The 72,089-nt window shown below is 37.0% G+C and overlaps 1 protein-coding gene across 3 annotated transcripts; it reads left to right on the top strand.

The window, feature by feature from the left end:
* Nucleotides 1–17,841: 17,841 nt before the first annotated feature.
* On the top strand, nt 17,842–70,015 carry SLC30A5 (solute carrier family 30 member 5). 3 transcript variants are annotated; one of them, XM_020998470.2, is made up of 16 exons: nt 17,842–18,122; nt 32,035–32,157; nt 33,008–33,074; nt 34,912–34,997; nt 36,261–36,348; nt 43,366–43,453; nt 45,111–45,187; nt 45,813–45,983; nt 46,518–46,806; nt 47,244–47,452; nt 49,364–49,521; nt 51,789–51,918; nt 56,002–56,233; nt 58,319–58,545; nt 59,910–60,038; nt 66,099–70,015. In XM_020998470.2, the coding sequence occupies exons 1-16, from the start codon at nt 18,049–18,051 to the stop codon at nt 66,267–66,269; spliced, it is 2,319 nt and encodes a 772-aa protein (XP_020854129.1). In that variant the 5' UTR covers nt 17,842–18,048; the 3' UTR covers nt 66,270–70,015. The 3 variants fall into 3 exon arrangements, with proteins under 3 accessions (XP_020854129.1, XP_020854131.1, XP_020854130.1); XM_020998471.2 differs by lacking the exon at nt 17,842–18,122 and adding an exon at nt 23,606–23,683; XM_020998472.2 differs by lacking the exons at nt 43,366–43,453; nt 45,111–45,187; nt 45,813–45,983.
* The last annotated feature ends 2,074 nt before the right edge of the window (nt 70,016–72,089 follow it).

The following is a 72,089-nucleotide window of genomic DNA, read 5'->3' as shown; positions in this document are numbered from 1 at the left end:
CACCCTCAGATGCACCCTCTTTTCCAAAGGCTTTATATATATTGGAGGTTGCACAGGTTAAGCCTCTTTGATTATCAAGAGGACAAATGAGGCATTTTTTGCTGACTATTTGCTAAAATTGATTATAATTTACCCAAAAACTCTGTCTCAGAAATATTTACTCACCGCAGTTTTCAGCAATATTGTCAGATGCCTTCAATGAGGATGAAAACAGCATCAAGGTCAGCTACTGCACTGACAGTAAATTATTTAGCTTGAATAGGCTATAAGCCATAACCAAAGTGGAGGGAGAGTTGGTGCATGACTTTTCATTCACAGATGATTGTGCAGCCTCTGGGAGGCTGAGACGCAACAAAGAATGGATTGATTCTCTACTGCTTGTGCTATTTTGGCCTAACAATTAACACCAAGAAAACACAGGTTCTCCATCCATACGTGGACCCATCAGCAAATGGAGAAATTTTGAGTGCTGTGGATAAGTTCACTTGCCTTGGCAGTATACTTTCCAGGGATGTACACATCCCTGGAGTTGATTCCAGAGCTAACTCAGTGTTTGGGAGGCTCTGAAGGATAGTGTGGGAGAGAAGAGGGCTTAGACTACTTAACAAACTAAAGATCTACAGAACCATTGTGCTGACCTCATCGTACGCCTGTGAAACCTGGACAGTATACCAGCACCATGTCAGGAAACTGGATAGCTTCCATTTGAACTGTCTTTAAAAGATCCTTGAAGATCACCTGACAAGCTAAGGTACTGGACACTGAGGTCCTTTCTTGAGCTGAACTGCCAATCATTCAAACTCTACTGCAGAGAACACAATTCCAAGGGGTTGTTCAAATCGTTCAAATGCCAAACATATGTTTGCCTAAAAGATCATTTTATGGAGAACTCATATAAAGCAAGCTCTCACATGGAGATCAGAAGAAGTGATAAAAGGACACTATCAAGAATCTTGGAATCAATTGTGACACATGGGAGATATTGTCACAGGACCATCCAGCATGGCATGCCTGCTTCAAAAAAAAAGTGCTTCTCTCTACAAGCAAAGCAGAATTGCAGTAGCTCAAAGGAAATGTGAGATGTGCAAATTTAGAGATATCTCCAGTTCAAATGTTTATGTGGGCTAATTGTGTTCAACCTGTGGTAGATCCTCCCAAGCTCATATTGGTCTGATCAGTCAGTCCAATACCATTTATCTTGAGCCCAATATAGTGATGTCATTTTGGAGTTCTTCAAAAATGAAATACAACAAAAAACCTTCTTTGCAAAGGTAGGGTATTATAAGCATGAAACAAATGCTGTCAGACTTGACTGATATGTTGGTTAGTTTTTATGGATTGCTTTCTTTTCTCCTTTCTTTTTTTATTATAATGGGTGGCTCTCTGCAGAAGGGGTGAGGGATGTACTTGGAAACAAAGGCAATTTTTTAAAAAATCAATAAAATTTTAATTTTAAAAAATAAAATGTAACTATACCCTGAGATGTGAGGCTAAGGTTCAATAATAGTCTTAACAAGAGGCTTCAGAAGAGATAAGCATAGTTGTGATTTGGTGAATCAACAACTGCTAATTTCTATATGAACCTACTCTTCCCCCACCTTAAAAAATAAAAAATAAATCTTAGGCAAAAAAATGGATTCCTTTGCTCACACTTACCATCTGTTTAAAAACAGCTGTTCCTAATATTCATATTTTTGTCTTGTTCAGAAAACAGGCATATTTGCCATCAATTTGGAAAAATAGCCATGTTTTAAATTTAAATAGTGCCTTTTTTTGATGCTTCATTGATTGCTAATACCCTGAAATTAGCCAGTATGTACGCCATTTTTGAAGGAGGAAGAGGAGGAAGAGAATCAGCCCTGAAACCAACAATATGTCAATGTTATGTGGCTCCGTTATCACTTTAATGTGGGTACATTAAGAAATTGTCATTTTATTGCAGTTTATCAAACACATATCTCCCGGGTTTGGTTTGAATTAGTTCTCTAGAGTCTGACAATCCCTGGTAGATGGACAAAACAAAGTTTTTAGACCTGCAAAGCTAGAGATTAAAGCCCAGCTTTGAACAATCACTGGGGTTCTGCTTCAGTTAGCATCACTGCAAGAAGCAGGGCCTCTGGAAAAAGTGACTGCCTCCCTCTTCTGCAAAATTCTGAGCCATCTTCCTCCCAGAGACTTTCCTGATCACCCCAACTGCTTAGGCCCTTCCCCGCCCCCCTGAAAAGGACTTACCTGGAATTTCTTTGGTATATGCTTTATGTGATGAGGCCCTTCCCATACTCACTGAGCAAACACAGATATTCTCTATCTGCTGTCAGTGAACTGTGTGAGAAACCCCGACTGGTTGCTGAGCTGGTACAACTCATGGCACAGAGTATCATGCCTGGTAAAGAAGAAGCTCCTTCCGGCTGGTGGCCCTCTTGGATACAGCTCTCTAGGTAACCAGATGAGATTTCAGCAAGGGTTAAGAGAAGGAAGGGGAAACTAAATGGTGCAGTGGATAGAGCACCAGAACTGCAACCAACAAGATTTGAGTTCAAATTCAGCCTCAGACACTTCCTAGCTATGTGACCCTGGGCAAGTCATTTAACCCTGTTTGCCTCAGCTCCTCATCTATAAAATGAGCTGGAGAACGAAATGGCAAACCACTGCAGTATCTTTGCCAAGAAAACCCCAGACAGGGTCATGGAGAGTCAGACACAACTGAAAAGACTGAATGTCATCATTATCATAAGAGAAGAATGGTCCCACTCTTCCCCAAGAAACTGACAGTAAGGGCTGCTGCTCCCCATGTGGAGTCTTGACTCAACTAGCTGGTCTTGCACCAAGCCCCTAACTGCCTTTGCTTCTCTTACATATTTCCTTCCTTTAACATCAACCTCATGAATGAATGAGTGAAAAGGCATTTAAGCACTTATTAAGTGCCAAATACAAGCAAAGAGACAGATCCTGTCTTCAAAGAGTTCACATTCTCATAGAAGTTGTTGTTCAGTCATTTTCAGTCATATCAGACTCTTCATGACCCCATTTGGGGTTTTCTTGGCAAAGATGCTGGAGCAGTTTGCCATTTCCTGCTCCAGATCATTTTTTTCACAGATGAGGAACTAAGGCAAACAGGGTGAAGTGACTTGCCCAGGATCACACAGCTACTGTCTACAGTTGAATTTGAACTCAGGTCTTCCTGACTCCAGGCCAGGCACTCTCTCCACTGTGCCACCTAGCTGCCCCTCTAAAGAAAGAAGGGAACACTTAAAGAAAAGCTAGAGGAGAAAGAGGAATGTTTACTATGACATAGTTTAAAAATAGCTGGGAAGTGACATGGAGGGCTGGTTCTAAGCAAAATAAAGTAAAAACTCAGCTATAAGAGATCCAAAGGACCCAAGGGCAGACAGAGTTCAAGTAAGTAATAAAGGTCTGGAGAGATTGCAGTGTCAACAGCTGGCACCATTTCCTTCCCTGGTACTCAAAGCAAAAAAGCAGAAAAGAATGGCAGGAAGAACATATGTCAGTAGTAGCAGGAAAGGGGTAGTACCAAGGGAAGAGCCATCGTTAAAAAGAGTCCATGGGGAAAAAAATCAAGCTTAACCATTGCAGATGTGGAATGGCTAATTAGCAGCCTTACCAAGACTATTTTATGTCCCAACAAGGTTTGAATACACATCTCCCGGCTAAAGCATCCTATTTAATCTTCCCAGGTACTGAATCCTACTTAAATTGTTCTGCTAATACATATTTTGATTTTCTCGTGCTAAGCACCACTTTTTGAATGAAAAGAAATGACATATGGTGCACTAAGTACCACTTTTACAATTCCCTCTTTTAGGAACACTCCAGACTCTAGTCAAAGGTAGATTGTCCCTAAAGAAGCCAGGGCTGGGGTGTGAAGAACCAATAAATATGAGAATGGGTAGTATTAGCTTTACCATGAATTCCATGAAGCAATTGTTGAACCAGGAAGAAGTTTAATTAATGGCCTGGGAAGGCCCAGTGTCCATATAGATCTGTAGATATATGTATGTACATGTATATATTCCAACAAACAAGCCCTCATCTATTAATAATACAATCCACTGTTATAAGGAAACTATAGGACTTGGTGTTGAAATAGAAAAAAAAATCTTTTGATTCTGTGGATTGAGGATCAAACTTGGAGCTGCAACTCACAGCTGGCTACCAGTTTGGCTTTGAGATTATTTGACATTGTGATACAACACTTTGGTGAGGAATAAAAGGATGAAAAAAAATAAGCACTGATTCAATGCATTTTAAAGGTAGGCATAGCTTGCATGCCATTAACAAGGTGCAAGGTGAAGCCACCAGTGCTGATGAAATGGTAGCCCAAAGGCAGCAGAACCATCAATAAGTAGATAGCAAGCAATTATTAAGTGCTTACTAAGTGCTGGGCACTGTGCTAAGAACTAGGGATATACAAAGAAAGCCAAAAACAGTCCCTGCCCTCAAGGACTTAGGGGCAGCTAGATGGCATAGCGGCTACAGCAATAGTCAATCAGGAAATCCTGAGTTCAAATCTAACTAGACACTTAAAAGCTGTGTGACCCTGGGCAAGTCACTCAACCCCTATTTGCCTCAGTTTTCTCATCTGTAAAATGGGATTGATAATAGCACCTACTTCCTAGAGTTGTTATAAGGATCAAATGAGATAATAATTGTAAAGCACTTAGGACAGTGCCTGGTACATAGTAAGCACTATTTAAAAAATAATAACAAAAGATCACATTCCAACAATTCAATCTCCAATGTTTATTATTACTAAGGCTAATAAAACTACTGTCTCTGGATTCATTTCTCAGAAAGCCACCACATGAACTCGCCTGTCCCCATCCTCAAAAAATGCCTGTGAAAAATCAACCCAATGAAGTACTTCTGAATTCCAAGACCTTGGTAAACATGTTCCTTCACTTTATGATTTGTTGCTGCCAAAAAAAAAGTCTGAGATTACAACATGCTTTGTAAAATGGCTATAATGTTAAATATAGTTGTATGTAATTGGTTACTGTGTTGCTGTTTAATAACTATACACACACTAGAAAGCTTTCTATCAGTATGTCAGATATATATCACTTGTTAATCATATGTTCTGTTCATGGTAATTTTTATAATAAATTGGGAATCGGGTCCTTGGGCAGGAACATTACACCATTGTTTTCCAAAGAAAATCTGATTGGATTTGAATAATTATAAATATGTCTTATAACTACTAGTTTGGGACTGCCTGTAAGTTCAGCACTGCCTCAAGTCCTGTAAGCCTTGGAATCTGACTTACACTTGGTACAATAAAAACAAGGGAAGAGCTATGAGGGCACAGTATCTTCCTGGCTTGCTCCCTCTACCAGAAACATACTCTCAGGTTTGACTCAGTAGATTCACCTGAAGTCAATTCTCATCAGCAATTGCATAACTTCATCACATGAAGACCTGCTTCCAAATCTCCTCAGTCCCACAGAGATACACAGAAAAAGTGTACACCAAAAGAAAATTATTTTTCCTGTTGTAGTAGGGGGCAGGGGATCATGGAACATGTGTGGGGATGGGCTTGTTCCCTAGCTCTTGCTGGTGGGCCACCTGTGTTCTGACTCCTTGCTGAAGGATGTGCACCTTGAGATGAATGTAGCAATATCTTATTGCTCCCCGGAGATTTGAGTCTTGAGATGACAGAGCAATCCCTTGAAGGCTTCTGAAACTGAGGACTATGTCAAGGAGGACTGGCCACTAAGCCAGGTAGAACTACCTACCTACTCATTAGACTTTAAAAGAAAAGAACGAAAGTCTGCCTTTTTCTCTCCTCCTCTTTGAAAGCTGCTCTCCCATAAACTTCTAATGAGAAAAAGAGGGGGAGGAGGAGATGAGCTTTCTCCTCCTTTTTTTCCCCAGTGGCAGCCATAGCCAGTATAGACGAATGGTAACTAGAACATGTGCTCACTTAGGTGATCCTAACACTGGATCTCAAGTCCTTGAGTACGTCTTTTCCTGAGCACAGGTGACTAAATGGCTATCCTGATATGAATGTTTTTAGACTTGGCAGCAATTTTGTGAGTTTGATGGTGATTTATTGGGCAGTGTTTCCTGAAAATATATCTAAGGAGTGAAGACCATGTATGAGCCATGTATGCCTGACTGGCCAGAAGATATGGACCTTGGATTACTGCTTGTACACTACAGACTTGAGGTGAATATGAAATATTTATTCAGCAATCCCACAAGTCACTTGGTAGTCTTTCCAGTCTTCCAGAAGAGTACAGTGATGAATTGCCATTTTTAAGTATATGTTTATGCACACTTAGGAGTCTTTGTGTTCTAAGAATTTCTTTTGTGGTGAAGGAAATAAATAGCTATCCTATAGCTGATATCTACTCATTCATTGTTGTTTGTCCTTCATTCTCTAAGAGGACCATGACACCAGGCAGGTGATGTCATGACTTGCAAGTGATTTAAGTGAGGGAGGGCTGTGCAAAGTCGCCAATCTCACATTGTCCTCCGGAGCCATATGGGTCCAGTGGCAAGATATAGATTAGGACGAGTGGAGATGGGCCCATATATGTTGTATGGGGGATGCATTTTTATAAAGGACTTTGTTAATAATCCATTTTAGAGACCCTAGACATGAACCATAACTACGTTTGGTTAAAAGAGCTCCCCTTCCCCCCCACCCACCCAAGAGTTCCACTAATATTCCATATAATGTGGAATTCCACATAATGTGGCAGAGTAAAAGAGAAATCTGACCTCTCTCCTTTGCAGTCAGGATTCTCCAGCATTTAATCCATGTGAGTTCAAAATCCCTTCATGGGAGAGAGCAGCCACTATCTGATCATCAGTTTTACACCAAAAACCTCAAAATATTCTTTTGGACAACACCTAGAATGCTGTCCTAGAAGGATAAACACAAACTCCCAAAGGAAGGGAAATGGAGGCCTAGCCACTGAACACTGCAGAGTAAAGTTCAATGGCAAAATGATTCCTAACAAGTTCTCCATCACTTTCTCACTCAGAGGTAGGGTTCTACAAATAAGACCTTAAGTTTAATAACTATCACACAAAGTATTCTATCCACTGAGTCACCTAACTGCTATAGATTCAAACCTAAGAAGTTTTTTGAGACCCTAGCTAGTAGTAGAAGGAGCAACATAGGAAGAAATTGTACCTTCAGAATTCCTACTTTGCATTTTTCTAACTTTGTTATTGTTGTACAAACTATAAGTCAGATTTCATTACAGGCAGTCCTGAACAAGTAGTTATAAGTCAAAATGATTTAAATTCAATCAAATTTTCTTATGAAAATAATGGGGTTACATTCCTGCCCAACAGAGAAAATGGAAGCAAATGAGTAAAAAAGGCTTTTCCTAAGGGATTGATCCTTCTGTGGGAATTCTAGGGGCCTCAACCCTATGAAAGTGAGCACAAGTTGAGCGAGTGGCCCCAGAGGGAGTGCTATACTTGTATATAGAAATGATCACCCTTGTTGATGTTTGCCAAGTTCAGGGTAAAAAAAAATTAAATGAAAATATGAGCGAAGGAATTATTGAAGGGAAAAACTTCTGAATCAGAGCAGAGAGGAAAGGAGAGGATAAACGGCACAAGAGAACGGAATGATTTCAGGTAGAGAACAGGGGAGAATCACAGGTTCACAAAGAATTTCAAAAGTGGAAAGAAACTCAATAGCCACCTGGTCAATCCATACTAAGAAGGTATCTCCCACTGTAACACAGATTATCCAACAAGTGATGATCCAGCCTCCGATAGGAGACCTCCAGAGAGGTGGAGACCATTACCTCCTGAGGCAGCCCCTTTTTTAGCCTACTCATTGCTAAGAAGTTTTTCCTGACATCAAACTCTAATTTGCCTCTTTGGAACTTCTACCTATTCTTCCTGGTTCTGCCCTATAAGGCTAACCAGAACAAGTTAAATCCCTCTTCCACAGGACAACTCTTCAAATCCTTGAGAACAACTATTATTCAGCCCCCAAGTCTATTCTTCTCCAGGTTAAAAATCTCCAGTTCCTTCAACTGATCCTTGTATAACATGAACTTAAGGCTCTTCACCATCTTGTTTAACCTCCTGTGGTTACTCAAGCTTATCAATGTCCTTCTTAAACTGTGGCACCAAGAACTTAAACAATATTTGAGATGTGGTCTGACCAGGGCAGAGAATAGAAGAGTTATCTATCATCATCTCTTTATTCTGGAAGCTGTGCCTCTTAATGCAGTCCAAGATCTCATTAGTTTTTTTGGCCACTACATTCCATGTCAGAGCTCCTGATGGTTGACCCTTGTTTTTTCAATAAAGAATGGGATAATGCTCTTAGTAGAATATTGGATAGGAGACAACAGTAGAAGATGTTTGAATCAGCCATTAAGGAAAACATGATAGAGAATCATTTAGGGATAAAACAAAATAAAAGAATTGTTGTACAGCAATAAAAGCAATAAAAAAATGAGGGCAGATAATGTACATTTGTGGTGGGACTGAATGTGCAAAATATCCTTCTGCTCTGTTTAACATATCAAGAGTAGCTGAAGACAAGGTAAATGTTGGAGATAATTGAACTCAGTATTCAATTCAATAAACATTTATTAAGGATCTGCTGTGTGCCAGGCATTCTGCTAAACCCTGGAGATACAAGGACAAAACTGAAAAAAACAGCCTCTGTCCTCAAGAAGCTTACATTCTACTGGGGCATGTAAATAGATAAATAAGTGCAAAACATATACAAACTAAATACAGAGTAATTGGTGAGGTACTAATGATTGGGGAAATCAGGAAAGACCTCTTGAAGGAGGTGGTTCTTGGGCTTAGCCTTAAAGAGAACTATGGATTACAAGAGCATTCCAGGCATAGGGGAAGCACCTATGCAGAGGTAAGGAGGTGGGAGATGATATATGTACAAGGAACAACAAGTAAACCAGTTTGACTAGAACACAGAGAGCACGAGTAGGAGTAATGTGAAATCAGTCTGTAAAGATAGGTTGGAGCCAGATTTCAAAGGCAGCTAAATGGCAAACAGAAGAGTTTGTAATTTATCCTAGAGGCAATGGAAAGCCAATGAAACTTCTTGAGTAGGGGAATGGCTCAAAGGAAACTAATTAGGAAGTTATTGTTGAAGAAAGAGATGATGAGGGCCTGAACTGAGGTGATGACTGTATGAACATGAGAGATGTCATGAAGGTAGAATCACCAAGACTTGGCAACTGGTTGGCTATGGAGGAGGAATGAAGCTAAGAGTTGAGGATGACTCCCAAATTTTGAGCCTGGGTGACTGGAGAAATAGTGGTACCCTCAGTAGAATTAGGGAAGTTCAGAGGTAAGGTGAGTTTAGGGGGGAAAGAAATGATTCTATTTTGGACATGATTTGGGGTTTGGCGAGGCATAAGCCAAAATAGGACAAGGGGCAAGGGATTTGAGAGTTGAGGACAGGTTATGTGCCTTGCAAACACACATATGTATATATGGTTGTTAGTGGTGGTGTCCTTCGTTCTCAAAGAGGACCGAAATGATACCACTATGTTAGAGTCAAGTTACAGTGTGCACAACTGTGGTTGATCAGACCAATAGGAGCTTGGAATGCTCTATCACAGGCTGGGCACAAATAGTCCATGTGAACATTTGGGGTGGATTCTCTAAATTTTCACATCTCAAATTTCTTTTGAGCTACTTCAATTGTTTTGCTCATAGAGCACAGCACCTTCTTTTTTCAGGGCACGCCATGCTGAGCAGTCCTGTGCCAGCGCCCCCCCCCCCGCCCCCATGTCACACAATCAATTCCAAAGTTCTTAAGAGGGACCTTGAAAGTGTTCTTTTTTTTTTTTTTTGGCTAGGCAATAGGGTTAAGTGACTTGCCCAGGGTCACACAGCTAGTAAGTGTTATGTGTCTGAGGCCGGATTTGAACTCAGGTCCTCCTGAATCCAGGGCCAGTGCTCTATCCACTGCGCCACATAGCTGCCCTGAGAGTGTTCTTATATCGCTTTTTCTAACTACCATGTGAACACTTGCCCTGTGTGAGTTCTCCATAAAATAGTCATTTTGGCAAGCATATATTTGGCATTCCAACAACAAGACTAGCCCATCCGAGTTCCTCTCTCTGCAGTAGAGTTTGAATGTTCGGCGGTTTAGTTTGAGAAAGGACCTTGGAGTCTGGTATCTTATCCTGCCAAGTGATCTTCAGAATCTTCCTAAGACAAATCAAACAGAAGCTATTCAGTTTCCTGATATGGCACTGGTATACTGTCCATGTTTCACAACAATGAGATCAGCACAAGAGCTCTGTAGACTTTCTGTTTGGTAGTCAGTCTAATACCTCTTCTCTCCCAAACTTTCCTTTGGAGCTTCCCAAACACTGAGCTAGCTCTGGCAATGGGTATGTCAACCTCATTATCAACACATACATCCCTAGAAAATATACTGCCAAGGTAAGTGAACTTATCCACAGCCTTCAGAACTTCTCCATTTGCTGTAACCAATGGTTCCACCTATGGATGGTATGTTGCTGGTCGATGAAGCACCTGTGTTTTCTTGGTGTTAATTGTCAGGCCAAAATTACCACAAGCAGCAGATAACTGATCCATACTTTGTTGCATCTCAGCTTCAGAGGCTGCACTGAGTGCATAATCATCTGCAAACAAACCCCAAAAAAATCATGCACCAACACTCCCTTTACTTTAGTCTTGGCTTGTAGCCTTTTCAAGTTGAAGAATTTACCATCAATGCAGTAGCTGACCTTGATGCCATTTTGTCTTCATTGAAGGTGTTTGACAACATGGCTGAAAACATCATGCTAAAAAAGCATGGGAGCAAGCACACAGCCTTGTTTCACTCCATTGGTAACTTAAAAAAGAACAATAGCATTGTCCATTATCCAGATGCCAGGCAAGCACGCCAACATGAAATTGACAAAAAATGCTGATGAACTTCTCCAGGCAACCAAATTTTGACATAATTTTCCATAATCCCTCATGACTGACAGTATCAAAGGCCAGATCTACAAACCTGACCTGATCTGCTCTTGGCATGTCTCCTGGAGTTGTCAGGCAGCAAATAGGATATCAACTGTTTCTGGGCCATTTCTGAAGCTATACTGGCTCTCAGGTAAATGACCATCTTCCAGGTGAAGGATCAGCCTATTAAGGAGAATCTAGCCAGCAATGACTAAGAGAGAGACCCTTCCTGTGATTGTCACAGGACAATCTATTTCCTTTACCTTTATAGAGATGAACAATGGAAGCATCCTTGAAATCCTGGTGGATAACCTCTTGCCATATAACCCAGAAAATTCCAGTCAACTTTTGTATGAGGAAGCCCCCCGCCCTTTACCACTGCCTCGTAAATTTCACCTGGAATAGAATCAATACCAGGTATTTTGCCACACAAAAGGAACCTAGTAGGATTCCAAACTCTTCTTCAGTTGAAACTTCAGCTAAGGAGGGATTGACTTCAATCTGAAGTATACAGTCAATGGCTTCAGCATTGATTAATGATAATCTGTTAAGAACACTATGGAAGTACGCAGCTCATCTCTCCATGATCATGTCCTTGTCAATAATCAATGTGGCCCCATCAGCACCAAGTAGCTAAAATGTACCAAAGGCCTTTTGGCCCATTCAGAGCATCATATAAGTTCTTTGGATTGTTACTATCAGCTTAAAACTGAATTTCATCTGCCTTCTTCCTGAGACAAGAATCCTGTATCTCTCTAAGCTTTGCTTGCACTTTTGATGGCATTAAATGCTGCCTTCTTAGAGATGGATGAACTATCTTGCTGGTAAACCCTGTGACGTTCTCATTTTTTCATTTAGCAGCTTCTAAATTTCCCCATCATTTTTGTCAAAGCAGTCTCGATGTTTGCAAGTGCTCTGGCCCAGATAAGCTGCAGTGCTGTACACCAAATCTCTGAAAGCTGCCCATTCCTTTTCTGCTCCACTGTTAACAACTCTGTGTGGGCTCAATTTTCCCTCTAGGTAATCAATAAATTGCTCCCACTCAGAGAAGTGCTCTAACCTATTGACATTAATTCTTCTGATAGTCATTTTGCTTTAAGGCCCACTACTTTTGTTGAATTCAAATTACTTAACTTGGAAAGGATAAGTCCATGATCAGTCCAGCACTCTGCCCCACACCCTGCCTTCATTACTCTCACATTCTGTCTCTTCTCTTTACAATAACATAGTTTATTAACTGCTGGGTCATCTCCAGTTGTCTTGATCTATATCTTGCCACTGGTCCCATATGGAGAAGAAAGTGAGGCTGGTGACTTTGCAATTCACTTGCAAGTCATGGCATCATCTTCCTGATGTCATGGTCCTCTTCTAGAATCAAGGACAAACCACAACCTGTGAGTAGTCTGAGCTGCCCCAAAGGGAACCCAACTAGCCAGTTCCAGTTGGGCAACTCAGCTCTTCCTCTCTCCTCTCCTTTCCCCATATGGGATATCATGCCCTTACCTCAGGGTGCTCTCCCCAAAAGAAGGTAAATTTTAAAGGCTGAAACCTCCCTAAATATCTTGGGTATTACTGGCTAGATTTATTTTATTGTTATTATTATTATTATTTTGAGTTTTCAACAATCACTTTCATACACTTTTGACTTTAAATTTTTTCTCCCCCTCCTTCCCGCCCCCTCCCATATACATTTCTATTAAACATAGTTTCACATTAGTCATGTTGTAAGGAAAAATTAGAACTAATAGGAGGAGCCAAAAGAAAGAGGAAACAAAACAAAAAAGAAGAAAAAAAAAGAGCAAATAATATGCTTCAATCTGCATTCAAACTCCATAGTTCTTTCTCTGGATGTGGATAGCATTTTCCATCATTAGACTTTTGGAGATGTCTTAGATCCTTGCATTGCTGAGAAGGGCTAAGTCTATCAAAGTTAGTCATCGCACAACATGGCTATTACTGTGTACAACATTCTCCTGGTTCTGTTCACTTCATTCAGCATCAGTCCATACAAGTCCTTACAGGTTTTTCTGAAGTCCACCTGCTCATCATTTCTTATAGCACAATAGTATTCCATTACATTCATATACCACAAATTGTTCAGCCATTCCGCAATTGATGGACATCCCCTCAATTTCCAATTCTTTGCCACCACAGAAAGAGCTGCTATAAATATTTTTGTACACGTGGGTCCTTTTCCCATTTTTATGATCTCTTTGGGATACAGCCCTAGAAGTGCTATTGCTGGGTCAAAGGGTATGCACATTTTTATAGCCCTTTGGGCATAGCCCTAAATTGCTCTCCAAAATGGTTGGATCAGTTCACAACTCCACCAACAATGCATTAGTGTTCCAATTTTCCCACATGTTCTCCAACATTTATCATTTTTCTGTTTTGTCATATTAGCCAATTTGATAGGTGTGATGTGGTACCTCAGGGTTGGTTTGATTTGCATTTCTCTAATCAATAGTGATTTAGAGCATTTTTTTCACATGACTATAGATGACTTTAATTTCTTCCTCTGAAAACCACCTACTCGTATCCTTTGACCATTTGTCAATTGGGGAATGAATTATATTCTTATAAATTTGACTCAGTTCTCTACCTATTTTAGAAATGAGGACTTTATCAGAGACACTGGTTGTAAAAATTGTTTCCCTGCTTTCTGCTTCCCTTCTAATCTTGGTTGCATTGGCTTTGTGCAAAAACTTTTCAATTTAATGTAATCAAAATTATCCATTTTGTATTTCATAATGTTCTCTATCTCTTGTTTAGTCATAAAATCTTCCCTTCTCCATAATCTGACAGGTAAACCATTCCTTGCTCTCCTAGTTTGTTTATAGTAACTGCCTTTATATCTAAATTGTGTACCCATTTTGACTTTATCTTGGTATATGGTGTGAGATTTGGGTCTATCCCTCGTTTCTTCCATATTCTTTTCCAGTTTTCCCAGCAGTTTTTGTTAAATAGTGAATTCTTATCCCAGGAGCTGGAGTCTTTGGGTTTATCAAACAGTAGATTACTATATTAGCTTGCTCTATACAAGCAACTGATATTTCCAATTATTTAGATCTGACTTTATCTGTATGAAAAATGTTTTGTAATTGTGCTCATATAGTTCCTGGGTTTGTTTCTTTAGGTAAACTATTTTATAATGTCTATAGTAACTTTAAATGGAATTTCTCTTTCTATCTCTTGCTGTTGGGCTTTGTTGGTAATATATAGAAATGCAAATGATTTATGTGGGTTTATTTTACAGCCTGCAACTTTACTAAAGTTGTTTATTATTTCAAGTAGTTTTTTACTTGATTCTCTAAGCATACCATCATATCATCTTTGAAGAGTGATAGCTTTGTTTCTTCTTTGCCTATTCTAATACCTTCATTTTTTTTCTTCTCTTATTGCTAAAGCTAACTTTTCCAGTACCATATTAAACAACAGTGGTGATAATGGACATCTTTGTTTCACCTGCGATCTTACTGGAAATGCTTCTAGATTATCTCCATTACATATGATGCTTGCTGAAGGTTTTAGGTAGACGCTACTTATCATTTTAAGGAAGACTCCATTTATTCCTATGCTCTCTAGTGTTTTTAATAGCAATGGGTATTGTATTTTGTCAAAAACTTTTTCTGCATCTATTGAGATGATCATGTGGTTTCTGTTAGTTTTGTTGTTGATATGATCAATTATGCTGATAGTTTTCCTAATATTGAACCAGCCCTATATTTTTGGTATAAATCCTACCTGGTCATAGTGTATTATTCTTGTGCTAAGTTGCTGTAATCTATTTGCTAATATTTTATTAAAAATTTTTGCATCTATATTCATTAGGGAAATTGGTCTTTCTTTGTTTTGACTCTTCCCAGTTTAGGTATCAGCACCATATTTGTATCATAAAAAGAATTTGGTAAGACTCCTTCTTTGCCTATTTTCCCAAATAGTCTATGTAGTATTGTAATTAATTGTTCTTTAAATGTTTGGTAGAATTTACTTGTAAATCCATCTGGCCCTGGAGATTTTTTCCTAGGAAGTTCATTGATGGCTTGTTCAATTTCTTTTTCTAAGATGGGGTTATTTAAGTCACTTAACCCCCCAATTGCCTAAAAAAAAATAGTCTCTAATTATTGTTTTAATTTCCTCTTCACTGGTGGTAGATTTACCATTCTCATTTTTGCTACCGGCAATTTTGTTTTCTTCTTTCTTTTTTTAATTAAATTAACCAAAGGTTTATCTATTTTATTTTTTTTCATAAAACCAGCTCTTAGTTTTATTTTATTAATCTCTCCTTTGGTTTTCAGTATTTCTAATGTGGTATTTGAGGATTTTTAATTTGTTCTTTTTCTAGTTTTTTTAGTTGCATGCCCAATTCATCAATATCCTCTTTCTCTATTTTATTCATGTAAGAATTGAGAGATATAAAACTTCCCCTAAAAACTACTTTCACTGCATCCCATAAATTTTGGTATGTTGTCTCATAATTGTCATTCTCTTGAATGAAGTTATTGATTGTTTCTATGATTTGTTGTTTGACCCATTCATTCTTTAGGATTAGATTATTTAGTTTCCAATTAATTTTTAGTCTATCTTTCCATGACCCTTTATTACATATAATTTTTATTGCATCATGATCTGAAAAGGATGCATTTAATATTTCTGCCTTTCTGCAATGGATTGTGAGGTTTTTATGCCCTAGTACATGGTCAATTTTTGTGTATGTGCCATGTACCAATGAGAAAAAAGTACATTCCTTTCTATCCCCATTTAATTTTCTCCAGAGGTCTACCATATCTAACTTTTCTAAAATTCTATTCACCTCCTTAACTTCCTTCTTGCTTATTTTGTGGTTAGATTTATCTAGTTCAGAGAGGGGAAAGATTTAGGTTTCCCGCTAGTATAGTTTTGCTGTCTATTTCTTCCTGTAACTCATTTAACTTCTCCTTTATGAATTTGGATGCTATACCATTTGGTGCATATGTGTTTGGTGTTGATATTACTTCATTGTCTGTGGTGCCTTTTAGCAGGATGGAGTTTCCTTCCTTATCTCTTTTGATAAGATCTATTTTTGCTTTTGCTTTTTCTGAGATCAGGATTGCTACCCCTTGCTTTTTTTATTTTTAGTTCAGGAAGATTTCTATATCCAACTGAGTGTGTACATTATTTCCTCTTTGAGTCAATTCCAATGAGAATAAGCTTCAAGTGATGCCCACCATCCCCATATTTCTCTCTGTGGTGATGGGTCTTTTGCACCTCTTTATGTGAGATAATTTACCCCATTCTACCTTTCCCTTCCGTCTTCTCCCAGTGCAATCTTCTTTCTTACCCTTTAATTTTTGGGGGTTTTTCTTTTGAGGATGGGATATCATCACATCAAAGTCAACTTATAGCCACACTCTCTGTTTAGGTATACTCCTGCTAACTGCCCTAATAGTGATACAGTTCTTAAGAGTTAAAAGTATCATCTTCCCCTGTAGGGATATAAATAGTTTAACCTTATTGATTCTCTTTTGTTTTCTCTTTCCTAGTTACCTTTTTGTTCTTGAGTCTTGTATCTAAAGATCAAATTTTCCATTCAGCTTTGGTCTTTTCATCAGGAAAGCTTGAAAGTCCTGGATTACAGACAATACCCAAATACAGAGCATAGGGACCTCCTTAGAGGAGAGCCCCTGGGGCTCAGGAACTACTTTTTAGTGTTAGAGAAATATCTTTTATCTCATAGTTTTGCGCCAATTTCCTTCATATAAGAGTATCTGAGTTTCAATCTTATCTTCATTCCAGCCAAGGCAATATGTTTACATTGCCAACACCCATCTATTAATTACTGCCTTTATAGTTGCTAGGTTGTTTTTTTTTTTTAATTTCCTTACCTGAACTGCTCTTCTACTGCGTTCTGCCTTTCTATGTGCATGACTTCCTCCAAGTTCCAGCTCAATTTTTCTCCTCAACAGAGGGAGGACAAGAAATGGAGGATAAGAAGTCATTGAGCAAATATGGTGCTGTAAATTCACCATTCCAGGTTCGGGAAAACTAAAGGGGGAAGAGGAGTTCTGTTCAGTTATGGCTTGGATTAGGTGGCTTCTGAAAGGCAGCTAGGTAGCAAAGTGGATAGAGCGCTGGACCTGGAATCTTATCTCAGATACTAGCTGTGTGACTCTGGGCCAAATCACTTAACCTCCATTAGCTTCAGTTTCCTCAAATGTAAAATGGGGATAAGAACAGAACCTACCTCCTAAAGCTGTTGTGAGGATCAAATGAGATAATAATTGTAAAACACTTAGAATAGTGCTTAAGTAAGCACTTTATAAACATTAGCTATTATTATTATTATAGAAATACTAGTTATCATAATTCTTATTTTAGGGATGCTATTATTATTATTTTAGAAATACTATTACCATTATTATAGAAATACCCCTTATTACCATTATTATCATTATCGGTATAGAAATACTAGCTATTGTTGTTATTTTAAGGTCCTTCTAACTCAGAGATGCGTGATTCTGCACAGCTTCTCCGCAGGCATCACCTCATCTACCTACCATCCGTCCATCCATCCATCCATCCATCCATCCATCTCTCCCGGTCCTTTGCTCACAGAGATTCCTTGCCAGAATAGAAAGGGAAAATAACGGAAGAGAGAGAGTTGGGGCGGGGCGGGGTGGGGCGGGGCCGGGCAGGTAACTCTAAATCCTTTCCAAAGGTTGGGGTCCGTGAGGAGGTGGGGTAGTGAAGGGCGGTGAGGGCGGAGGTGCTGAGAGGGAGGCAATGGTCCTCGGCGCAGGCGCAGTGGGAGGAGGCCGCCCCGGGCCCGGCCGGATGACGTGGCTTGGCAACGTTTACGCCGCTGCAACCTCGGGGTAACCCCGAGCCTCCGGAGCCGGAGCGGGAGCCGCAGCCCGAGCCGCAGCCCGAGCCGCAGCCCGAGCCGCCGCTCGCGGCCTAGTGAGGCCGGCCTCGGAGGGCGCGCGTGGGGAGGGCCTGCCAGGCCTCGGCCCGCTGCCATGGGCGAGTGAAGGGCCGGCCCGACGGCGGGAGCGGCGAGAGATGAGGACTGGACGCGGCGGGGCCGGCGACGGCGGCGGCTCCTGAGACACGCGCGGGATGGAGGAGAAATACAGCAGCCACGCGCTCGCCGGCGGCGGGAGCCTCGGGCCGGTGGACGTGCCCAGCGCTCGGTAAGTGTTGCCTCGGCCCGGGCCGCCCCTGGACCCCGCCCGACCTCGGCCGGCCGCGGAATCCCCGCGAGGAGGCCTCCCGCCCCCGCGCCCCCTCTGCGGCCGCGGCGGTGGGAACCCCTACCCCCGCCTTCCCCGGAAGCGCCCCGCGCTGTGGACCTCCGCTGTGCAGACCAGGGTTTCACTTTCGTCACTCTGAGAATTATTTTATGTTACTGTATTTGCGCAGAATTATACCTCGGGCACCCACTCCGTTTCCAGATCTTAGCCACCGGAAAAAAAAATGCAGCTTATATTTTCGTGCGTTGCATCCTTTACCTCTTTCTCTGATCTCTTTTTTTGGGGGGAAAGGGGTGGGGTGGGGCGATAAAGACCTAATAGTTATATTGCTGGGCCAAAGGGTATGCACGGAGTAATAACTTATGGGGCCTGGTTCCAAATTGCTTTCCAGATGAGTTAGACTCATTCACAACTCCATTAATAGTGCATTAAGGTGCCTCTTTTCTCACAGCCTTTCTTTCCCCCCTCCTGTCACCCTCCTCCAGCGTTTGTCATTTTACGGTTTTTTGATCAGTTGTCCAGGCAGGGCTTTAACCTGAATACTAACTTAATATTGGGGCAGAAAAGCCACCAGTCTGGAGTTACTCCTGAAGTACTGTAAAAAAATATTTCTGCACTTGCATATCTAAGTGTTATATGGACAAATGTCTATATAATCTAATTAATCCTCATATAACTTGTCTTGAAAGGAGATTTGGGAGAAGGTATGATTATCCTCATTCAGATGAAGGAACCCTAGTTAAAGAGATTGACTTCCCCAAAGCCATAAAACCAGGACCGTTTTGGCAACAATACATTATATTCATATGATTATATGGTTAACCTAGTTTTGTGCTGAATCCCATTTATATGGAACTCCTGGGGGGGGGGAACCTCTTTGCATAAGTTAATACATTCTCCAGTAGTTTTTATGTTAGGTACAACTAATTGCTCCATGAAAGCAGTATTTCAGTGCATCCTTGAGGCATAGAGTTTTCAGGCTGAGACAGCTAAGTGCAAGTTCTTTTAAATCCTATGGGGCTTGGCCAACTTTGAGTCTGTCAGAAGAGCTTCCTACCTAATTTCAGAGCTACCAGGTGATAAATTGGGGCTTGGGGGGGTGGCACACAGCAACATGAAGATGGCTGTAACATTGTTGACAGTCCTTTTTTTAAATCGTCCCTACTTCACGAGATTTTTAGTTCAGTAAGGATTTTGTAACTATTAGTATGGGAAAGACAGTGCTAGATAAGCAAAACAAATAACATGGTAAGCTAAGTACCTGATGTTTACCCTCACCTTCACGAAGGTGTGAATTTAAGCCCTTAGGGTGCCAAGAAATTTGAGCATATGCAAAGAGACTAAGAACTTAGTTAACAGCCTAGGAATTGGGAAGAGGATAAAAACCTAGTGGACACAAAAGGAGTGATTAAGAAAAAGATAGAAAGGGAACCAGTAAGTCTAAAGTTGGAGGACAGAGCAGATACTACTGTTAAATAATATCAGAAACTGCAGAGAAGTCGGTAAGGGCTGGGCAAAGGCCATTGGATTTGATGACTAGGAGGTTGTTTGTAATCTTATAGTTGGGTTTGGTAGAGTAATTAAGACAGAAACATAAGAGATTGAGTAGTAGGGGCACTGAGAGGATAGAGGCATTAAGAATGAAGACAATTTTTTTCCAAGAAATGTAATGGCAAAGAAGAGAAAGATAAAATAGAGATGGGAAGTGGTATGCATATCATTAATAATACCTTAGGAATTAGGCTCTGACATATTAGCTTTGTATGAGGGACAGAAGGGACAGGCCACCCCCAGCCAGATTTCAGAAATCCTGCTTTCAAGCCCTCAAACTGGAACCTCAAGCATCACCCTTAGCTTCTAGTCTCTTATGGGATTTTGAGATCTGTCTACATTCTCAGTTTGAAGAATTCCCAGCTTTCCCATCATGCATACTAAGTGGCTACAACATACTTGGGGCTGTAGGAGTCAGGCAAAGAGCTCCTTATATCTTGGGGAAATGGGTTTGGAGGAGGGAGGAACAACTCATCTTCCCATCAGATTGACAGGCTTTGAACATGGTAGATGGTTTAGAGGGGACCATTGACGTGCCTTTCTCCTCTTTCTGCCGTGTCACCTCCAAATTTTCTTTGTTCCACCCCTATCATCCTCTTCTTCCCAGCTATTTCCAAACTATGCTCATATTTACCGTATCTTCACCAAATCTTCACTTTATCCATCCATCTCTTTTCCTCATCATACCATATCTCTCTTCTCTTTTGTGGCTAATCTCTTTCTTGGCCATCAACAATAGGAACTTCCACTTCCTTTCCTTTTACTCTCTCTTCTATAGTCTTTTTATCTGGCCTTTGACTTCATTCAACCAAAACCGTCTAGAGTTGCCAGTGATCTCTAAATTTCCAAATCTAATGACCTTTTCTCAATCTTCATCCTCCTTTACCTCTCTTCGATCTTTGAGAGTCAGTCACCTTCTTCTCCACGATATTATTTTCTCTCTAAATAATCTCTGTTGGTTCTTCCACCTATCTGATCCACTCAGTCTGGATCTTTACTGGATCTTCATACAGGTCACGTCCACTAATCATGAGTGTCCCCCAAAAATCTGTCTTGTGCTTTCTTCCTCTACTGTTTTACTTGGTGATTTCATCAACTTCCATGAATTCAATTTTGTTTGTGTAAATGATTCTCAGATCTACTAAGCTAGTCCTTACCTCTCTTAGCACCAAGTATTACATCTCCAGCTGCCTATTGGTCATCTCAAACTGGAGGTCTCATAGACGTTTTAAATTGACCTGTTCAAAACTGTGCTCATTATCCTTCCCTCCACCCGTTCCCCCCAAACTTTCCTTTCCTAACTTTTATATTACTGTCATGGGCACCATATACAATCAGTTGTCAAGTCCTGTCAGTTTTACATCTCTTATATATACACCCTCTTCTCTCCTCTGACACTGCCACCACCTTGGTGCCTGCCTATATCACTTCTTGCCTGATTTATTGTAGTAGCCTTCCGATTTGTCTTCCTGCCTCAAATCTCTCCCCCCTTCAATTTATCCTCCTCTCAGCTGTCAGAATGAACTTCCTAAAGTGCTGATCTGGCCCTGTCACCCCTCTTTTGTAAACACCAGTGGTTTTCCATGACCTCTAGGATCAAATATAAAATTTTCTGTTTGGTTTTTAAAGTCCTTTATAACCTGACTTCTCCTATTTTTCCATACTTTCTTACACCGTACTCCACTCCATGGACTCTATGATCCAGGGACACTGTCCTTGCTGTTGTTCAGTTTGTGTCATGTCAGCCTGTGTGCAATTTTTCTTTTTTCAAAGTTTCTTATGGGTATTAGGAACCAGAGAAGACATTTTATACCATGTAGTGGAGCTCCTTATCGTCACCATAGGCTAGTATATTTGGAGATTTTTTTTTTAAAGCTGTGAATGGGGAGTCCTGATTCTGCATAATTCACATACTTGATAACTGTCTCCATTTGCTGCAGTCATCGATATTTAGTCTTTAGCTTAAGCATATTGTTGGATTCAATTAAAAATTAATCTTTTGCTGAAATTTGCTTGGAATATAATTACGAATAAAGAAACTTAAGCAAATAACAAAATTTCAAAGTCATCTATGCATCTGACTCGTTTCTCTCAATCACCTGTGACATCTGTTCATGTATCTGTTCACCAGGGCACACTTTAAAGTGAAAATTAAGTGATGATGGGTTCTCTTCTGGAAAGGCTTTCACTGTGACATGAAGGTAAATTCACTAACTTCTCTAAACTTCAGTTCTTCATTCTATAAAACCAGGGAAATAATCTCTACTTCCTATCTACCTTCTAGCTCCATATATATCAAAATTTTCAAATTTTATAGGGCTAGTGTAAATATTAATTAAATAATTCAGTTGATTGAAATTTAGTACTAGTGTTCTATACAGATCTTAAGGCACAATTCATATTGCTCTGGTATCATCTAGTCAAGTAAGTTTATTCCCAATTGTATACTATTTTATTGACTATAAGTTTACCATTGTGAAGAAACTATCCTGTAAACTTCCAAATACAGTGTAAACATGAGTTATCATTATAGTCTTGTTGGAGAAATAATTAATATGAAAATAACTTAAGTCTAATTAGAACAGCTCTATGAGAGAGAGATACAAAGAAGGACTATGAGAATTGTGAGGGGGGAGAGATTATTTGAAGGCTAGATGCTAGTCCTATTGTGGAAGGGATTACTGGTCTGTATTTAATAGCGTCTAAGGGCCTTCTACTTCTGATAGTCTGTCATTTCCTCTCGTATCATATTCTAAGTCTTGGAAGAGTTTATCTGCACAACTTCTGTAAATCTGTCCGCTTTTCTCCACTCCCACAGTTATCTTCATAGTTTAAGCTCTCATCAATTCTTTGTGGACTACTACGATAGATTCCTAACTGGCCTCTCTTATTTCAGTCTTTGCCTTTTCCGATCCATCCCCAATAAAGGTGGTAAAATAATCTTTCAAAGGCACAGATCTGACTTCCTTGCTCAAGAACTCTTAATTTGCTCCTTACTCTTCTGGGATAAAATACAGACTTCATAGCCTGGCAATTAAGACCCTTCACAATCTAACTCCAGTCTACCTTTCCAGTCTTACTTCTCATTACTCCTAACCAAATTGAACTACTAGATTGCACACAAGCTGTCCTTCAATTATCCATCATTCTTGCTACGTGATTAGCCCATGTCTTTTCTAGTTGAATATTTCTCTGATGCCATGTTTGTTACTTCTGCATGATTCTTTGTAATATGTTGTAGTTTCACACTAGCCATATACCTTTTCATTGCCCTTTGAGTGATCTTCAGCTTCACTTATTTGGGGACTGTCATATTTTATAATGTATATGTATTCAATATCACCAGAAGAATTTGTGGGTCTTTATGCTGAGATTGAACCTGTGATTTTATTCACATATAGAGTTCCTGGTGAGGAACTTCCTCTACCATTGCAAATCAGTACTTTCTCTTGAAGTTACAACTTTAGAGAGTTTCTTAGGGCCCTGAACTGAAGTGACTTGCTTAGGATCACAACCAGTTATGTATCAGAGGTAGGACTTAAACCCAGCTATTTTGCTGTGCATGCTGCCTCTCATCACAAAAAGAATATTGGTGTTAAAAAAAAAAATATGGTCCTTTGTTTCAGGAAAAGTTTGGAGTCATTAGAGGTGAGTACAGTTTCTCAGCAGCAATCCAGTCTGCTCTCCAGTATAGTTCTAAGCTCAGCTTATTGTTTAGTCAGTGTCTATCCAAGATATATATACTGATGGATGAATTCTATAGTTTCACCGTCCTAATGAATACTATAGTCTCAACAATAGACTTTCTTCATTTACTTGTTTTTTTCAGGGTAGATAGTTAAGTCAAACTCTTTTGAGTGAAGGAGATCCTGTAATGTTCTGGAGATTGATACAGTCAATATAATGTCATTGGCAAAAAAGGAACATCTGGAGAACTTCACCATCTATAGGTAATTCCTCTTTTATTTAGACTCTCCAGTCTCCATGACAGTTATGAAACACCGTTGCCAAGTTTATCCTTATTTCATACCTGACTAAATACTAATAATAAGAACTAATAATGAGGAGCTTCTTTCAGTTTTACCTCTGTTCCATCTTTAATGGAATCATGAACAATTTTATACATGAAAAATATGCGTGAGACACCTTGTAGAAGAGCCTTTAAGATGATATTTCTCTACTAAATCAAATTCACTTTTCTAGTCAACAGAAAGCACAATAGAATCTTGTTTTCTCTATTCCCTTTCTGTCACTTGTGTGGTGATAAATTTATGGTACACTGTAGAATATTTTTTGTGAAAGCTTGACAGTTTCCTTCCTGTACTTTCATCAAGGAAACCCTCAATACATCTGTAGATTATTCTCATAAAAGTCTCGTGTACCAATTTTGCATTGGTAAAGGAAGTTCCTTACCAGGAACTTGCTATGTGAATAAAAGCACAGGTCCAGTCTTTCCCTAAAGACCCCCAAATTCTCCTGGTGTTATTGTATGCGTAAAAGTAGGTATATGGATCATTAGTCTTTTTACGATATTAAAGTCCAGGATTTTTCCACATCTTTCTTGTCTTCCCCTCTTAAAGATACATTGAAAATCAATAACTCAGCACTTCAGAATTGCTACCTCCATCATGGACCTATACTGTTTATGCTTGGTCTTACCTGTTTTCCTAGCTTTATTTTCTTCAGTGCCATTTCCATGTCCTAATGCAAAACATCCAAATCTGTCAGTTTAGCAAACAAATGTGATAGCTCCCCTGCCTTTGATGATGAAAAAGTTACATAAATCTCTGTGGGTCTTTTATGTATTTTGTTGTTGTCTTCTTCCAGTTTTGTCCATAAATGCCCTTGAGATGACTTGCTTAATTGAATCTCTAAGCGTTCTGCAAACTTTTTTCATCCACTACTTTTTATCGTATATATCTCAGTACTATTCATAATTTTCTTCCATCCTCCATATTTTATACATGAGTTGATAATTCTAAACTGCCTTTAGCTTTCCTGTGCTTCCATTTGGCAAGTAGATCACCTTTGTTGTTGGAGATGGTTTCTAAGCTCTTTCGGCCTCCTTGCTAATGACTGTTGGTGTATATCCATCAGACTTCTTTAGGAAATTATTGTAGTTGACATCCATATCTGTTCCTCCAACCATTTCCCACTTTTTTTTGCATCAATAGCTAATTTAAATAGATCAGGTTAGATTTGTTTTAGTTTTGTGTCATACCTTCTCATTTTTATTTTAATTGTGTATATTGATCTTTGTCTCTAACAAGTTAATAGTCTAACTAGGGCAGAAATAAGCTATGGGTAGGAGATGCAGTAGAATCAATCACCAAAAAAAAATTGTTTTGTAAAGCTTTGACAAGTAGTGGAAGCAATTACAAAGGGTAAAGTAGCAACTTTGGTTACATCAAATTAAAAAGCTTTTGCACAAACATAATGCACAGTCAGATTTCTGTGTAAGAGTTTGGTATCCAAGGTGCATAAATAATTTTATTTACACACACACGCACACACACACACACGCACACACACACACACACACACACATACACACACACCCCCACCAAAAGCCAACAGATAAAGTGGTCAAAGGATATGAACAAACAGTTCTGAAGAGAATTGTAAGCTATTAACAACCAGATGATAGAATGCTCTGTCACTAATAAGAAAAATGCAAATTAAAACAACCCAGAGGTTTCACCTCATATGCTGCAAATTGGCAAATATGAGTGGAAAGAGAGATCCACTGGTGGATTCTTGGTGTAGCAGTGTGTCTCAACAGCTGTTAGCAACTGGGAATTGGGTATGACTAAAATGTCCATACTCTTTGACTGAGAAATTCTACTACTAGACACAAGTAGGCCACTGATAAGGTCTGCATATACACTAAAATATTTATAGCAACACTTTTTGTGGTAAAGTATTGTGGGGGGAGATAGATGCCCATTGGACTGGGAAATAGCTGAACAAGTTGTGGTATATTATTATGATGGAATTTTACTGTGTTGTAAAAAATGAAGGAAATTCAGTCAGTAAACATTTATTAAGCAACTACTACGTGCCAAAAACTACACTAAGCACCGAGGCTACAAAGAATGACCAAAAAACAGTCCCTGCTCTCATGGAACTTACAGTCTAATGGGTGGGGCAACATGCAAACAATTGTGTGCAAACTTTATTCAGGATAAATTGCACATAATCTACAGATGAAAAGCACTAGCATTAGGAGAATTGGCAAAGGCTTCCTATAGATCCTTCCTATAGATTTAACTGGAACTTGATGGAAGCCAAGAGATGGAAATGAGGAGTGAGAACATTCCAGGCGTAAGAGACGGCCTTTGAAAATCTGTGAAATTAGGAGACAGAGTGTGCTGTGCAAGGTACAACCAGGAGGCCAATGTCACTGGGTCAGAGAGTACTCGGTATTGTGTAAGGTATATAAAAGACTGGAAAGGCAGGTGGAGGCTGGGTTACGAAGCACTTTAAATGATGGTTTTAGATTTGGACCTGGAAGTGATGGGGAGCCATTTTATTGAGTAGGGGAGAAGAGTGACATGGTCAGACCTGGAATAGACTGGAGTGGGGAGAGATTTCTAACAGGTAGACCAACCAGCAGACAGTTGCAGTAGTTTAGGTATGATGTGATGAGGGCCTGAACCAGGGTAATAGTAGTGTTAGGAGAGAAGGGAGCATATGCAAGAGGTGTTATGAATCAATAGGCTTTGACAACAGATATGAGGGGTGAAAGAGAGAAGTATAGGATGACACCTAGGTTTCAAGCCTGGGCCGCTTAACAGTAATAGAGAAGTTAGGAAGAGGTTGTGGGGGTCAGGGTAAGGAAGGGGAAGAAGATAATGAGTTCAATTTTGAACATGCTGTCAGCAGACAGAGTGAAATTGGGGATAGTAAAGGGGACACTCTGCTATAGAAAATGGGGTGGAATGGGATATCTTAGGCATATAGTAGATGAGTTTACTTTGGCAAGGAGAAAGGCCACCTTTTGTGAGACAGAGGTGAAGGAAAAAACAAGTGGCAAAAGGCATCTGGGTGATGTGAGATGAGGGGGAGGAGAGAAGAGGGAACTCTCAAAAAGTGGCCTGGTTTGTTGTTGTTGTTTTGGTTTGGTTTTTTGGGTTTTTGTTTTTAGTAAAATATGAGGCAAAGTTCTCAGCTGAGAATGGGGTTGGGCAATAGGAATGAAAGGTTTGGAAGGCCTGCTGGTAAATGGGATTGTGAGTTAATTAGGGAGGTGTAAAAGGATTGCTTGCATCAGTAAGGCCTTGGTTTGAGTAAGGCCTTGGTTTGAGATTATGTAACAAATTTGTAGTGGGGAAGGGGAAAGGAATAAACATTTATTAAGCACCTACTGGGTGCCAGGTACATATTTTTAATCTCTTTTGATCTTTACAACTCTGAGAGATAGGCCCCATTGTGCTCCCCATGTTACAGATTTTTACTGTGTTGTAAAAGATGAAGGAAATTGAAGCTGAGAGATGAAGAGACTTGCCTAGGATCACACAGCCAAGAAGCATCCGGGACAGGATTCATACAGAGGTCTTCCTGACTCCAAATTTTCCACTATCCACTGTATCACCTAACTTTCCCTCCTTACCCTTCCACAACATATATGCCCATGACTGAGAAATGGTTAAATAGGTTGTGGTATATGAGTGTAATAGAATGTTATTGTGCCGTAAGAATGAATTTAAAAAGCATTTATTAAATAATAATGTGACAATCACTGTACTAAACATAGGAAATACAATAGCAAGAGTCTCCGCACTCAAGGAACTTACATTCGAATAAGGAAAAATGATATATGGTAGTGACCTAGGAAGTTGTTTATCCTTCATTTTCAAAGAGGACCATGACATCAGGAAGGTGATGTCATGACTTGCACTTGAATTGGATTTAAGTGAGAGAGGGCTGTGCAGAATCACCCACCTCAGTTTCTCCTCTGGAGCCATGAGGGTCCAGTGGCAAGATATAGATCAGGACAACTGGAGATGGCCCTGGGCCTAGGAAGTATATTTTGGTTTTAAAAGTTACAAGAATGTTGAGTGGAGTCACAGGAGAGTAGATGGACAGACATATCCTTTACAGGAACAATGATTGCTGATTTGATTGTGACTCCAGACCTGAATAGGGGATAGTTTGTGTTTGTGTGTGGCAGTGTAGATCTGTGAGTGGGGGTGGCCCTAAGCACCTGGTAAGGAATACAGAGAAACATGGAAAGATTTACATGGACTGATGTAAAGTAAGCAAAAATAATAAAACAAACACAACTACAACATTGTCAATGGAAAGAATAAGAACAAAACAGTTGAAACTGAATGCTACAAAATTATCATGACTATGCTTGGTGCCAAAGAAGAGATAGGAGAAGGCATTTCTACCCTGACATAAAAATGTTCAAAAAATATGCAAAAAACATAAAAGTATTCCTTGATATTTACTGTTGCCAGTCATACTTATTAACAGAGACATTTTAATAACTGGTTTATGGTATGTTTAGAGCATAATCTCATGATACACAAAACTAAGGGACCATGAGTAGCCTTTCCAGAAATTGTATGTAAGAGAAGGCAGGATGGATATAATTGGAATTGAATATATATATTTCTTACACACACACATTTTGAAGTGTTATGTAGATGTTACTTGTTATCATTACTGCTACTACTACTTTTTCCCATTCTTTGCTACTACAAAGAAGGTCACCATAAATATTTTGGTATATTTGGAACCTTTCTTTTTGTCTTTGGTCTTCCTTGGGGTATATACTTAGCAATAGAATCTCTAGGTGAAAGAGTATTAAGATTTTAGGTACTTTCTACTTAAAATTCTAAATTGCTTTCCAAAACAGAAGTAAATACATACAGTCTATGCAGCTTTGAAAGTATGTTGAATTTATTAATGCACTTTTTGTTAAAACAAGAAAAAATGCTATGAAAAGTTTTTTAATACTAATGAAGTAAGAATGTCACATGGCCTTAGTGCCAGAGAGAAGAGCCCCACTACCAGCTTTCTAGTACCTACCTCAGTTTTCTGCTTGGTAATTTTTAGTGTCACAATTTTTCTTAACTTTCTAAAATTTCCTAAACCCAAGACTCCCCTGTAAGAGGAAGATCAGAGATTCCTCACCCTTTTCTCAGTTAACAGTATACCAACTTGTGTGTTTAGATGAGAATTTAAGGTTTACTACAAAGCACTATCAAAAAACAGGTTTGGTTTTTTGCCAGGGAAGAGGGTGATGAGCATTTATATAGTGCCTACTTTGTGCCTGGCGTGGTGCTAAGTGCTTTTATGAATATTATTTCATTTGATCTTCACAACAACCTTGCAAGTTAGATGCTGTTATTATCCCCATTTTACAGTTGAGAAAACTGAGGCAAACAGACTATGAGTTGCCTAGGGCCCTGTAGCCAAAACATGTATGAGGTCGTATTTGAACTCGGTTCTTCCTTACCTCCAGTCCCAGTGCTCTAAGGCAGTTTGGGGAAGGAAATTACAGTAACAAATATAAAAAGTAACTGTAACACAAGTCACAGAGTTTCCTATAATTTAATCTTGATCTTCTGTGACACCTAAAGGATACTTACTCACTGTTCTAGGCCTATTAAAGAAGGAGCAGGGAACAAAATATAAAGTAGATCCCTCCTTGCTCAAATTAGAAATTTCATTTCCCATCTCCTTTCATTGGAGAGATGGGAAACTTTCAGAGTGAAAAACTGTCAGATGTGGTTTATGTGTCAGTTGGCATTGCATAATTTATTTTTTCTTCTTTGTTAAACAAGAATGATCCCTGGAAACGGAGAAGGGGTGTATTCAGTTATTACTGTGATATAAAAGTAAACAAACAAAAAAAAAGTAAACAAAAAGCATCAACAGACTTTTTAAAAAAGCAAAATATCCATCCCTATGATGCAACCAAACCACCTTGATGTAACTTGACCATCTGTGGCTATTCTGTCCGTATTAGCTTAATCATTTAGGTACCCTAACACCAAGATGAGCATCTCTGACCTATAGCTACTATTACATGGCCTTTAATATTCTGGAATGGTCTATTTTCTCTGCTTCCCTGTATTCACACTGCATCTGTCAAGAAACTTCTTGAGAGAAATGTCTAATTGGCCTATCATCTTGGTCACTAACCTTTCTTAAATATCTGCTTTCCTGACTGAGCCATTACACCCATAGCTATCTTGCTGCTTGTGATCAGGCTATTATTAACCTACTCTGTACCCCTCTCAGAGAGGAATGATAGATAGAATTTTGATGCCATAGGTCAGGCTAACCCAGCTGTAAGAGAGAGGTGCTGCCCTTTCATGGTGAGCTTAATTTTATTCTTAGTCATTTTGGTGATATTTCTCTCACACATCTCACAGTGTGGCTTCTCCTCTTAACAAACCTGCTTTTCTGGACCCAAGATGTACATCTGCCAGTAGATTTTTAAAGAACTTCCTATGGTAGCTGTCTTGCTGCTTATGGTTAAGCAGAGAGAGAGAGAGAGAGAATGAGAGAGAGAGACAGTGTGTGTGTGTGTGTGTGTGTGTGTGTGTGTGTGTGTGTCCCCTACACTGCTTAGATTTCTTTTTAATCTAGCTTCTTTAGCAGCCTTGGTCTTGATATTAACTTAGTAATTCCTTTGACATGGATTTTGCTGCCATGTTTCATCCCTCCAAAATTTCTTTCTCCATTATAGGTGGTAAGGAGTCTTGGGCTTTTCTGTTCTATAGCTCTCTAGCTCAGTGATTCTCAGAGTATCTCACACTGACTTCCCGAGTGTGATCTACGAAAATGCCTACTGTCACCTCAGGGTCCTGTCAAGAAAATACTGTTTGTTACATGGGCTGGTTAGGGTAGAGCAGGCAAGGAGAGGAGATACCAGGGAAAACCGTGATAATGTTAATAAACCTATTTTTTAAAAATCTCATCAAAAAAGAAATTCTGTGAATCTAGGCCTCAAAGCTACTTCTACTTTAAGTTATGGCTTTGTCTACCTGATCCCTTTGAAATCACAGTTATCACCTTATCTCATATCCCCTTTCGCTGGTCCTCTTAAGCAGATCCTATTAAAAAGATCTTTTCAATCATTTCACTTCCTTCTTCCCCACTGTAGTTCAAAGTGCTTCTTCCATTCAACCCTCGAAAGACTGGGTGCCTTGACTGAGGGCCTCTATGAACCTGGATCTCTCTGTTCTCAGTGTGTGAATTTTGGACCTAGATTATCCCACAACACCTAAATATTACTGCCCCAATTTATCCAGTAAACAGGTTCTTATTATTTAAGTGACCATGCTATTGATCCTTTAATAATAATCCCCAGGTTTTCATTTTTAAACCTGTTGGCAAGGTATTTTTATGGGAATCTCTTCCTTCAATGGAATTTTCACCTTGACATACTGACAGAAGCCTAACTTATTAAATGTCATGATATTAAAACAATTATTTTAGTTTAGTATTTTTTAATTAATGTAATATAACTAAAGTTTGATTCTCTGGAACTCTCTTTAGTAGAATGAATTTATGAACTCATTTTAGTCATTTTGGAAGGAAATCTTTCTAAACAGTATATATACACAGTGGATAGAGCACCAGCCCTGGAGTCAGGAGGACCTGAGACAATGAGGCCTCAGACATGGGACACTTACTAGCTGTGTGACCCTGGGCAAGTCATTTAACCCCATTGCCTAGCCAAAAGAAAATTAAACATTGTGTATACACTTTGCTTCCTCTAAGTGCAGTTGAATGTTCTTAGTGATAAAGGGTCATGAATGCAAGGATCAGTTTAAGGGATAGTTTGGTTTCTTGGGCTGTTTGACCCCTGCTAAAAATGCCTGTAGATTACTGTTTCTTTTTAATTGTTCTTGCTGCTCTCTCTGTGCCTGCCTGTAACAACCCCTTTGCATCCTTCTGATTTGCAGCTTATAATTTTTTATGAGGTTGAAAACCTGATAGACCGCTTTGGCTGCCTAAAGGCCTTTTTTACTCATTTGTTCTCACCTGTGTGTTCTGGATCACTCAAAATCAACAAATGTTTAGTAGGTGCCTTTGAGATACCTGGCTAGACACTGGGAATACAAAAACAAAAATAAAACAGTCCCTGCCATTAAGGGGCTTACATTCTATCCAATAAGTAAGATACCTCTGATCCCTTTTTAATAAGGGGAAGGGGTTTGGGATTTTGTTTTTGAAATTTAATATTTTTTAAATATTTCAAAAAACGCTGAGATATAATAGGTACTTTTAAAAAATACGTAACACTAAAATTTATGTATACCTTTTTCTTTTTCAGATTTACTAAATATATTGTATTGCTATGTTTCACTAAGTTTCTAAAGGCTTTGGGACTTTTTGAATCATATGATCTCTTAAAAGTAGTTCACATTGTACAGTTCATCTTTATTTTAAAACTTGGGTGAGTATTCAGAATTTTTTCCAAGTTTTTAAGGTGATTCAGAATAAACTGTATTATTCAGTTTGTGAAACAGTTGGATACCTCTTAGAAAGTAATTGGTAAAGTTCAAAAAGTCTTACACCTGAATTAATACCTGTAGGTTGAGAAGTCCCTTCCTCTCACCCTTGCAAAAAAAAACCCAAAAGACCATTTTTTTGTTTAACAAAAAAAGATATTTTGCTAGAGGTCTTGCCAAAATGATTGTTCTTTTGGGCATAAATTGAAATGCCAAGTTTCTTATTGTTATTGGTGATAGAATTCATAGAAAATTAATATAAATCTACTTTATCATTTCTTAGGGAAATAACTAGTTTTACTATTTATATGGAATATCTGATTAGTATAATTACATATATTTAATATATATGCCATATATAATTACATTTTTTTTTACAAATTCTGTAATTTAAATGAATCACTCTATTACTTTCAGGTAACATGCAGGTGTATCTCTGTATTAATTAAATAGCAAACCCCCCTGTTCCTCCCTTCTATTCTATGCAAACTACATTGCATCAATTATTTTAGATTATATTTGTTATTTTTACTTTAAGAGTACAAAATATGATTATAAAGTAGTAGATGATTGAACTAGTGATTTGAATAACTTATAAACTGATTTTTAAGACCATTCCAAAAAGCAAAATCCAAAAATATTTTGAGCAATAATGAATGGTAGATCAGCATAGCTTCCCATGATTATTGGTTTGAAAAACAGTAATCTCTTAATGGATATGAAAGTTTTGCTGTGTTTGTTTAAAACCCATTCTCTTTTTTCCTGATGCTAATGTTTTCATATTTGCTTTATTAGGTCTGCTTTTTTTATGGTTTTGTTTCAAAAGCCATTTTCCTCTGGGAAAACTATTACAAAACACCAGGTGAGTTGCTTGCAAAGTCATTTACCCTTGGCTGCATTAGGGAAACATTTTCTATCTTGCCTCCTTGCCAGGTAAGTCAGAATAAAAATGTACATCATTTGCCTTATTTAGGGATTCTTATTCCAAATGATTTGAGTAAAAAGGTAAAGATTTTAGACTCAACAAAATTTTGACTGGTGAAATCTTCTGAATAAATAAAACTAAACATGTATTGACATAAAACAAAATAAATTAGTGCAGTAGACCTAAAAGATACTAGAAATTAAACTGAAGTTAATGTGTAAAGAAAGAATACTTAAACCTGTTAACTTTTGTTTTTTAATTTCTCCAATCTTCTATAATGAAGTCAAGCACAGTATAATTGTTGCTGTTAGTCAGGTCAAGAACAAGTTCATTCTCTTGTGTCAGGATTAAAATTTCAAGGATAAAGGAGCTGGAAAAAATAAGAAATATGATATATAAAAATGTAAAAAGGAGTATAAAAGTTCGCATAAGATGTGCATTGCGCATGTGTGTTCTAAGGTATGTATGTGTGTATTTGATTTAATCAATTTTGCAAGTTCCTGACCTGGGTTTGGGTCTGAGCAAAAGTACACTGTTTCTGGACTCTGACCCTCTCAGACAGCTGGAAAGAGTGGCAGAATTACAGGCTCCCCTTTTGGTCTGGGGTTTCTGTCCTGGTTATTACTCTGCAGGCTGGACTAGATGCTGCAAGTAAGACCCTACTTTGTTCTTGAGATCTGAGCCACACTGCTGCTGCTGCTGGCTTCTGAATTTCCTCTTTTCTCCATACACATAGCCCAGGGCTTCCCTACCAGGGAATGCTTCTTCTCTGTGTAGGTCTCCTCACTCCACCCAGAGCCTATGATCTAGAACTAGGTAGTGCACAACAAAAGTGCTAGTTCATGTCTGTCCCCATTACGGTGACCCAGTATTGGTCTGGCAGTGCCTCAGGTTGAGTCTGGCATCTCCTATTGCCGTGATGAACAGCCTTAGGTCCTTGTGGACTTCATTTTAAAAAACAATAAAGACAATAATAATAATAATTAACAATAATAGCTAATAATAGCTAGCATGCACTGTTCTAAGCACTTTACAATTATTATCTCATTTGAGCCTCACAATAACCCTGGGAGGTAGGTGCTGTTATATTATCCTATTTTATAGATGAGGAACCTGAGGCAAACAGATGTTAAGAGATTTATTTGCCCAAGGTGGCACAACTAGTAAGTGTCTGAGACTGGATTTGAACTCAGATTTTCTTGACTTCAGGCCCAGGATTCTTTTTGAACAAGCTCTAAATTTTGTTAGAATTTATGAATACTTTCTGTAGTCTAGCACAGAAGATGTTTCCAACTTATAATTCAACATGCATTTAAGACCATTATTGCAATTCTTTCTCCTCTTCCTCTCTTTTTTCTTCTTTTCCCACTTTCTCTTCCTCTGTAGCCTCCCTACCCCTCTCCCTCTTTGGACAAAATTACATTAGCATGTAGTAATAAACTAGAAAAGAAAAAACCCTCGAGTAGAATATTAAGTACTGCCACACTAACATTTGAACATTATGGAAGTTTTAGCCATTCATAATTCATAAGTATTGAAAAGAAAACTTTAAGCTCTAACCAAAAATTATGAAAATGAGACATACAGAAGGCTATTTTTTCCAGCTCTAAAATGTGCTAAACAGATGATGCTAATATTTTTATTTACATTGAAAATGTTGTATTTTACCATTTCTGATTTTTTCATTATTATCTTCCTGTTCTTAATATAAAATTTGTGTGTTGTCTTAATTTCTATAACTGAAAGTGTTCATTTTCACTTTTCTTTTTTGTAGTGGATCAAAATATTTAAACATGCTGTTGCTGGGTGTATCATTTCGCTTTTATGGTTTTTTGGTCTCACTCTTTGTGGACCATTAAGGTAAATATGGATTTTTTTAACAAGTTTATTATGTTAAATAGCATTGATTAATATACTTGTTTTGTCTGTCAATTTTATTTTACTCATTTTATGTCAATCATTGATAAAGTTAGTTTTATGTAAAAAAATTAATACTTTTCTTGCAGTGAGTTCAATTCAAGTGTACATGTGTACTTGATGGATTAATACTTTATATTGAAAGCATTGCTCCATTCTTAATCTGTCATCATTGACAGTTTACCAGTTAGATTAGTCTAAACAGTCCCAAAATGCTTTGAGGACTTCTGGCCTTATTTTTGCTAAAAAAAAAAATCTCTCTGTCTGATTTTTAAGGATTTTTATTGATTACAGTTATCAATTATCCATTTGATAAGTTTCACAAAGCAAATATATGACACATTAAAGTGTTAACCATGCAGATACTTTTTTTTGATTGGCACATGTTTTAGACCTTGTTGTAAACAAATGAATTAAGAGGATCTACAATCTTCAGTTTACATGGCAGTGAAATTATTTTCTCACTTTCAAGTGATTTCCTATTTTCAAATATAAGTCCTACCTGATGGGGGAATGAAGTTAAAAAAAAAAAAAGATTCAGTCCTACATCTTTTCCATTTCTCAGTTCATTCACATTCTCGAAGAGAGGCATCCAGATTATCAGAAAGTTGGTTGAAAGTTAAGGTTTTTGTTTTGGGTTGTTTTTTAAGGTAACAGCAACAAAAATTCATAAACACACACACACACAAAAGACATCAGAAGAGTATAAAGAATGGAAGGACTGTTGCTGTTTATTAAATTAGTGCTTTTTTCTCTTATCTAAATATAAATCATTTGGAGTTTAAAGTTTAATTAGGGTTTTATTCCTTTTTGTTTATTTGATCATATTTGTGGGTGTTAAGTTTATAAGGGAAATTTTTTAAAAATTTAAATCAGTGTTTTATGAGATAATGTAGCAACTTCTTTATACAGTTTCTTGTTCTCAAGTAAAAAGTATGATTAGTTACCTTGAAGTATTTGGGTCATAGTCATTAAAATTCCTTTAAGCACAAATTCCATGATTATGAAGAGAAAGAAAATTACTGAGCAGTTAAGAATCTACATACTATTAGTTGTGATTTTTAGTGTTGAAAGATTCCTTTTTCTTGCTATTTTATAAAAGCCAAAGAAAACTACCTGACCTTTTTTCTCAGTCTATCTCAATTTATGTATATGGAAAAGTGGTATAGGAAAGCCATTTGAATTGTTAACTTTTTGTTTTCCTAGGACTTTGCTGCTCTTTGAACACAGTGATATTGTTGTCATCTCGCTACTAAATGTTTTGTTCACTAGTTCTGGAGGAGGACCAGCAAAGGTACTTTTTTTTTAGCTATCCCTTATTTCAAAACTGAAATGATAATGTAAATTTTGTCATTCAAGAGTAAAATAGTAATTGCAATCATCTTTTTACCGTCTAGAAAAACTGTAATAAATTTATTAATGGTTTAATCAGGAGTGGAGACCCTGTAGCCTTGAGGCCACATGTGGCCTTCTAGATCCTTCACAAATCTTTGTTCTGCAAAATTTGGATTCATTCAAAAGGCTGTACTTAAGGATCTAGAAGGCCACATGTGACCTCGAGGCCTCAGGTTCCATACCCCTGGTTTAAGTAAATAACTGATATACATTATACTGTAATACAAATCTCTCACAGTTCATATTTTTAAATTTTCGTTTTATTTTCATCTTCAAGTTCCATGTTCTGTCTCTCTAGCCCTCCCCCACTCATTGAGAAAGCAAGAAATATGATACCTATTATACATACATAGTCATGCAAAACATTTCTGCATTAGCCATGTACCGCCCCCCTCTCATCAAAAAAAAAAGTAGGCAAGAAAAGTACAGAAACTGAAAAAAGTTTGCTTTAGTCTGCAATCAGTACATCAGTTCTCTATCTGGTGGTAGATAGCATTTTGTGTCTTGAATCCTTTGGAATTATGGTGGATCATGGTACTGATCAGAGTTACTGAGTCTTTCACAGTTGATTATCTTTACAATATTACTATTGCTGTGAAGGTTGCATTAGTTCATATAGGTCTTAACAGCTTTTTCTGAAACAAGTCCCCTTTATCATTTCTTTCAGCACAGTATTATTCCATCACTCTCATATGTCATAACTTGTTCAGCCATTCCCCAATTTATGGGCACTCTTCAGTTTCCAATCACAGTTCGTATTTGAAAAATATTTGATAGCTTTGATACTTCAAACAAAAGTAATTGATATACAAGCAACTCTTTGCTCTCTAGCAGTCTATTATTTGAACGTTTGTTTATCAAAATAAATATTCTCCCCATTTGACAGACTTCTCAACTCCAGCAATATTATGTTGTCAGTGTTCAGAATTGTGACTCTGAAACACTGAAGAGTTTCTAAAATACCTTCTAAATCATAAGAGAAATTAAATTACTTATGAAATAATTTTCATATCATTAACATTCTCATTAGATTTTAATATTTTTTAAAATTGTCATTTTTTCATTGGTGTAATTCCACTGCTATACCTCAGCCTGTCAAATTAAAATCTGCTAGTAATCTGGGGGCTTTCTCTTTTCCTTTTAGCATCTCAGGGCCTACTGATGTATTATTAGGACTGTTGCTTCCCAATGCTGTTACTTGTTCAATTCATTTCCTTCTCTAATCTGATTCTTGGTAGTGTCCTTTTTGCCACTTCTTGCTCACAGCTTATCAGATGCTATAGTCAGCTTACAGCAACTTTTTATCTTTTCTTTGAACAGCTTTTTATCTTTTCTTTAATCTTTGGGTTACTTTTTATTTTTAATAGTTATAGTAATATTTCATGATTTTCAGCCACATAGTACTTTCTTGTTACAATATCTCATCAGTGTAGATATTCCCTCTCTTCTTATTCTCTGGTGCTCTGATCAGTCTTCTAGGAGAAAATCACCCAGTGTGCTGCAGGCTCCCTCTGGGTCCATCAGTATTAAGTTTGTGTCACTATAGGCTCAGGCCGTAAAGAATTTGATTTAATATTCAAGACAGCCATAAAGCAATGTTTTTGGGATAGTTTTGAAACTAACACGTTCAGTTTATTATCATGTTGAAGGAAAAAAATGAGATGTGTGTAATGGAGATTCATGGTTTCATATACAGTCCTCCTTTTCTCTTTGTGCATGGAAATCTTTGGCCACTGAGTGTTTTTCAAGTTGAGAGTAACAAAAAAACACTGATTTATTTTTTTAAAAATAAAGCAGTGTTGTTGAAAATCTGCTTATTACAGTGGAAAGAGCACTGGATTTGGAATCAGGCAGAACTGAGTTCACATTCCCACTCAGCTACCTGCCATCTGACCGTGAGTTTTCACTTAGGCCCTTTGACCTTCAGTCTCCTCATTTGTCAAAGATGGATAGAAACGCCTGTTTCACAGGATTTTTGTGAAGATAAAATGCTACTGTGTATAAAGATCTTTATAAATCACAGGTGATGTGATCATCATTATCTATCAGTTTTTATATTCACTCTCTTTTCCTTTGGTCCATCTGACTGGTATCTTTCACCTCACTTTTTGTCATCATTGATGATATGCAGTGACCCTTTTATGCTGCCATGTACCTCTTGATTGTACTTTTGAGTTACCAGAACTTTTCAGTACTTGACTATTGTGGCATTTCATGATTTACGTTAGTTTAGCATCACTGGAAAAATGTTAGTGTTTAAAGATAGGGATTTTGTTTCAGAGAGAAGCTTGGCATCATTGAATGTTTTCCCCAGATACAAATTAACCTACGCCTCACTGCCAATTCTGGACCCAGTTCATTATCCTTCTATAATGCCTGTCCACAGTATATGTACTGATGGACTGACTCAATGAACTCTCTATCCATTTGCATATTATAGATATGCAATAAGTATTGTATATCAATAGATATTCTTCATTCACTTGTTTTCTACTGTGTGTGGATTGTTAGGCCAAACTCTTTTGAGTGTTGGTGAATCTCATTTAGCTATAATTTTCTGAACTTAATGTTATTGGCATGTTATCTGTAAACTAGGAGAATCACGCTTTTGTTGAATTGTATACTGGATAGCCTCCATAACAGTGGCAAATACCTGTCAGAATGTCTCCCTTTTATGTCCATAATGATTATCAGGGGATCGCTGAACATGTTTATCTTAATTGAGTTGCATCTGTGAAGGAACCTTGTATTCTCTTAATTAATATATGTATGAGAGACACCTTGTTTAGAGAAGAGCCCTTAAGGTTGCATTTTGTTTTACTGAATCAAGTGCTTGTTTTACAGTTAAACATACTGGGATATTTTTTTTTTCCCTCTGCATCTTTCAGTCATTTGTACTGGAGATGTTCTGCTGTAGTGTGAAATTTTTCCTAGTTCTCCTCTCATGTTTTGATCAAGTATACTTTCAGTATGTGTTTAACTTGTTTTCCTGAAAATTTTATAGAAATAAGAAAGTAGGAAGTATGAATCAGTAGTTGATGTTCTCAGTCACCTTGTTTTAGTGGCAGTTAAATATCTCATGCATATGTTAAGTCCAAACAAGATTCTTTTCTGAATGTAGCTGCCGAGATAGCATCATTTAAAAATCCTCTGATTATTAACGTTAGTTGAGGCTTAAAACAGGGAAATAAATATATGCTTTGCCAAAGATGCTTATCACTGTCATGGAAGATGTCCTGTGGAAGATCCAAATGGAATAACTCTTCCCTCTAGCCTTTCAAGTCTTCCTCTTGACAGATAATATAGTGCTGATTACACCAAACCTCCAGAACATTACAAAACTTCCTCAGTGAGGAAGCCATGATTATTTAACAGCTCAGCTTAACAATCCATACAGGAAAAAATTAAATGATTACAAAATTCCTGCTGCCCAGACTTGCATATATTTGGTATGGGTCCTGAAAGTAGATAAAGAATTGGTCTCAGAATTGAATAGGAAGAAGAGTACAATATAGATTGAATTTTGGTAATTGTACAGTGTTTTTAAAACTCCTTTCTAATGCAAAAATCTGTATTTTTAAATACATGTTTGGTTGATACTGTGTGTTTGCATCTCTTGAAATACTGCAGTCTTCAAAAAATAAATCACAGGTCACTCAAGGGGCAGTGGGAGGACACATAATGGACATGAGTTGTGATCCATTTCCAGTGATGATTTACATGCAGAAAGTGGCATAAAGATATCATCAATGAAATGTATGATTGAAAAGGAGATAAGCTTACTTATGTGACGAGAACAAAGGTTGACAGCCCACATGTTGTGCAGTCTTACCCACAAAACACGAAAAGACCCAGAGGAAGGCCTTTAACGCATGAGGTGAATCATCAGTATAAGATCTATGAGAGCATATAGACCAGAATTGTAGAGATTCAGAAGATGAGGATGAGTTGTGGTCTGCTTTGGTGAAGGGAATACCCTCATTAGTAAAATCGCAGATTTATTGAAGTAAGACTGTGCATAGAGTTTTTTTCCCCTTGTCATTCATAACTTTCCCCTTTTAAATAGCTTGAGGTTTGACCTTCAGAAATAGCAAACACCATATAATGACATTAAAATAACAAAATTGACTACAGAGAGGAAATAACTTTTGCTGTGATTTGAGAGGAATCACCTGTCACTTTTTAGTCATTAATTTGTTAAATCAAACATCAAATTAGAAGAAAAGGTAAAGATGAGAAAATAGATGTAGCATGTGTTTTCAACAGTTCCTACTATTTAGTTTATTTTACCAAGTTGATGATGCTAAAAAAGTTGGGGGGAGGGCAGGAAGAGGCAGGCAATGGACAAAGGGAAAAAATATCAAGATGAATTACCAATTAACGTTACTGTTAACAGGTTAGCTTTTTTTGTAGCCACTTTTGGGGAATCATTGAAACCATTGTACAGTTTCTGAAAAGCAATCCATACCGATGGCTTCCTCCCCAGTTCTGAGTCCAGATCATTGTCCGTCTTTGGCTAGAGATAATCTTATTGATAAACTAATGCAATAGGCTGCATATCCAGCTGTATCAGAGATTATGGGCAATAGGCACTTCTCAACTTTGTTTTTCATTGTAGGCAGTTATGACTCCTTCACAATTGATATTTCACTGAGGAGGATTTTAAATATTCTGGGACTCAGTGGAAATTAACACAGTATCATCCACAAACAAGAGCATTTGGAAAAAGTCACCATTAATCAAGACTCGAAGTTTTGTTTGGACCTTACAAAGGACATCTTTTCTGACAGTGTCCTTAGGTGAATACGCTTCTCCCTATTTAACACCTTGCTTGGCATCAGCGTCCAAGAGATCACTGAACAGCATATATGATAATGTTTTTGATATGATGTGTGGCTGTGATGGAAGATCTTGTTGAACTCTTCATAGAATTTTTCTGTTTTTATCCTCCACACTGGGTATTGGTGTGCAGGCTGCAGTGATCTTCATATTAGTCTGTTTATTTACATTGATTGTGAGCATTACAGATTTGGTAAAAATTTAACTTGTATGGCTGTATGGTAACTTTAAATCATATTTGCTAGATTAACCCATTCCCTATTTTTGTTAGAATCCGGTTTCTAGAATAATCATAACTTCATTTATCTTCTTGTGGTGAAACTCTGAACTTAGCTGTAGACAGCCTTGTGTAGTGGTTAGAATGTTAGACTTGGAGTCAGGAAGAATTGGATTCCAATCTGCCTCCATCACTCACTGGCTTTGTGACTGTGGACCAGTCACTTCAGCTCTCTGAGGCTTAGTTTCATTAACTGTAAAATAAAGATAATATCTCTAGTACTTACCTTACAGAGTTATAAAGCTCCAAGGAGATAATGTACATAAAGCACTTGGCAGACTTTAAAGCATTCAAGAAAGGTCCATTTATAATTAACTCAGTCCTCAGACAGGCAGAATACTTTAAGCCTGTACTTTCAAAGCCTTACATCTCAGTAGAACTTGTCCTCATGGCTCCGCTTCTAACTTTCTGGGCTTTGCCACCATGCCTCAGTTGCCATCTCACCCTACAGCTTCCCTTAGCGCGTAGGGCCACCTCATCCTGTAACATCCATCCACCTCTGCAGCCTTCTTACCCTGGAATATCCCTCCCTTTCTGTGTTGGTAAGTTCCTTCCAAGAACTCCATTTTGAGTAAGGGCTCAGGCCCCCAACCTTCATTCCCTTCTTGACTCTACTTTGGACTTCTCAACTCTGTATTTCCCCCCCTTTTCAGCTCCCTTTTTTTGTATTGTCTTCCCTCTTTAGAATATAATCTCCTTGAGGGCAGGAACTCTCTTTTTTGCTTGTATTTATTTGTCTCTTTAACACTTAGCACAGGGCCTGGTACATAGTAAGTACTTAATAAATGCATCTTGCTTTGTCTTGCCTATGCATCCTTACCAAGAGTACCTCCTTGCCAAAATGAGTCTCTGGAACAGGACTTAAGTAAGGATCTGGAATAAGGAGCCAGATCAGGGATGGGGGACCTGTGGCCTCCAGGCAACCTCAGTGTCTGAATCAATAAAAATGGGAATAATGAAACAGGCGCTACTTATGTGACAGAATTGTAAGAAAAGCTCTTTGCCCAACTTAAAAGCATGATTGGGTATCTGTTTGTCTAGATGGCCTTTACAGGGGTGGGGAACCTGCGGCCTCGCAGGCACATGTGACCTTCTAGGTCTTTGGGTGCAGCTTTTTGACTGAGTCAGGGTTTTACAAAACAAATCCTTTTATTAAGGGTATGTATTCTGTGAAGTTTGGGTTCAGTCAAGGGGCCACACTTGAGGATCTAGAGGGGCATTTGTGGCCTCAAGGTTCCCCACCCCTGGGCCAGATTATGACTAGTTGCAACTGTTTTACTTCCTAACAGATGATTAAAATTGAATTTGCAACTGAATGTGCTACATGTTTTTTTGATCCAGGCTTTGTGATGGGAAACAATGTTTCTACTATCCTGTCATGATTTAAAATTTTCAGTCATGTAGTCTTTATTTTATTTCCATTAACTGCTTAGTAATGCCTATTAAACAGTCTTGCCTGGGTTAGGTAGAATTTCCAATTACCAGCTATATAACAACTAGAAAGTTTAACTTACACTAATTGAAGCATAACATAATGCCATGAAAACAAGGAAAAGAAAATTCTTATTTTTCAGCATTATGTGTTTTAAATGTCTCAGAATGTTCTTCAGGACCTAAGGTGCTTTTATATAATTAAAATGACCTAAAGATCATTATGTACTTATTTTCTTTTTAGATATGAATTTTTACTTTAAAAAGTTAATAGCCTACAATTTCTGTGTATCTTCAGAATATTTTTAACATTAAATTTGGTAACCTTTGGAGAACCTTTTAAGAACAGATAATCTTATTTATTTTCAGACAAGAGGAGCTGCTTTTTTCATCATTGCTGTGATCTGTTTGTTGTTTTTTGATAATGATGATCTTATGGCTAAAATTGCTGAACACCGTATCCTTTCGTAAAAGAGTAAATTCAAGTCTAGGTATTTTTAATATTGTAATAGTAGAATGCTAGTGGTAAAGGAAAAATAAAATGTGATTAGCACTTGTCACATTCACAAATGGAACAGAATAAAACTGCTTAATATTAAAAGTTGTTTCACAGAACTAATAGATTTATTTTAAAATAATTTTTCCCAGACCCTAGAACCTTCCAAAATGGCTAAATATTCTGAAATTAAGTGGAATTGAAATAGGAAATTCTATAGAAAAATGGCATTTGTTCTCAAGTAATAGAAGCTGATAGATCTGCAGCCAACAAGAAGTAGACCATTGGCTCCTCCTAAATTAGACTTACAATCAGCATGTCTTCAATTTGGCAAGCATATATTAAGTGCCTGTTTTATCCCAGGATACTGTGAGAACTGACCTAAGCAACAAATAGAAAAACTACATACTTCTTTCCTGACAAAGTTTACATTGCATAAGGAAGAATACAAGATGTGTGCAGATAACGTAAAAACGTTGTACAAAGTAATTCCCAGGAGGTAGAAAGTGTCAATTAGTGATATGGTACAGTAGGGAGAGTGCTGAACTTTGAGTAAGAAAACCTGGGTTCAATCCCTGACTCAAGCACTTGGTACCATTCTCACCTTCAGCAAGTTACTTAACCTCTTTGGGCCTCTGTTTCTTCAACTTGTAAAGTGAGGGGGTTCCATCTCTAAATATATGATCCTGTGATTGGATTTGATTTTATGGGTGGGGATGATGTTTTATACTTAGATCCTCCAAAGTATCCAGGACATACTTTGCATATATGTTATAGGTACTCATGTTTATTCATTCTTTGGTTAAATTTGAACCCACAGCTACATGTCAACTCTCATAAAATAAATTGCCATATTGGTAAATATTAGAAGAGCTTAGGAAAATTTAGTGGTTAATAAAACTTGCATCAATAAGTTGTATCCACTGTTTAAGAGAAGATTCTTCAAACTAAATTCATCTAGAATGTGGTTATAATCTCTGCTACTGAGGCTAGTAGACCACTTGAGCTGGAGGAGTTTTAACTGAAGTAGATAGAGCTAAAGCCAATCAGGTGTCCACATTAAATCTAGCACTTAATAGGAATGACCTCCAGGAGCAGAAGGCTACCAGGCTATTTAAGGAGGAGTTAGCCAGCACAATTCAGAAATGGAGCAAATCAGTGCTTCTGGACCAATCAGTCAGTTATGATATCTGACCTATGAGGGGCCTCTGCAGTTTATTTGCAACTTGGGTGGTTTTGCCCTTAGTAAATGCTATAGTTGATTAGGTGGCAAGGAAATTTCAGAGCAAGACCAAAAAAAACACCTACTTAACTCATAATGTCACTGAGCTACTCCACACCAGACTTGTTTGCTTTTGTATACTAGCCTTGGAACTAAAAACCCTGCTTCTAGTGGTGATTGCCATGATTTCTCAGATGCTGTTATTTCCATGTCTTTGACATTTCAAGACCTTTCTGTATCTGAATGTTGAAGAGAAGACTTCATCCCTAGTAGGGTAGCTGAAGAGAAGGAACAATATGTCTTCTCTTGCAAATCCACATTAGAGCTACCATTAGTAATGCTTATTAACTTGTGAATTGATGATGTATTGTGTTTTCTTTAACCTGAATTCTTCAGCGGAAGGACATCATGACAGTGCTCTGACACATATGCTGTATACAGTCATTGCTTTCTTAGGTGTTGCAGACCACAAAGTATGTCATTTTCCTTATACCTAAAATACTGGAATTTTTTAAAAGATTATGATGTCCACAAAATGAGTGTGTATGTCTGTCATTGTCACTATCTAGAATGCAGCCTGCCTTTTAGTAATTATACTGTTTAAATGGGTTTCTTAATAGTTAGAGATTTAGGCAATTTGATATTATCATTTCTCTTTTTCCTTTCCTAAATACCTTATCTGAGACTTAAGCCATTTCTTTACCTACGAAAGTAAATTGGATAGTCTTGAAAATGACAAAATCAGTTATATGTTGAACAGTGTGCTATTCAATTAGACATATTATTTTGTTCACATCAAGTTTGAAGACAATAAATTGCTATTACGTTATTAACAGGATTAATATCCCTAATTCTGTATAAGAAAACACAATTCCAATTGAATTTTCATAATGGAACTCATTATAGTGCTTTGATAATTTAAAAAATAAGGACAATCTTCTGATTGAAAATGGGCCTCAGAGCATTTTCTTCTAAGCAATAGATTTGGCATAGTATCAGAGTTTGCAAGAACAGTCTAGTATTTCCTTCCAGTATAATTTTTTATGTAGTATTAGATCTTATGTATTTCTCTTAAGAATTTTATCGTTTTATTAACAGGGTGGAGTATTATTGCTTGTGTTGGCCTTGTGTTGTAAAGTTGGTTTTCATACAGCTTCCAGAAAGCTCTCTCTAGATGTAGGTGGAGCCAAACGTCTTCAAGCCTTATCGCATCTTGTTTCTGTGCTTCTTTTGTGCCCATGGGTCATCATCCTTTCTGTGACAACTGAGGTAATAGCAAAAAGAAAGTTTTAGCAGTAAGTGAAAAACTGAATTGCTCATAAATTTGGTGTTTTAATTGTATACAAGTAGCTTAAATCTTTGCTTTTCTCTAAAGTACTTTACGTACATTTACATTATTTTCTTTGTATATGTCCATAATGGTCAAATTCTTATTTGGTTTTATCTTTTCACATTTTCATATTCCTTTTAGATGGTAGGATTCTGATTCTTTTCTATGAATATGATTTGAAACTATATTCTAGAAAATGCATTGAGAATCAAATATTTATCATATTCCTTTGACACAGGGGGTTGTGGGAGGTATTTAAATTTTGAATTTGTAAAAAATAAAAATAAGCAAATGGGTAATGTGATGTTGGGGAGAAATGTGCAAATGCAGTACATTTTAACATTTACATTCAAACATGTGTCTTCCTACTTGGTCCAAAGGATGTTAATTTTACACCCAAAGAAGCATTAGCACATTAAAAAAAATCTGCATAATATATCCTTCACTAGTAGGAATTTCTTTGTTTTTTCTAGAGTAAAGTGGAATCTTGGTCTTCTCTCATCATGCCTTTCACAACAGTTATCTTTTTTGTTGTGGTCCTGGATTTCTATGTGGATTCCATCTGTTCAGCCAAAATGGAAGTTTCCAAGAGTGCCCGCTATGGATCTTTTCTTATTTGTATCAGTGCTCTGCTTTTTGGAAATTTTTGGACACATCCAATAACAGACCAACTTCGAGCTATGAATAAACCAGCACATCAAGAGAGCACTGAACATGTCCTTTCTGGAGGGGTGGTAGTGAGTGCTATATTCTTCATTTTGTGTAAGCATCTTGTTTTATTCCCTAATTTTCTACTTGTTTAAGATGAGAAAGGTTAATTTGTAATTGAGAAAACTAGGGAAGAGTGATGGTGTCAGTTAAAAGTATAAAATAAATCAAAATTAAGAACTACTATGAAGTACTGATTCTTTTTGCTCTTGAAAGCACTATTATGTGCTTTATATATGATAGTGTTTTGATTTGTAGTTCGCTTTTATTGATTGTAGTGATCAAATTATTTTATACTGAATTTTTAAAGTTTTAAGTACTTCCATTTAATGTTAGCAGTTGACTTTTATAAGCAATTAGCCTTTTGGAACTTTTACTGGAGGAAAGTATGATGATTAAAGAAAACAAAAGACTTCAATAAAAATTTGTTTAAAACAAAAAGAAAGTAATTGTAATTCTAAGCTGCTTTGGGTTTTTTTTTTCCTTTGTAGCTGCTAACATCCTAGCTTCTCCCTCTAAGAGAGGACAGAAGGGAACTCTTGTTGGCTATTCTCCTGAAGGAACTCCTTTATATAACTTCATGGGTGATGCTTTACAACATAGCTCACAGTCAATCCCTAGGTTTATTAAAGAATCACTAAAACAGATACTTGAGGAGAGTGATTCTAGACACATCTTTTACTTCTTGTGCCTGAATCTGGTAAGATTTTTAAGTAGAATGATGTCATTTTAAAGTTTATTAGTCTTTTATTATTAGCAGCTTTTAATATAAGTTCTTACTTAATTTCCATGTTATCAGTTTTAACACATTTAAGAATGTGAAAAATAAAGATTATGCATTAAAATTTGATCTAAGAATTCAGTACGTGTAAAGTCTTATTTAGCCTTGACATTTCTAGCTAGAGTGACTTTATAAAAAAGTCACTTAAAATACTTTAAAAATTATATTTTCTCTAAAAAAAAGTTTTGCTAAGCAGGTAAAAGAATGTAAACAAGATTGCAGGGATATAGTCAGCCTACTTATAGGGATATTCTTTGAGCTTTTTAGAAATTCCTATTTGGAAGGGCAGCTAGGTCATGCAGTGGTTAGAGTACCGGCCCTGGATTCAGGAGGACCTGAGTTCAAATCCAGTCTCAGACACATAACACTTACTAGCTGTGTGACCCTGGGCAAGTCGCTTAATCCCATTGCCTAGCCAAAACCAAACAAACAAACATATGTTCTAGCTGATAGGACTAATGTTCCATAGTGCCCAACTTTATACCTTGTACATGACAGATACTGATATAAAATACATATATAAATAACACATGCACTTAGGATCATCTCCTTTCAAAATACAGTTCGAACTCCTTTGAGTTAGGTCTTTCTTTTTTGTCTTTCTGAATTAACCAGTTATGTAAATATTGTTGTTAAATTTGATCTGAGAGTGGTTTAATAATAACACTCAAATGGCTCTATGAGCACATTGATTTAGATGTCCCCTCTAATGATGGGGCTCAAAACCAGTTCTTATCCTTATACTGTGCAGTTTTCATACATGTCCTTCCATAAGTTGAACATGGGGGTCTGCCCAACTTTCAGGGGTCCTGGCCTCACTTTACCTAATGAGGTGAAGATGCTGGTGGAACAGTCAGGTGGTCCACATTGTTTATTACACCTTCTCATTCAGTTTCTTTTTCAGTCATTTATTTCCCTGCTAACATCCTTGACTCCAGTTCTCCAGAGTTACTTACATGTTAAATATTACAATCTGTTCACACTCAGCTGTTCGGTTGCAATGTGGCATGTTTCACAGCCATACCAACAACATTGGTAGAATATTAGTATCTTTTAACAGATAAGCTTTTATTTCCAAGAGATATTTGGGCTTTGCAATTTAATATTTAAAGCGTAGTGGATAGAGAGTTAACCCCAGAACCAAGAAGGAAGAACCGAGTTCAAGTCCTGCTTCTGACATGTTGGCTGGGTGACCACGGACAAGTCACTTATCTGTTTGGTGTTCTAAACAAGTCTCTAGTCTGTTAAGTTGCAGAAAAGGTGTCAATCTACATTAGTAAAGGGAGTCTCATATACCAATGACATCACAAGTCCAGTTCCTATCCTCACATACTATAATATCCCATTTGAACCTAATAACAACCCTGTAAGATACAACCAGGATCGTTATCCATTCATATTTTACAAATGAGGAAGCTGAGTCCTAGAGAAGGTAGTCACTTGCCCAAAGTTACACCGCTAATGAGTGTCAGAGGAGGGGCAGCTAGGTGGCACAGTGGATAGGGCACCGGCCCCGGATTCAGGTGGACCTAAGTTCAAATCCGGCCTCAGACACATACTGCTTGCTAGCTGTGTGACCCTGGGCAAAACAAAAAAAACAAAAATCAGTGTCAGAGGTGAGATTTGAACCTAGGTGTCTCCTGACTCCAAGTCCACTATGCTTTCCAGTGTAGTATGCTGACACACATTTAAAGAAGCAAAGTTAGATCATACCAGACAGTATCATAAAGTAAGAGTTGCATAACTAGTCTGAAAGTGCTTCTTGCATAATTCTAAGAAAATTACAAAGAACTAATTTTCTACTAACGCACTCCAAATTGTTGTTTTTAGGTTTTTACCTTTGTGGAATTATTCTATGGAGTACTGACCAATAGCCTAGGTCTAATATCAGATGGATTTCATATGCTGTTTGATTGTTCTGCTTTAGTTATGGGACTCTTTGCAGCCCTAATGAGTAGGTGGAAAGCAACCCGTATTTTCTCCTATGGGTAAGTACTTTAATTTGCATTATCAGTATGTTATTGAATTCAAATGACAAAAAATTAGTCTTAAACACAAAATCCATCATGAAATCTTAGTATAAAATAGTAATGTTTTCAGATCCTTTTTCTTTCACCAATAAATCTAAAACCATAGGACTTAAATTTTAACTGGTTGCTTTACTCTAGCTTCTAAAAGTTGCCTTACTAAGAAAGGAATGTCAGAGTGACTTTATATAAGCATAGTAAAATATAAAAAAAGTTTTTTAAAAAAGCAAGCATTGTAATAGGAAAAAATATTTAATTCTCTGGCTACTTAAACTACTTTTAAATAACATATTTTATGGAAAATTTAACTGACCGTATGAGGCCTTTTAGTAGGATCTCATTGTTTTAGTGTATATAGCTTCTACTTTTTCAAAATTAGTTATCAATCTAGATGATGGAATAACATGAAAAAAATCATGGTGGTACATAAAGGCAAATAACTTTTTTTAAGCATCAAGGAAAATTTTATAATTCTCACATTAACTGTGTACTTCTAAATATAGAATTTAGTTTGTTGTGGCTACTGGGAGAGAATGTTTGAAATTATAACAGATAAGGTGGGAACACCACCAGTAATTTGACCATTTTACTTTATTTTTTTAATGCTGAACTTTTCACCAGCATGAGATTTTAAATCTAAAAAATCTCAGAATATCTTCCTCCAAATCATTTTAAATCTTATTTGGAAAGTTGAGAATTACTTTGGACGACCTCTGGTTTAGAACTTACCTAAAGGGAATGAGATATGGTACTAATACTATATATTTCACAGGCTTTTGACAGGCAAAACAACCCTCTGCAAAATATTTTACACATAGATTACATAGATTACATCTCAAACTTTAGACTATTTCATGTCTATTGCTATCTCAGATTCAACGGGTCTTAATCGAAGTCCCACCCTTCTTTTCTCCAAAGCCTTCCCCAGTCACCTCAGTCCAAATGATGCTTCTGAACCTTATTAAATATGAACACTTGGACCGGAATCTCATTGACTCAGCAGATCTAATTGTCTATTTGTTAGAAAAGGGAATAGGGAATGAAAAAGCAAGTCCTCATTTGTTAAGAGATGCTAAGTGTCAAACTTGCAACTGCTAATAACATAATCTTTGTGCCCACTTAAGAGTTGGGTGACTTTAGAATCCAGTTTTTCACCTGTTACTGTCAGCTCTTAACCTCATTTGCCCCCTTCTCTCCCTTGGATCCCCAGGGTCCAGGGTTAAAACTAACTAGGTATGACTTACGACAGTGACACCCTGTTTATGGTTAATATGTTTTTATGTTTGAATGCTAATCATGCTAATTATTCTGTTTTACTCGTTTTTTAACTAATTTTGACTTCACATTTTTTTAAAAAAGATATTAAAAAAACTAGAGACGTTTTCAGAGAGAAGCAATAAGAACTAATAAAAAGATGGCATACTGACTGGGTGAAAGAAGATGAAAAAGATGCCTGTGATTTAACCTAGAAAAGGAGAGCATGGAAAGTTTCTTTGGGACTATTTTCAAGTATTTAGAGCAGATTTTTAAAGAGATATTTTAGGAAGGATGCTGACTCACTACGTTCTTAGAGGATTAAACAAGACGAAATGGACTTGAGAGTTTGGGTAGACAGGAGGACAATGTTGATTTCCTAAGCGATTAATCACTAGATTAGACTATCAGAAGACACTCTGGAATCATCTATGGAGAGTATTGAAAATAGAATCCATAACCATAATTCTAAATTGTTGGAACACTTACTTCTGTATAGGCAGAGAGCAAGACTAAATGACCTCTTAAAATTCTTTTCTGTCTCTCATACTATGAATCTGAAGATCTTAACCTGTACCATACAACAGAAACTGGTACACAGTACAAATCAGTACAATGCAACACATTAAAATATCATGTACAAATCAGTGTTATACAAGATGATACTATTTTTGATATTCAGGAAAGTTTTCAGTATTTGAAAATGTTGAATATGAGGGATGCCATTTCATTGAGAAAGTGCATAAGGTATTTTAAAACCTTGTTTCTCTTCCCATTCTCATTAATTATAAAGTACCCCTGGCAGTCTCAATTTTAGTTTCTACATTTGTCAATATAAGAATAATATTCTTATTAAATAAAACCTTAAAATAAAAGTGCATTAAAATGTGTTGTCAGTTATTTGCATTATTAAAATTTCTCTTATTTTTTTAGTCCTTTCCTTTTTAAAAAAAAAATGCACTGTTCTCTTTTAGGTATGGCAGAATAGAAATTCTCTCTGGTTTTATTAATGGACTTTTTCTGATGGTAATAGCTTTCTTTTTGTTTGTGGAATCAGTGGCTAGATTGATAGATCCTCCGGAATTAGACACATACATGTTAGCGGTAAGTGTTTTTAATTTACATCTGAATTCCTATTTGTATAATAATTAAAATATTTTTCCATGCTAAAACCAAAAGTTTAACAGTCATTGATGTGAGAATAATGTATTTTTATTCGTGTAATTTTCTATATTAGTGTATATTCATAACTTTTTAAAGTAATCTCTGCTAAAATATTTGAGCTGACAAAATAAATGAATCTGTAGGCAATACTTTATTCTTCTGACTTACCAAATCTCCAGTTTAAACATATTTTCAGTTTAATACTTCAGTTGATCCATGATTTAATTTGAGTATTCAGTAGTCCCAGGCAGATTATTTTTGTGCCCTCCCCCATTAGTTCTCCAGAGAGAGTCTAATTAAAGAAAGACCTATCAGCTTTCCTATGGATCTCTGTAACATTTTATGCACACCAGTGCACTGTTTCTTGCTAAATCATCCAAGGGATGAGAGCTAAAGAGTTTGAGTGACATAGTGGGAAATAATTACTCTTAATTTTTTAGATACTGTGGGATTTCATGGTTTGTAGCCATATAGCACCACTAGAAGAACATCTGTGTTTAAAAAAATGGAGTTTTGTTTCCTAAAGGAGTTTTTAGTCTTGAAAGTGCTGCATAGTTTCCCAAATGCATCCGTCCAGTCTCTTCCTTCAGTTTAATTCTGGTTCCAGCTTGTTGTTAATCTGGAGGGCCTATCCAAGATAAACATACTAATTGTCATTTGAATTGAATGTCATAATCTGGCAAGAACATATTCTTCATTTTTTTCCTTGTTGATTATTAGCAGATCTCTTCTAAGAAACTCACTTTCACTAGGAGATGGCACCATTTTATTCTTGGTATTGATGCTGTTACCACTATGTTATCAGTACATGAATGCAGTGAAGGAACTTTGTCATTTTTCCATTTTGGTTTTGCATGACCATGGCAAAAACCTTTGAAAAACATGCCACCCTTGGCAAAACATAAATTTGTTTTAGGTAATCAAAAGATAATTGTACAGAGTCATCTTTATGAGTCTATCAAGGAATTTTGTATGACCTTAACATATGTATAGGAGACACTTTATTGGAAGACAGTATTTAAGGCTACATTTTATTCCTTGGTCATCTGGTAATCAACAAACAATAAACAGTATAGTCTGTTGTATTCTCTGTACCTTTCAGTCACTTTATGTGACTTTAAAGATGTGGCACAAGACCTGCCTCTTCCTTTTTTAGATTTTCATCAAGGATACGTTTAATAGACTATTCTCACACAGAAAAAGTAGGCATATATGGGTTAATAACACAGTGGCTTCTCTGGAGCCCTTTTTGTTGGTGATATGAGGAATAATATTATATAGATTTTTTTATGAGTAGTATTTTGCTATATTTTTGAGCTCTCTTAAAAATCATTCCCTCATTGCTTTAAATTACATCATTTCTAGGACAGATTTCTTCACATACTTGCTTAGGTTCAGCTACTCTTCCCAGTTTCATCTCCTTAAGTTTAATTTGCTCTACAGGTGTTAAGAGTGAGAGTATGGTAGGTTCCACTCTCATTGATGCTTATATTATCACTGATGATCTTCCAGCTATAGAAACATTTTGTATCTACTTAGCTTCCTCCAGGTTTTAGCTACAGATGCTTTTAGAAAGATCTAGTTAAGTTGAATCTCATGCCAACCTTTCTGCAAATTTGTCTTCACCCCTAATGCTTTTCATCATTTTTTAAGGTAATACTAATTGTGATCTTCTGCCAGCCTTTTGCAAATGAGCGCCTATTTTAAACTGCCATTACCCTTGGCTACCAATCCTTTCTGCTTGACAAGGAGATCAGGTTTTGATGCCTGAAGTAGTTTCTGGGTTCCTTTGGCTTTCTTACTGTAACAAACTATTTTCCATCTCTTAAGGCCATCTTATAAACAGTGGCCCTGAGCCAGTTACTTAACCACTTACTGCCTTAGGTACCTCTAAGAGTCTAAGCTGTAGAGAACAGTTGTTGATGGTGCTTTAGTAGAGGGAGTTTTCTAATCAGAGACCCTAAATTTAAGAAATTACAGGTCTAGTTTGTTTTTTAAAGTTTTTTTCAGTGTTGATGCCTTCTTTAATATTGTCTCTTCATTTTTATCACTATGGAAACATAAGCATATCCATTTCAGTTTGTATCTTTTTTGTCATCCTTCCAGTTCCATCTGTAGGCGCCATGCTGTTGAATTGATCTGGCTTAGTTGGATCTAACTCTGTGCTTTCTGTAGGCTATCTTCTAATTTGATATTGATTTTGACTTATGTGTCAGTGACTGAATTGACTGTCAATGACTGATTGAATAGAGCTGATTCTGAAATGATTCTTGTGTCAGTAATGAATCATTTACTTTCTATTATGATATAGTCAGGCTTTGTGGTAGTATTTGATATTCAATATATGCAGCACCCTCTTATTTAAAAAAACATTTGTGATATATAGGCATAAGGTTTCTGATAAGTCTTCCAGTCTTCTGTGTCATTTTTTTTAACTACTGTACTTTTCCTCCTGTAGTAAGCACAGTAAATATAATTTAATCTTTTTTCTGATTGGGTGTTTCATAGTAATAATTCTGAATGTCAGTTATAAAGTATCTTATGATTTAATGTACAGTAGACACAGGATCTTAATGTGTATATTTTGGGTTTCTTTTATGATTTTCCTCTTGGATAAATTGAGCATGAGAAAAAGGAATGTTCTGGTTAGTTTCTTTCTGAAAATGATTCTTTTTACTATCATTTTTACTTCTACTACTATTTATACCAATAATGAGATCGTCAGAATAAAGGATTTGATTATCTCTTTCAGCATACTTCTAGATTACTGAGCAGAAAGTGTCTACTACTAGTTATAATTTTACTATGTAATTATATAACATCAGCTCATAATTAAGTTAAAATTGAAAATTTTTATTTTTTTAAAAAATATATGACCTTTTTGTCATCATAAGTGTGCCCTGCGTAATATTGCCCTAATTTCATTCATATATTTTAACCAAATCACACCTAATGTTACAAAATTTTACTATGATGTTCATCCATTTGCCGATTTATGGAATTAACTGTCCCCTATAATATCATGTTTTCTTAGAACTAATTAACATGTCAGATTATATACTGTTGCGTAAAAAAAATAATTTTTCATGAGTGGTCTAAAACTTACAGTGGAAGTAATGGCAGTATATTAGGAAAATAGGCAGTACCTTCTGTTACTCATAATTATCCTTAACTAGGAAAAAAGATAATGATGTGGCATATCTTATTTTGTCTTGTATAAGCTGAACCTAATTTCTCAGATGACAGATTTAAAATGTATGCTAAGAGAAAAAAAAAGTTCTTTTCATATTTTCTGTTATAAATCTAATAAGAAAAGGGGAAAAAACAACACAACTGACCAATACATTTGAAAATGTCTGAAAACATACATCACATAGTACCTGTGGAAAGTGCTGCTATAAATATTTTGGCGTATATAGGGACTTTCTTCTTATCAGTGACCTCTTTGAAGTATAAGCCCAGTAATGACTCAAGCTCAGTCTCTGATTCATAGAGTATGGGCATTTCAGTCACTTTAATATACATAATTCAAATTGCTTTCTGAAATAGTTATACCATTTTTAACAGCATTGCCAACAAAATATTAATGTGTCTGTCCTTCCAGATCCCCTTCAGTATTGACTACTGCCATTTTTTATCATCTCTGCCAATTTTCTGAGTGTAAGGTGAAACCTCAGGATTGTTTTGATTTTCAGTGGTGCCAAATGTGAATTTTTTTAATCTATTCATTCAAGCAGATTCTGCAGAAATTCTCTTCTATGATATTTTCAAGATCACTATTTTGTTACTTTATGTACCTGAAAGTAATAGAACCCCATTTCATTAAAAATTTTCTAAAATTTAGACTTCTTGCTAATTCAGGTTAACCCTCTCCAAGGTGAATTTTAGGAAGATTTTTACTGTAAATATTTTTATACTCTTAACAAAAAAAAAATGTGCACATGGTAATTTTGTAGTAAGAAGTTTAACCATGCATGATAGGAAAAATAGTGAAGTTAGATTTTCTTTTCTCCCTTTTAATAGCCTGTCTCAGTTGGAGGGCTGATAGTAAACCTTATTGGTGTCTGTGCCTTTAGCCATGCCCATGGCCATGTCCATGGAGCTTCTCAAGGAGGCTATCACTCACACGATCACAGCCATTCACACCACGGACACAGTCATGGACACAATCATTCTCACAGCGATCATGGGCACAGTCACAGTCATGGACATTCCCATGGATCTTCAGGAGGAGGCATGAATGCTAACATGAGAGGTAAGTGCTGTCTAGGTATTCTATAAATATGATGTTTAGTAATCAAGTGAATTAATTGTAGAAATAAAGGATATCCTGGAATATGCCCACCAAAACTACACGTTCTACCAGGAGAGAGAGCCTCCAAAGAACACATAGGGGGGATTCTATAACTCTTTACGTTGAAAAGTTCTAGTAATGGCATGCAAAGTCTTAAAGCTCTTTTATGAGAGAAAGTTGAAAAGTTATGCCATACAAGACTGCACAAGAATGCCGTCCCTTGGGGCAGCTAGGTGGCTTAGTGCATTAGAGCACTGGCCCTGAAGTCAGGAGGACCTGAGTTCAAATTTGACCTCAGACACATAACACTTACTAGGTGTGTGAGCCTGGGCAAATCACTTAGCCCCATTGCCTAGCCAAAAAAAAAAAAAAGAATGCCATCCCTCTCACGGGAGGAAAGAGATATCATTGTGCTTTCTGAAAGGTTTTTTCATAAAGAGATGCCATTGGATTGGAAGTCCAATAAAGACATTAGCTACGTTGAGGTCTTTGTTAATCAGGGTACATTATATCAAGATTCTAGTGTCTGAGTAATGTAAATGGATGTGTTTTTCAAAGGAAGGAGAGAAAAAAAAAACATTTATTTAGTACCTACTATGTTCTAGGCAGTGTGCTAAGCACTTTGAACAACCTTGGGAGAAAGGTGCTGTTATTATCCCTGTTTTACAGATAGGGAAACTGTGACAGCCACAGTTAAGTGGCTTGTCTAGGGATGCACAGCTAGTAAATATCAGGGGTCAGATAGGAACTCAGGTCTTCTGACCTTCAGGCCTGGTCCTCAGGCCCACTAAGCCATCCAGCTGCCTCTAGAGAGCTAAAAAAAAAAAAGTTAAGTACCAAGGACTGACACACAGTTAAGGGATGGGGTAAGAGAAGAAAATTACAGAACAAAATCATACCAAGTCTTATGTTAGGAATGCCAGAGGAGAAGAATTTCAAATTGGTTGGCCAGTGTCAAACATTGTACAGAGGTCAAGGAGAATAAACATTAAAATCAGTCTAGCTTGGAGCAGAGTTTCTCAAGCTGTTCCATGCAGCTTTTAGTGTAATATGATTAGGCAGAATTCCATGACAGAATTATCTCTCTAAAATAACAAATGAGAATTAGCTTGGCATGTAATGGATAGAGGGCTAGCCTTGGAATCAGAAATGTCTAGATTTGATTCCTGCTTCTGACACATACTAGCGATGTGACCATAGACAAGTCATTTAACCTCTCCATGTGCCCCTCTTTAAGACTGAAATTATAAATGATTTCCTTTTCTGCATGTGTAGAGTTGCTACCCTGGGAGTTTCCTAACCAGTGAAGTCATGGCAGGGGGAAGTGTTGAAATTTTGTGCTAAAATTACTTGTATGGGGCTTTTAAAGTATCTTAATTGACTTCATTGCCTCCATTTTGCTTTGGAATTTCCACAGGCCCCTTTTATCCTGGGAATAAGTGACACTGTTCCCCAACCCTATATATTCTGGCATTTTAATTCAAACAGCAGAGTATTCAGTGATCACTTTAATGTAGGAAAACTCTGTTTCTGATAAGCTATTTATCTATTGAGTTAAATATGTGCAATTAAACTCATAATCACATCTTAGAATTAATAGTAAATTTAAGGGTTTTTTTCCTCATAGCAATGAAATTAGGGAATCTAAAGAGAAAAATGATATGGTTATTTGGGTTTTACATAAAAATATAACATGATTGGGGAGAAGAAAGAAGTATAAAAGTACATAGGTATCAGGAGATAACTGGGAAAAACAAAGTAATTGTCTGACTTCCTTCTAATTTTTAAATAATTTATAACTATATAGCCATCTTCATAGAAGCAAGAATAAAAGACTGCCTGCCTATATGCTGTTTTATAGTTTCACTACACAAATGTGTGAACTTTTAAGTATAATTTTAATATATGTATGAATATTCTTGAAGTTTTTAGAATTCTAATTGTGCCCTATAAGTGATTTGGATAATTGATTTTTTAATATATATGCATACACATGCGTGTGTGTGTGTGTGTGTGTGTTTAAAGTTGTTTATGTTTTATTCACAGGTGTGTTTTTACACATATTGGCAGACACACTTGGCAGTATTGGTGTAATTGTATCTACGATTCTTATAGAACAATTTGGATGGTTCTTTGCTGATCCTCTCTGCTCCCTTTTTATTGCTGTATTAATTTTTCTCAGTGTTATTCCACTGATTAAAGATGCCTGCCAAGTTCTACTTCTGAGGCTGCCACCAGAGAATGAAAAAGAAATAAACATTGCATTAGAAAAGGTAGGCTTTGAACTTCTACATATGTGTGTGAGTTTACTCAAATTTTTCTTTGTGTTTTAATGAGAAGCAGTCAAAACTGTGTAAATCCTCTCTCTACTGGATTTTAAAAACATTGTGGTTTGCAAAAGTTTGACTAAAAGATTTGATCTATATGATAAAAACTGCTTCTCTGGATATATTTTTTTTCATTTAATTTTTTTTTAAAATTAAGCATTTATTTTCTCTCCCTGCCTTTTCCCTAATTGAGGGGGGAAGAAAACCTCAGCCCTCATAAAAAATATGCATAGTCAAACAAAACAAATCCCCGCATTGACTATATCCAGTCATTCTGCGTCTTTAGTCCATTGTCTCTCTGTCAGGATATAAGGAATGTACATCATCATTTGTTTTCTGGAATCATTGTTCATTGCATTAATTACAGTTTTTTAGCCTTTTGGTGTTTTTTATTTAGACTGTTGGTTTTGTATAAATTATTCTGGTTCAATTCAGTTTACTGTGCCTCAATCCATATAAGTCTTCCCAGGTTTCTCTGAAACTATCCATTTAGTAGTTTTTTATAACTCAGTAGTATTTAATTACATTCATATACCATAGTTGTTCAGTCATTCCCCATTTGATGAGTATCCACTATTTTTCCTTTTATCTAACAATCATGAATCTTCTACCAACATAATCTTTTGATTTGTGGATATTTGTATGTATTCAGATTTTTTTTCCCCTGTGTATATTTATACTAGGAGTGCAAAAATTGTAGATAAATGATGAATATTTCTAAATGATGGGGGGCATTTTCTTTTTTTTGCATAGAATGGTAAAAGGGAAGTGTTTGCATGTCCATATATCATTATACGTATGAATCTGAAGAAGGATATGGAAGCATTGATTAGGTGGAAATATATTAGTGTATCTCAGTGTTTTAGGAATATGCTGGGGTTTGTCTTGGTATAGGCTCTATCTGGTTACCAATATTGTGTGTCATGTTTCGTGGGATAGATGCCACTGTATGTATGCCATCAGTGATTCAGAAACTGTGATGTGACAGCCACTATGACCCATTTTCCAATCAGCTATTTTCAGTGTTCTGATGCTATTTATATATAAGGATAAAGTTGTGGTTTTTACATTTGGACTACCTTTCTCTCTTACTAGCTATCTCCTTTGTTCTTTCCTTCTCTGAGTAAAGAACTCTCAGCCTCTCTCTAGAAATATTCAAAGGTGTTCAATGAAGTAATTTTTTGTGGACCAAGGATTACTAGGTGATAGCACACACTGATTTAGTTATTAATTTGTCTATGTGCTACTATATTTATTTTCATTTCTGACAGATGAAAAATATTTATTGCTACCTTTTTCCAATTTGGCAGATTCAGAAAATTGAAGGTTTAATATCCTACAGAGACCCTCATTTTTGGCGCCATTCTGCCAGTGTTGTTGCTGGTACAATTCACATACAGGTGATGTCAGACGTACTAGAACAGCGGATTGTACAACAGGTAAGTCATTTTAAGAACTTGTAACTCTATTCAAAAACATCAGAATAACTTTCCAAAGGAGTCACTTGGCCTAAGCTTATTTCTAGGTATCTGTAACCAGGTAATACATTTTCAAAGCATTCCAAATCTATCATTTGCAACTTATTCAGAATTTTCCAATCCTCATTGACCTCAATAGTTGATAATGACATTTCCAAGAGGAAACAAAGAAAAAACAGTGAACTGCTTCCAATTACATGACTATACAATTGAGAAACTACTGGCAGTCCCACGTCTGAGAGGCTTATTGAGAAAATGCGCTGCATGAAGTTTCAGGGAATTTTAGGCATCCTGTATAAAAACACAGATAATATTAAAAATGTGTGGTCCTTCTTTGTTGAAAGTAGAGTAATGTGAGTCATGTGCAGCTTCTAGAAGGTGAAAAGAAGTTATGACTGTCTATGTAGTTGGCTACACACAGGCTTTAAGACGTGTCATTGGACCCTAGAATTTGTCTTTTTAATTTGTTTTAATACTACAGTGCATAGAAATTGTTAGGCTGAATAACAGTTTCAGGAGGGGAATAGCTGTGAAAGCTAGATTTCTTAACCTGCCTATCTAGTATAAGCCATCAAAATCAGTCCATTACATAGTTGTTTATTTATGAATACACTACTACATAGTGACAATCATAAGCACAAATTTTAAAAATTTGAGACAATTAGTTGTTTTAATCTGAGAAGTAGATTAGAACTGTTAGGGTTTTTTTGTACATTTTAATCCGCAGGTGTTGGGGGGGGGGCCCTAGGCAACAGGGTTAAGTGACTTGCCCAGGGTCACCCAGCTAGTAAGTATTATGTGTCTGAGGCTGGATTTGAACTCAGGTCCTCCTGAATTCAGGGCCAGTCCTCTATCCACTGCGCCACCTAGCTGCCCCGCCGCAGGTGTGTTTTTGATGTTCTGTTAACTATGGAAGGTAGTTTCCCACCATTACCCTCCCCACCGTGGAGTCCAGAGTGCTCCCTTTGGTAATAAATTTCCATTGCTATGTCAGTTATTCATTGGAACATATTATATTAAATTAGTAGTAGTAAAGTTTATGTAAATCATTTACTTACACTCAAAAAACACCAAAATCTTCTCTTCCCACTGCCTCTTTAGACTTGAAGTTAGTTTCTTAGTCCTACCATCAATAAAACTTTCAGGTGGAGTGAGGATGTATTTGTACTGATCCGTTCATCTGGTCTTACTCATTCCCTGTTGATATTATGGGTCAGTTTGTTAGACGGTAAGCCTGAGTGAGAGGTACAATTAATGGTTAAAAATGGCATTACTTCAGTGTTGTTCTTGTTAGCACCGTGTTTTAAGGAACAACTGGCCCTACAGACAAAACAGTGAGAGTGAGTACTCCCTACCTGTACCAGCCATATGCCTACAACCTGACTTCTGTCCTCAGAACTACCAGTGGGCAACCACATCTGAGACTAGTCACTGCTATACTTTCCATGCCCGTGAAACTTATCTGTCCTATATCTTATCTCAGGGCCAGACTCTGTGTCCCCTAAGATGACACTTGGGTAATTTGTCATACTGATGTTTATAAAAGAAATCTAGAGGCCCTTCCAGTGTTCCTCTCTTTCCATCTAATCCAAAGGAGTGATTCTAGTGATTAAAGTTTCAGACCAGGTAGGAGGGGAGAAGGGGGGCACTGACATTTTTGCATGGTAGGTTTCTCAGTAGTTTAACCTTTGGCCCTCTCCCAAATACATTGTTAGCCACCCATTTTGACTCTCTGCCCCTTCTTTAGTAAACTCAGCTCATTAACAGAATGTTGGTTATAACTAATTGACTAGCCAGTTAACTCAGTGTCATTCTGTCAGTCAGTAAATATTTATTAAGCCCCCTACTTTGTTCCAGGCACTGTGCTAAGTGTTGGGGATACCAAGAAAGACAGAAGATAGTCCCTACTCTCAGAGAGCTCTCAGTTTATTGGAGACAACATGCAAACAACTATATACAAACAAGCTATCTACAGAAGAAATTAGAGCTAATCACAGAGGGAAGGCAGTGGAATTAAGGCTTCTTGTAGAACGTGCAATTTTAGCTTTAAGCTGAAGGAAGCCAGGACACAGAAATGAGGAGGAAGAAAATTCCAGGCATGGGGGATGGTCAGTGAAAATGCCCAGTCAGCAGATGGAGAATCTTGTGCATGGAGCAGCGTGGAGGCCAGCGTCACTGGATCCATGGGGTGGGGAGGTATAAGGTGTTAGAAGCCTGGAAAGTTTGGGGGTGGAGGGCTAGATTATCAAGAGCTCTGAATCCCAAAGAGAGAATTTTATGTTTGGTCTTAGATGTGATCAGGATCCATTACAGTTTATTAATTAAGGGAGTGACATCGTCAGACCTGTGCTTTAGGAAGATCACTTTGAGAGCTGACTAGAAGTTGGACTGGAGTTGGAAGAGATTTTTGTGGCATGTTGGCCAACCCTCAGCCCTTGCAGGAGTCAAGGTATGAGGGGTGATGAGGACCTGCACCAGAGTTAGAGGAGAAAAAGGTACATAGGAGAAATGTTAGGAAAATAAAATCAACCAGACTTTGGAACAAACTGGATATGGCTGGAGGGTGAGTGAGAAAGAGGAGTCTAGGATGACAACTAAATTGTAAGCCTGAGTGCCTGGGAGGGTTAGTGATGCCCTTGGAAGTAATAGGGAAGTTGGAAGGGGGGAGAAAAGTTTGAGATTTAAGATGTCTATAGGACATCTAGTTTGAGATGTGCAATAGTCAGTTAGAGAATGAAATCTGGAGAGTAGAGAGAGGTTAGGGCTGGGTAAGGAGATTTGAACATCATCAGCATAGAGATGATCATTGAATTCATTGGAGCTACTGAGATCACCAAGTGAAGTCTTATAGAGAGACAAGAAATGAATACACGAGGTGTCTTTGGTGCTGTCAGTGGGCTCGACACCGATAGACATTATAGGAAAAGACTAAAGAAGAGACAAAGCCCTGTTTAAAGAAATTCACGAGGGGCAGCTAGGTGGCGCAGTGGATAGAGCACCAGCCCTGAAGTCAGGAAGACCTGAGTTCAAATCCAGCCTCAGAGACATAACACTTACTAGTGTGTGACCCTGGGCAAGTCACTTAAACCTGTTGCCTAGCCAAAGGAAAGAAAAAGAAATTCACTACCTTGTTGGAAAGATGAGAATTATATACCTGAGAGAATTAGAAAGCAATATATTAGTATAGCAGAAAAAAATACCATATCAAGAGGGTCAGGTTTGCATCCTGGCTTTGCTACTAGCTGGCTGTGTGACTTTGGGCAAGTTGTTTCATTTCTGAGGTTCATTTGGTACCCCATTTCTATGTAGGTCAGATTTCTGGTAGCTATAGCTTTCTAGAACAGTCACAAATCTGGAAATAAATTTTAAAAGCTAAATTGCTAAAGTGGTAGTCACCCTACAAAGTGACAAAAAAAGTAGTCATGTCACTTTACAGAAGAGACTTTTCATGAAAGTCCATTTTTACATGTAATTCATATGATTTTGATTACCTGGCTTTCTAACAGATTAAAAGCAAGTTAGAAGATGGTAGTAATAGTAAGAAATGACAGTTGACAGTGGAGAGATGATTAAGAACTGAAACTGACGTTCTGAGGTACACTTAGCATAAAGCTGAGGACTTCAGTTCATAGTTGATGTTCGTAATGTTAATCTTGACAGAATAAAAGTTTAAATTCTATATTAATATATTCAGAGATATTTTGTATTTCAGAGATTTCCATTAAATATGGCTAAGATATTTTGAAAGTTAATGTTTAAAGGGACAAAGCTGCATTTATCTGGACAGTTCACTCCAGTGATGTTAGATAAATAAGGCATGACAGTTGTTACAGAATGCTAAATTTATTATGAACTAGTATAATGACATTGTACAGTACAGAAAGTCTGTGTCTAGAGAATGAGCAGGCCATGGTTCTTGCTGTGTGCGTGTTCCACGTTTACATTGTTGGAAGTTGATAACACACTCCCCTCCTCTTTAAAAGTCGGTGTGTCATTGAGATTTCTCCATATGCATGGGCCTAGATTTTTTTTTAATTAATACTAATTCTAATAAGTCACATTTTGACTAGGAAGGTTTTTCCCCCCTTCGGTTCAGCAGACTTTCATTAATTCCGGGAGGGGGGGGTTAGATTTAGACAAGATGCCTTCCCTGTTGTCCTGAGAATAGTGACATTTCCTGTTAAGATGGAACATGAAGAGGAGTAGAAAGTCTTTGTTGCCAGGAGTTTGAACTTTACACAGCTGAAAGCCATTCAGGTGTTTTGAGCAGAGCTGTCATATGACCCAGACAGTACACAAAAATATTAGTTATTTAACAGTTTGAAGGATAGATTTGGAGTTGGAGAGAATGAAGGTGGGAAGGTCTTTGAGAAAGTTTAGGAGGTATCAAAGTACAGTGGAAAGAGCACTGGTTCTGGAGTCATTGGACTCAAATCCTAACTTTGATGTTTACTACCTATGGTCTTAATACTTGTTCAAGTCACTTAACCTCCTTAGGCCTCAGTTTCCCCTTCTGTAAAATAAAGTATTGGAATACATGACCTCTAAGATCCCTTCCAGCTCTATGATACTGTGAACATAGAACACTATGTGAATGGTGATGCCATTCTTTAAAAATTGTAATCACAAAGAATGACAGGTTTTGCAGGAAAGGTACTGAATTTTTGATGCTAGTGAAACACTAAAATGGAGATGTCGTAAGGAAAGTAGAAGTGGTAGTGTGAATCTGGAGTCTGCAGGGAGGTGAGAGCTGACGCTGTAAGAATAAATGAAATTGTCCAGCAAAAAATGTTGAGAAAAAAAGGCCAAGGAGAAAATTTAAGGTAATATCTGCTTTAATGGGACTGTTAAAAAATTAAATTAAATTAAAAATAACTAGGTAGGAGAAAAGTAAGAGGTATATGGAATCTTGAAGTCCAAGGGAGGAGAAACTGCAAAAGTAGGGGCTGGTCAGCAGTGGCCAATAGCCACTGGTCAGAGAGGCCAAAGATGATGAGCACTGAAAAAGAGCAGTAACTCTCTTTTGAGGTCAGTGCATTACAGGGGTGAGGAAGTGGAGGCATCAAATGTAAACTACTTTTTCAAGAAGTTTGACTGTGAAAGGGAAGAGAGAGATGAGATGGTAGCTAACTGGGGTAGAAGGGTCAAGGGAATGCCCTTTTAGAACTGAGTGTGTTTGCAGATAAATAGGAAGGAACTAGTAGAGAAGAGAATGAGTATGCAGAGAAGGAAAGGTTAATAATGGTTAGAGTGTAGCCCTGTAAAAGGTAAGGAAGGGTGGTTTTAAGGGCTCAGATCAAGTGGCCTCTTAATACCTCTTCTGAGATAGGGAAGATAGAATGGATATGATACTAAAAAGTTTTAAGGAGGTCTAGTATTATCACCCATTCTTTTTTATTTAAATAATTTTATTTTTGTGTTTTGTTTTTACATTACCTACATATCCCAGTGTATGTTTCCCCCTGCAGCTCCCAAGGAGCTATCTGTTATAAAAATAAAAAAGAAGGGAGAGAAAGGAAGGTCCAGAATACTAACTAATTTGTCCCCAAAACTCTGGGCTGATGGAAAATCTTCTTATGTCTCTTTTTAGGGCCCAAGTTTAGTCTTAATTTCATGGCATTCAGTTTTAGTGTTTTTTTGTTTGTTTGCATTGTTGTAGTCATTGTGAACATTGTTTTCTTTCTGCTTATTTGACTGCATCAATTCACCACTTTTCTAAATTTAACCTATCTGCAATTATCTCACCACAAAAAGTTACTTTTTTATAACTTAGACTGAAGTTCCTAGGTAGTTTTAGCTAAAGGCAGGGAAGGAGGGGAGGAAGTCAAGGAACAGCTGCCTGAATTTCAGAACTACCATAGTCTAAAAGATATTCAAAGACTTACCTAGGACTTAATTTAGTTTATTAAACTTTATTGGCGGTGTTAGAAAACTATATTAAATAACCAGGATATAATGTTAATATCCCTGTATATCATCTCCTAATTTAAAATTTTTACACTTTCTTGTAATTGTGTTTAGGTTACGGGGGTACTTAAAGATGCTGGAGTGAACAATTTGACAGTCCAGGTGGAAAAAGAGGCCTACTTCCAACACATGTCTGGCCTAAGTACAGGATTTCATGACGTGCTTGCTATGACAAAACAGATGGAATCCATGAAATACTACAAAGATGGCACTTACATCATGTGACATGAAATGTGATTTATCTGTTGGCTGTGAATAATGAAGATTAAATGACTCACTATTGGTAATATTGAGGGGAAATGCACATAGATGTACAAAAACAGTATACTGTATTTGAATTTTTTTAAAGCTCAGTCCTACTGGATCAAGATGCTTTTCTAAAGGAATTTTTGAAATGGACTGATTGTATATGTGAAACATTGATTGTATATGTGACTAATGACAATTTGAATTACAATACTTTGTTTTTATTAAAAAGAAATCTTACTGTGTGTGTCAGTACAACATATCATATATTCTTGGGGATAGACAAGTTTTTCACATTGAACTAAGGGAAAATAGAAATGATGTGTTATACTAAGAAGACAGAAATTGTTTCAATGTGCTTATTTTTCTGTCATATTCTCCTTTTGTAAATATATATTTACACATTTTTTACAAGGATTCAAATGAAAGTTTGAACTTTGACTCAGAATTTTTTTTTGCAAAGTCTAAGCAAAACAAAATAGGAATTAGATTTTCATATTTGAGTTTTCTGTACGTAAGACATTTCTAAATGTGCTTTTGATTACATCCAGAAAATTTTGTGTTGCCGTTTTATGGCCAAATTGCCTAATTTGAGAGATATTTGCGAGCTCCCAATTCAAGACAAGAAGTGAGAATTAGGAAATCATACAGTTATAAAATTTTTTAAAATTGGTTACTTAAACTGGAAAACAAAGGAACCAATATATAAAATAGTCTTACTTTTAGCAATGTTTGCAAATCAGTGGCACTAATTTTTTTGTGTTACCCATTAATCCCTCCTTTCCATTTCTTGTTAGGCAGCTAAAATGGCAGGTTTCTCCTCAGTGGGTAAGCAGTATGTAGTGTAGCTGACACATATGCATATTGGCTGTTAGTATAATTTTATTTTGTTATTCAGTTGTTTCAGTTCTGACCAACTCTTCATGACCTTGTTTGGGGTTTTCTTGGCAAAGATACTTCATTGGTATCAGGGTTAAGCAAACAGGGTTAAGTGACTTGCCCAGAGTCACAGTAAGTGTCTGAGGCTGAATTTGAATTCATCTTCCTGATTCCAATCCCATTGCTCTACTCACTGCACACCTTGCTGCCCTTAAGAAAAGGAACAAGCAAAAGGGAGAAGATTGGAATTAGGAGGATGATAGGAAAAAGGAAGGATTGTTATTGTTCAGTCATGTCCAGCTTTTTGTGACGCCATAGCATGCCAGTATTGTCCGTGGGGTTTTCTTGGGATATTGAAGTGGTTTGCCATTTCCTTCTCCAGTGGATTAAGGCAAACAGAAGTTAGGTGATTTGCCGAAGGTTACATAGCTAGTGAATATGTGAGGCCTGATTTGAACTCAGCTTTATCCACTGAGCCACCTAGCTGACTATAATTCTGTACAGCAAACCTCTGTACTATTGCCAGTTCACTTTAATGACTCAGTCAAATAACTCACTTCTTTCTGGAACATTTAAACTATTTCCTATAATTTAGGACTGGAAAAAAGCAGCTTTAAAAATCATCCATCCCAAGTCCCTCATGTTAGAAAGGAGGGCACCAAGGTCCTGAGAAGTTAGTGGCTTTTTTGTCCAGGGTTATGCAAGTAACGAGAAGCAGAGCTGAGACTCTGTGACTCCAGTTCTCTTTTCCACTACTTAGAAGTTTAAAGTAGTCCATTTTGTGGTAATTAGGCAAAAAATACTTTATAAAACATACCCATAGTTGTCATTTTGTCTTTAGCTGTATTACCTCCTACACTAATTCTGCTTAAATTTTGTTTTTCATGTTTCTCTTAAATTGCTTGGATGAGAAAGTTCTGCAAGTTATTCATGGGATGTCATAAAAGGTAAAATTATATGAAAACCAAAGAAAATTGTTTTTTTGCAAAAAAGATTTTTACTAGCTATCATTCCACTCCTTTTTTTTTCCTTACCAAAGAATTTTCATAATTAGGAAGTTTATTTTCGTTCTGAGGCCATTCTCTTACTTATCCCTTACATTGTTTTATATTATATCATGCTTTTCATAATGTTAACATGTGTTAAGTTTAGTTTGAATCATTTGATATTTCTTGTCTCCTCTTTTTTGTGTGTACCTTGAGTCAGTATTTTCACTTTAATTTACACCATTAACCCTTTCAACAATAGGAAAAATGGAATTTCCTTTTGAATTTAGTTTCATATTTTAAGCTTTTAAAAGTATTAATGGGTGGAGTTCAATAAATATTACATTGTAAATACTGTAGTTTATGAAAATTTATAACCACCCATCCTCGTTCTCTGTACCCTAACCCAAAAATACACAAGCAGTAAAATCAGCCCATGGGCTCCTCTTGCCTTGCATCATTAGTTACTTTCCTTCCATATTTAGCTATCCTTAGTACCCTAAGTACCCATTTATAATTTTTAAATATATGCTCAAGAAAGCTCTTACTCCCTAGATATTTCAAAATATCACAAATAATTTATTTTTCAATTTTAAAATCAGAGACGGGGCTGTACTGTGGATAAAGAGTTAGCCTTACAATCAGGGAGTCCCTGGTTGGAGTCCTGTCACTGCCACTGCCACATACTAGCCATGTGACCCTGGGCAAACAACTTTTAAAAAATGTATTTATTGAGTTATTTATTTTTTGTTTTCAACATTCACTTCCATAAGCTTTTGAGTTCTAAATTCTCCCCTCCACACTCCCCAAGACAGCGTACAATTTGATATAGGCTCTACATATACATTCCTCTTAAACATGTTTTCACGTTAGTCATGTTGTAAAGAAGAATTAGAACCAATGGGAGGAACCACGAAAAAGAAGAAACAAAAAAAAAATAGTATGCTTTGAATTATTTTTCTGGATGTGGATAGCATTTTTCATCATGAGACTTTTAGAGATGTCTTAGATCCTTGCATTGCTAAGAAGAGCTAAATCTGTCAAAGTTGATCATTGCTCAGTGTTGCCCTTACTGTATACAATGTTCTGGTTCGGCTCACTTCACTCTGCATCAGTTCATGTAAGTCTTTCCAAGTTTTTTTGAATTCTGCCTGCCCGTCACTTCTTGTAGCACAATAGTATTCCATTACATTCATATGCCACAACTTGTTCAGCCATTCCCCAACTGATGGGCATCCCCTCCATTCCCCACCACAAAAAGAGCTGCTATAAATATTTTGTATATGTGAGTGCTTTTCCCATTTTTATGATCTCTGTTCTGGGTTAAAGGGTATGTACAGCTTAATGGATCAGTTCACAACTCCACCAACAATGCATTAGTGTTCCAATTTTCCCACATCTCCAACATTTATCATTTTCCTGTTTTGTCATGTTAGCCAATTTAACAGGTGTGATGTGGTACCTCAAAGTTGTTTTGATTTGCATTTCTCTAATCAATAGTGATTTAGAGCATTTTTTCATATGACTACGGATGGCTTTAATTTGTTCCTCTGAAAACTGCCGGTGCATATCATTTGACCATTTATCAGTTGGAGAATGACTTGTATTGTTATAAATTTGACTCCGTTCTCTATATATTTTAGAAATGAGGCCTTTATCAGAGACACTGGTTGTAAAAATTGTTTCCCTGCTTTCTGCTTCCCTTTTAATTTTGGTTGCATTGGCTTTGTGCAAAAACTTTTCAATTTAACGTAATCAAAATTATCCATTTTGTATCTCATAATGTTCTCTATCTCTTGTTAGGTCATAAAATCTTCCCTTTTCCATAGATCTGACAGTAAACCATTCCTTGCTCACCTACTTTGCTTATAGTGTCTGCCTTTGTATCTAAATCGTGTACCCATTTTGACTTTATCGTGGTATCTGGTGTAAGGTGTTGGTCTATGCCTAGTTTCTGCCATACTCTTCCAGTTTTCCTAGCAGTTTTTATTAGATAGTGAATTCTTATCCCAGAAGCTGGAGTCTTTGGGTTTATCAAACAGTAGATTACTATGTTAGCTTAGCCTACCCATGAGCAACCGATATTTCCAATTATTTAGATCTGACTTTATTTGTGTGAAAAGTGTTTTGTAATTATGTTCAGAGTTCCTGGGTTTGTTTCAGTAGGTAGACTCCTAAATATTTTATAATGTCTACAGTAACTTCAAATGGAATTTCTCTCTCTCTTGCTATTGGGTTTTGTTAGTAGTATGTAGAAATGCTGATGATTTATGTGGGTTTATTTTATATTCTGCAACTTTGCTAAAGTTGTTTATTATTTCAAGTAGTTTTTTACTTGATTCTCTAGGATTCTCTAAGCATACCATCATATCATCTGCAAAGTTTGATAGCTCTCTTTCTTCTTTGCCTGTTCTAATTCTTTCAATGTCTTTTTTTTCCCTCTTATTGCTAAAGCTAACATTTCTAGTACAGTATTGAATAACAGTGGTGAAAATGGACATCCTTGTTTCACCCCCAATCTTATTGGAAATGCGTCTAGCTTATCCCCATTACACATGATGAGAAGCAACTCTTAAAGCTGTGTTTCAGAGAAAGTGCCAAGCTACATTGGTAAAGGCAGTTTCCTCATCTGGAAGCTCCCTGTATCAAAGAAATGACAGGTCCAGTCTCTATCCCATTTCCAAACAAGAGTCTACCCTCCCCATTCACCTGCTTTATCCTAAATTAATTGTGACAGTGGTCATTAAATTAAAACCCCAATAAAAGGCTTCTCTGTTTACTGTAGATTTGGACAGTGGTAAATATATTAACAGTGATATATTATTGATGAGGTATTTTTTAGTTTGTGATAGTATAAAAGTTTCTTAGAGCAATAATTTGTCTACAAGTAGAAATTCTGAAATACTGTGTATGGATGCTGAACTGAGTTTCAACTGTGAAACTACAAATGATCATTTCATTTAGATGACAGTTTTTCATGGTAAAGATTTTCTAGTAAGTTACATATAATTAAGCCAAAAGGGCAGTAAATAAAATTTGTGTTTATTTTTTCATAAAATGTTAATATAACATGAATTGTTGAGTTTTGTTTTTTAAAAGAAAAGATTAGATTTTGAACATAGTACGTAGACAACTGTCTTGTATTTATTTGTATATACTTGTAATGTACGTGTCTTCCCCAGTGGAATCTAAGTTCCTCATGGGCAGGGACCCCTTTTTTATGTCATTATATCCACTGTACCAGGCATATTGTAGATGTTTCATGAGTGTTGATTGACCCATAAAAATCATACAACATTCAGTAAATTTAGCTTCAAAGAATACAAAAAAGCATGCTACTCAAAACTACTAGCCTATAGCTCTCATTCAGCATTACTTTATATATGGGAAGGAACTCCAAGCCTTTTTAGTCTTACTTTACCGATAACTCTTAACAAGTTTATCTTGTTAAGGATGGAGGAGAAAGAGATACTATCATAAACAAGCGCACATAGCAAAAAGCTATGACAGACATTGAAGAGAGGGACAAGTCCAGAGAATTGTGAAGTGTTAACAACCATATGAGGTCACATTCTTTTGGGGGAGACAATATGCACACAGCTGAGTAACTACAAAATATTTGCAAAGTAACAGGAGGATACTACCTCCTAGGGGTTGAGGGGAAGGTTCAAAAAGAGACTTCATGTGGGAAGTGGCTCCTGAGCTGAGCTTTCCAGAGTGCTAGAGATTGCAAGGGGCAGAGAGAAGGATAGTAAGCATTCTTAAGACTAAAGGTGCAATAGTTTCTTCTTTACTTTTTGAGATGCAAACACTTGATCAAAATGTCATATTTTCAAAAGTTTCTTTTGTAGATTGTTTTTACCTTCAGAAATCTGCATCATTCTTGTTTTCCCACCAGGAGTTCTTTAAGTCATTGATGATATTAAACATTGAT

This window comes from Phascolarctos cinereus, unplaced genomic scaffold, assembly GCF_003287225.1.
Source record: "Phascolarctos cinereus isolate Bilbo 61053 unplaced genomic scaffold, phaCin_HiC Scaffold_4;HRSCAF=312, whole genome shotgun sequence".
In the NCBI taxonomy this organism is placed as follows: Eukaryota; Metazoa; Chordata; class Mammalia; order Diprotodontia; family Phascolarctidae; genus Phascolarctos; species Phascolarctos cinereus.
The sequence above is the reverse complement of the archived record's forward strand: the minus strand, read 5'-3'. Positions and strand labels throughout refer to the sequence as shown.

Coding starts and splice junctions, on each gene's coding strand:
- SLC30A5 (XM_020998470.2), top strand. CDS start 18,049: ATGGAGGAGAAATACAGCAGCCACGCGCTCGCCGGCGGCGGGAGCCTC. Junction 18,123..32,034: donor GTGGACGTGCCCAGCGCTCG/GTAAGTGTTGCC, acceptor TTTCTTTTTCAG/ATTTACTAAATATATTGTAT. Junction 43,454..45,110: donor GGCTAAAATTGCTGAACACC/GTATCCTTTCGT, acceptor TGAATTCTTCAG/CGGAAGGACATCATGACAGT.